The sequence below is a fragment of the Lycium barbarum genome, chromosome 8 (assembly GCF_019175385.1).
Source record: "Lycium barbarum isolate Lr01 chromosome 8, ASM1917538v2, whole genome shotgun sequence".
Taxonomy (NCBI): domain Eukaryota; kingdom Viridiplantae; phylum Streptophyta; class Magnoliopsida; order Solanales; family Solanaceae; genus Lycium; species Lycium barbarum.
This window is the reverse complement of record NC_083344.1, coordinates 104,531,376-104,603,464: the sequence shown is the minus strand read 5'-3', so window position 1 is coordinate 104,603,464 and position 72,089 is coordinate 104,531,376. Positions and strand designations below refer to the sequence as shown.

The following is a 72,089-nucleotide window of genomic DNA, read 5'->3' as shown; positions in this document are numbered from 1 at the left end:
GAGGTGTGGAAGGATCCTGCTAATCAGGAAACAGACAAGGGAAAAAATGAGCTTCATTTCCTTCCAGTTTTAGCAGATTACTTCTTGAGCAAGGTACTTTTTGGAGCATAGGAGTAATCTTGTTGAATCAATTGTCCCAATAAAAGTACTATCAAGAAAAACAAGAGTTGTCCAATAAAAGTCTTTTAGAGCAATTAGATACATAAAACACATTTTTGCACTAAATATCTCAAATGTATATGGCCAATGAGTTATTTCAATTATCTAGTTGATCTGAGTTGTCGACCATATGTCTGCATTTGGCACTGCTTTCCTAGTAACACATATCTTTAAAGATCTATAGTGTTCTCATGCTTCAACTACATACTGTTACAAAATCAATATTGACTTTCTCCCTCCCTTAAACATTATACTTGTTCACTTATTTCCTTGTAAAGATGTCATGTCAAGAACATATTTGACTGTCCGATAACTATCATAGAAAACTGCTGCCAAAGGGTTATTTCTTTTATCAAGTAACATAGAATCCAGATCCGTTCTTGAGACATGTTATTATGAGTGAATGCGAGCGATTTTTACTTTGTTTTCTTGAGTACCCCTGCTAATGAACAGATTCTGAATTATGCTAACTACTAAAGAAGGTAGACAACTGATGCTGAATTATCATTCTTTGGCCTTGTAGGCTGTTGAGGTATCAAGCAGTGAGTATGAACTTTCAGAGCGAGATATATTGTATGCTAAAGGAATTACCCAAGGCAATGGCTTGGCTATTGTGGAGTTCTCCTTGGATGATCTTAGCTCAATGTCTGAAACCTATGGAGATAATTTGGAAGCTCCTGCACCACCTCCGACTAGGTAGTTGTTCTCCTCCTACTAGGACAATTAAGTGATATTTAAGTATCTTTTTAGTTATAGGTATTGAGAATTGTCTGGATGTACTCTAGTTTGACGCATATTTCTGATGGGCAGCATAAATGTTTTATTTTGCATGCATAACACCTTATGGAGATTAAAATGTATCTGAAAAATGGTCTTTGGTTTAAACTGAAAGATGTTAGTGAAGCTGTTGCTGTGATTGATTTTACCTTCAGGCTTCAGGAGTAGCCTGAGTTGTTCATAGTTTTTGGATTCACCAGCAGTCTTGGTGCCCGGCCAGTTATAGGATTACTAATTAAATCTTTCATTACTTGTCGAAGAGAAGAAACCATTATGCTTTTTAGGTAAGTAAGAGGTCAGAAAGGGACCATCGATCCGGGGAAATATTTCCTTCTCAAGTCCCCACGGTAAAGATAAATATAATTGATGTTTGAAAGAAGTATGATACTAGATTGAATGATTTCTGTATTCCGAGATCTTCAGTTTTCCTTGACATTCCGGTGACTCATCTTTGTAGGTAGACATGAGCATTTTGTATGGATTGTCCAAACATGCTGAAAACTTGCTAAAAGTTAAACATATGTTATGAACTCATCCAAATAATCAACTTGAGTCTAGGTGACATAGACTATCTCATTTCCTGACAGGTACTGGCTATAATTAGAGTAAATACCACCAGAGTGAATGAAGGATGCAAGCGAGTGAAGATGTTTGAAGATTTTCGTATTGTAGTATTTTATGTTGCCCTGTGTGATTATGATCAGATGTGGCTTGCTTCGGAGGATTGTGGCAGTGGTACACTACTTCAGAGTAAGATGGTGCATATCAAAGAACTCTATGGAATAATGGTCAGATATCCATGTTTCAAAGAGATCCCATTTGTTTTAATCTTGAACAAGCATGATCTGTTCGGGGAGAAGGTCGCTGTGTACCATTGGACTCTTGTGAGTGGTTCACTGATTTCACTCCAAGCGGACTCAGCACAGTAACCACTCACTAGCAAACCAAGCTTATTATTATGTTGCGATGAAGTTTAAAAGTTCTCTGTGCTTCTCTCACAGGTAGAAAGCTATTTATGTGGCAAGCTAGCAAGAGACCGAGTGACAGTAGATGAGGCATTCTAGTGTATAAAGGAGGTCATGAAGTGGGATGAGGAAAAGGAAGAGACCTACTATGGTGGAGCAGAGGACTCGTTTTATAGTACAACTGATGTTAGCTCTTCTCCGTTTATCTGGCAGGAGTAAATTAGTCTAGACATATCTTTTGATGTTTGAAGATCTGACAAAGAAAAAGGGGAGTGCGATCAAATAATTTTAATCAATTTCTTTTCACCATTTCCTTGTCATGGACTTTTTGGTATATTAATAGTCAAAAACTTTTTGGATGTCATTGGAAGTTTTGGAGAATCCATACTTGTATCATCCTTTTGTATGATCTCTGTTGTAACTTGTAAGGGCTTTTAGTAACAGTAGCAGCTTAGTGGTTATCTGGTTTGGTTTTATTCCTTTGCTGTAATTTTCCTATATTTAAAGGCTCAGGAGTATGTTCTTAAGATGAGCATGCATATCAAAAAGAGAATTAAAGCTTTAGCCAATCAGGCCTGTCAGAGGAGCCGATGTACAAATAAAGAATCTGTTTTGATATTTATAGATATATCCATATATCTTTGACACAAGGTGTATGCATATATGTTCCTATCGTCAAGTCATACTTTAGGTAGCATAAATATCATTATGGAAGAAGTTGATCGTTGGAATGATAGTTGATCTAACAGAAATAGAGATTCTCAACTCTTTTTCCAAATTGAAAATCTCAAAAGAAGTCTATGGGATCACATAGATATTTGTCCTCGATTCTACGATAGTTTTTATGTAAATAGGACTTTCATCCGCTTCTCTTTGATGGAATTTGATTTTTCGAGGATGTATTTTAATTTTTGGCTTAATTCTGATGAAACTTGAAAGGGAGAGAACGAAATATTCAACTTTGTTATCCATTGAGACAACAACAAAAGATTTTTGGTCTAATATTATCCTTTCTATTAGGATAAAAAGTTTTACTTTTGCTCGTGACTTATGCTAGAGCTCCAATTTAAGACAGTTTAAACCATAGTTAAATGTTGAGTGGCAAAATTAAATCTTTCTACTCGAAGAATTTAAACACATGGAGTCCACTTATTTCATATCAGAGCTCCGTCAATGGCAAGACAAATATAGAAGTTTTGCTAATGACATGTTATGAATGGATCAAGACTGTTTTGAGGGGAAATATTAAGCAGTTTTGAATAGTACATGGACAAATTTAAATGTTTCTCCGATAAATAAATTGAGATGTATACGATGAAAATAGCAATATTAATATTTGATTAAATAGTAAAGACAATCAAACGGTGCTTTTGCAAGGAGCATTTAAAACATAAAACCGAAAGAAAAAAAAAGTAGGAACAAAACCTATTATTGAATAGTAAAAACTTTATTTCAACCATTAAATCCTTTTCTTCTTTGGTTTTTTCCCTAGAACAATTATATAAAAACTTTAAAAAGTTTGGAAAAAATTCTATTTTATAATTTTAATCAATGGCCACCTAAATACGATTATGGCAAACGTGGCAATTTTAGTTAAATTTGGGAGGTTAAAATGGATCGGGTTACAATCATTCTGAGCTTACAGTCATTCTTCATTTATTCTTTTATAATTATCAATCAAAGTAGCAAACTGATTTTTTAGTTATTTATCATGACTTTACTTATAACTAGGTCTGTTGAAAATAGCTTCTCTACCTTCACAAGGTACGAGTCGTACACACCATCCTCCCGAGACCCTACTTGAGAGTAGGGCTGGCATAATCCGTCCATGAAAGCATGACCTTACCCAACCCGCCCAAATTTGGGCTGATCATTGACCCACCCATTTATTAGGGCAGCCCATTTCAACCCATAAGAAGTTGGGCTAATATGTAGCCCCAAAAGATGGGAAAATTAGTATATATACATGTTAAGGAGAAATATTTACGAAACGTGACGATAGTTTTCTTTATTTACAAAACATAACGATATTTTACGAAACATGACGGATTTTCACATATTTTTCGTTTTTTTATTTTATTTTCAGAAAATAATTTTTTTAAAAAAATTATTTTAAACTTTAATTTATTTATTTTTTTGGCTCAAAGGCTTAAAAATTACCTCAAATATTTTTGTATGAAAGTTGTATGAAAAATGTATGAAATGTGTATATGTAAGCGAAATTTTTAATATAGTTTTTCATACACAAAATGTGAATGAAATTCTAAGTTTTGAGCGAGATATACACATTTCATACCATTCTCATACATAAAATTTTGAGCATTGTTGACACCCAATTTTGTCCCGCCTCTCCTCCGAAATACCTATTTTTTGCGTTTCTAATATTTTTGGAAAAAATAAAATATATATATTATGTTTACTATAATTATTAGCCTTTTATCAATACCGCTATTGCATTATTCTATTAATTATTCTTATTACTATTACCGCATTTTATTATTATTATTAGTATTATTATTATTATTATTATTATTATTATTATTATCATTATTATTTATTACTATTATTATAATTCATAATTTTTTATCATTTCGGCATTTTACCAGCTTACGCGCACGCATCGCATTTATCTTTGTATAATTAAATAAAAAAAAAGTATTTATTTTACTGCGGATTTTCGAAGAAAATAATATATATTATTACACGGCTATTATAACACAATATGATCTTATTACCCGAGTCTAATAATCACACATTTTTTGGTATTAAGCAATATTTTGTCACCCTCGGTATATCATTAATTGAAATGGGTCTCTTTATCCAAATTTAGAAGCCAAACTATTTCTTGCACTCAGTCCGTATTTTGATTTATCGGATCCCAAATCAAAGCCCAATCAACTCATAAATATTTCCTGACTAGCCCATATTTTGATCTCAATTTTTTGGAATAGTCCGTGTTTTAATTCGCTAGCTCATTCTTTTAATACCCGGTCCAAAAATTGACCTGGTCCATTTTATGGACCGGGTCCAGCCCATTTTCGTTCAGGATAAGGAAAACCCTTTAGGGTTTCCATATCATTTTTCGCCCCTCCGCCGTCTCTCTCTTCCTCTCTCTCACTCTCTCTTCCGCCTCCCCACCTTTCCGTCGATTCTCTCCACCTACCCATCGTCACATTCACATCTCCACCTCCCCATCGTCACCTTCACACCTCCATCTCCTCCATCACTCCGACGCCCCATACCCCACGTTATCTCACCTACACCCATACCTCCATCTTCACCACGTGATCCCCATCACCGACACCTCTGACACACCCCACGCCGCACCACACCTGTCTCCACCATCATCATATCCACTCGCTTCTGACACCCCACCTTCTCCTGCTCCCCACGCACCTCTGTTTCCCCACTTCTTCTGTCCCCCCGCTCCTCTCTTTCCTTCTTCAAGACAAAAAACCATAAGAACCCGAAAATAGTGGTGGAGTGGAATGGAAAAGGGAGGATTTTTGGATTCAGGAAACCCCCAAGAATTGAAACCTTAAAATCAAGAAAATCCCCTGAAAAACCATATCTTGACAGATCGAAAATCCCTTAAAAAATAAGTTTTCCTACTGGCCTAAAATCCTCTACAAAATATCAGTTGTTTTAGCAGTAACAATATCGCTGAATATCGATTCCAAAGATACTGAACATTTTATTCTCTTTCGTTTTTTTTTTTGGATCCGAGAGGATACCAACTTCGGATTTGGTGGTGTTTCGAGGTAGATCGGAAGCTCGAAGCCTCACTTCGCTGCCTCCGAAGAAGGTAATCCCCTGTCTTTTTTATTTCGCGTGTGTACCTTGTATTTTAGTTTAAATGGTCTGTCCCTATCTGTTGATATTAATTTTAGCATCAGTTAAGCATATTCCGCTGTCAAGTTTGGGTTTAATTTGTTTCAGAAGTATGTTTAGTAGTTCTATATAGTGAGACGTGTGTACATATCAGTCTTTGTTTAGTTTGATTCTGATTAAGTGTGCTTGATAGATTAGTTTAATCTTATGTTTAGCTAAGCGCGTTGTGTTAGTTTGGTTAAGCTGGATTTCCTTTTAGACTAATGTGGGATTTGAAGCATGCCTATATATCTGTTTGATTATTGGAGTTTAAAGTCACTCATGATCCCCTATCTGGATACAACATGATTATTTCCTCTACAATGTGTTGTTTGAATTCAATATTGCCTTTATAGTGTTCTATTGACGATAAGTATAACCTGTAAGCCTGTGAGATAAAAAATGAATTTGCTAAGACTGAAATGATATTTATTTGCTGTGAGAGTGATCAAGACGGCTGTATGTTCCCTGTGGTTCTGTTTCAGAAGTATGAGGCCCATGATATAAATTCAGTTTCAATTTGGTTCAGCTCTAAAGTCTCAGAGAGTGTTGGAAAGACTCAAGAGATTTTGAAATACAACCTGTAGAAAAATGTGAATTCGTCTGGTATTCTGGGAAACTTGTGATGTATGCTTGAAATCCTGTACTGGGCAAATATAATAGCTGTGTGAATAGTCATTTTCAATTTCTTATTCTGTGCACTAAAGGTTTAATTTATGGAGTAAAAATGCCTTAGTTTAACTTGAAATACTGTTAACCCAGCCGTTTGATCTTATCGTATTTGAACTCCAGTTAACAGTTATCTAGAGTTCATGTGTTGGTCAGTGCACATCTCAAGACCTTTATTTGTTAGGCTACATGAAGAATATGTAATTCCTGCTTCTTTTATGGACCTGAATATACGAAAAGAATTGTTGTGATATGTATTGTGAACACTTCTAATTGCTTTTGTTTAAGAACTGAAAGTTGAACCTGGTTGAGATAGTTCGTACATAATTATGCCTTTTGATAGGTTCATCCAGTATAGTGTTTATTTAAACCAGTATGAGTTTTGAAGCATGTTAAAGTTCTTTGAATATGTCCATAATGGAGTAAATTCAACTTGAAGTCTTTCCCCTGAAGCTAAATTTAAGCACTGGAAAATAATCTTTTGCTTGAATGAAAACACATGACCTAGGGACCTCAAAACTGGAAGCTTTATTTCTAGCTTTGAGTAATCCTTCACTTGTTTCTTATGGAGGAGTGCAAACAAATTTAGAAAGAAAATGCAATTATGCATGTAAGTTTAATGTTTTTTTTTTAGTATCTCTCATGTCAGTTACGAACTCCTAAACTACTTTAAGCACTGATATCCTAAAGGAAACGAGGCTTTCCATCGACTTGAAGTGTCGCGGGTTCATGAAGTTCTTTTTTTTAGATATGGGAATGATCTATAGGCTGCGTATTGAAAGGCCAAATGTTGGTATCTAAAAAGAAAGAAAACAGAAATAAACAGATACTTCATTTGATGAGCTAACTTGTTGTTACGTGGCTACTATTTTTTTTCTCTAACTGCCCACCATTGAATAAGCGTCACACTTAAACAAGTTTGTTAATGCATTTAAGAGTTGCTATCTTTGTGGTTGGCTGTTGTAGTTTGCCACTATATCTTGGGGTAATCGACTACTGCATTTGTTTGTCTCGATTTGATGAGTGACTGCTGCATTTCAAGGAATGATGTTGCTAAACCCTTCTACTCTCCTCCTTCCTCTTTGCTATTATGCTACTGTTACGTGATATACATGGCACATACACAATATACACAAGCTACTTATTCTTTAGTTTACATTTTATATGCTTAACGCTATTCATTGATCACATACTAATCCTCTTTTTGTTCTTTCATTTTTTTTCGCATGAACCTCACATACGAGTCCTTTGGACTCATCTCCTTCCGCATTCGCTCTTGGGCCAAAGCCCAACGGGATACCTTACCGAGTCAAACCCCATCAAACACATCAATGGATTCTGGGCCGAGGCCCAGATAGCAGCAACAGCCATAGCAGTTTAAAATACAATTGGGCCAAAGCCCAACAATGACGGGTTGCAACAGTTCAAAGAATGGGCTGAACCCATTCAATTTTATTTATTCCTCTATCTTATTCTGTTAAGCATCTAATTTGTATTGCATGGCTAACATTTTGTTTTGTTAAGTTAGATAAACCTTAGTGCAATTAGTAGGCTTAGTTTTAGTAATGGGTAGTTAGTTTAAGGAAGACTAACAATTAATTCCATAAGTTAATACTATTCTTTTTCATGTCTCATTTTTATTTAGGATAATTAATTTTCAATAGCATGAAATTCATATTTTTCTTAAGTCAAAGGAATCATGTTTTACTATCTTAGGAATCTCAAAACGTCACTAACACGCAGATAGGAACTAAAGAATATTTTGTAGACATCTTAAGGTTTCATCCAAATTATGCACACTTTAGTCAAATGTAGTTAACGAAACATAATCTCAGGTATTTCTAAAGCGCAAAGCTAATTAATACATAATTGTTAAAATTGTTTCACATAGTTATCAAAAAAAAAGTAAGTTACAAATTCGCATTTTTTCTTTCTATTTATATATTATATGTAAATTTTATTTCAAAGAGCATTATTATTTAAGGTCTTAGCAACATTTTATAAGTTTGGCTTAAATGGCATTTGAAGTTTCCTTTTGTGTAAACTATTATATTTTCTACAAAATCTTATTCTAAGTAGCATTTTTATTTAAAGCCATATCAACTTCTACAAGTTTTAAAATAGCATTTAAAATTCTCTTTCATGTAAATTATTATGTTTTACTTAAATCTTATCTTAAGCAACATTTTTATATTTTTATAAACCTCAGCAACATTTCTTAGTCTTTTTCTTAAAATTTCAGGCATCTTATTCAATATAATTAATTAACCTAAGTTTGGTCGGATAATCGTAAGTTAACGGATTCTAAAGGATGCCTAACCCCTTCCCTTTAGGATAATATAAAGCCCTTACCTAGAATCACACTGGTTAAGCAGACTATTAACGGAGGTTTAGTTTTAACTTTACCTTAGTTAACATTTAGATGTCCTAATTCATCGTTAAATTAATTAGGTGGCGACTCCTTAAAACAAATAAAATAGGAATCACCAATACGTCATACCCCTTAAATCGAACCCGGTTAAAATGGGGTGTGACAAGCATAATGTTGTTTAAGCCTTGATCGAGATATACATATTTCATACACAAAATTTGAGCGAATTTTTTAAGCCTTGAGCAAGATATACACATTTCATACACAAAAAATTTAGTGATTATTTTAAGTCTTGAATGTTGTATACAATGTTTTTGTAGTTGTATAATTTTAGAGAAATCTAACATGAACTTTATCCATGAAAATGTGAGCGAAACTCTAAGCCTTGAGCGAGGTACAAATTTCATACCGTTTTCATACATACAACTTTAAAGCTGTTCGCAAGGGCCAACTTGATCCTCTTCCCCAGAGATCTCAGATGAGGTCCTTGAACGAGATATACACATTTTCATACACTAAATTTTGAGCGAACTTTTTAAGCTTTGAGCGAGATATACATATTTCATACATAAATTTTTGAGCGAAAAAAATAAAATAAAATAAAAAATAAAAAAATATTTCTTAAAAAAAATAAAAAAATATTTTAAAAAATATAAAAAAAATTAAAAAATAAAATATATATATATATATATATTTTTTAAAAAAAGTATGTTTGTTATAGGGTTTGTAATGTTATGTTTTGTAAATAAAACTATCGTCACCTTTCGTAAATATTTCTCCTTAATATGTATATATACGTAATTTACCCATTGATTTATGTGAAATCTTGTTAAAGTATTCTTAAAAGACATTTTTTTAATTTGATATGTCATAATAAAGAAAGAAAATAGTTTTATTAGTTTAAAACTTATACAAGAACAAACAAAGAAATTAAAACTTAGTAAGAATTAAGCGGATTGGGCTATAACCCGCTTTTTTAGCCAAGTTCAGGCCCACCCATTTCAACAAATTAGTTTTTGGGCGAGTTAATAACCCTCCCATTTATTAAGTCAACTCATTTTTACCCGCTCAAATTCAGTCTAACCTGCCCCTTGTCTAACACATAACACTGGGTATTTTGTTGTGTTGGCGACGACTTAACTAATTTAATTTTTAAAATACTTTTCTTTAATTTTTTTTCATATATATATTTTTTTTTTTTCATATGTTTTGGGAAAGTTTCATAAGCCGCCAGCCCCCAAGCCTTTTTAGATGAACTCAAATTCAGAGCTCAATTATACTCCATGGAAATGCAGAAAAAAATCATGGCGGGAAGAGACCGACTCAGTGATTTACCCGACTCACTTCTAATTCACATTCTCTCAATTATTGGGTTACGGGACAGTAAAGCAGTTGTGAGAACCAGTGTATTATCTACACGTTGGCGGTTTATTTGGAAGTCCGTTCCACTATCACTCTACTATGATAGTTCTCCCAATGGTTACATTCCCATTTTATTGCTTCCACCAATAGAGACCTTTATTATTGGAGGTCTTGTCAGAAAATCATAAGGTTTAGGGGTGTTTTGTCTAGGTACGACACGTGTTACGTTAAAGATGTTGATTTATGGGTACATTTTGCGACTAAAGTTCATAACGTTGAATGTTTTACACTTGGGTTTTCCCGGGAAAGTAACCCGAGATATGAGCTTCCTCAGTTTGCATATAAGAATACGTCGTTGAAGAGTTTGATTTTATTTTTAAGTGTGAGTTGAACCCTTCTGGTAGTGTTGACTGGAGCAGGCTCGATTTTCTTTCAATCGCGTCCCTGAATTTGACGGATGGTGTCTTGGAAAAGGTATTATCTGGTTGTCCTAACTTGGAACTGGAGAATGTTTTGGGCATTAGTCGTGTGGAAATTAGCTCTGTGAAGCTGAAATATTTGAGCATTAAAGATTACCAAAATGAGAATGATGGGGTTCGTCTCGAGATATTAGCACCCCATCTTAAGTATTTTGAACTTTTGGGGTTTTGCGATGAGATATGCTTGCAGCGGAGAAATGTGGCTTCACTTGTTAGCGTAGGCCTATTTTTAGAATTTGATGGTGAAGGATCTTGAATTGGGTCCCTGGTGCATCCAGGTTTATTCATATTCTATCCGAAATTCAGATTATTATTTTTTGGTTGATATTTTCATTAGTTTAGTTACTTCAATAGTTCCACTACTTAGGATAATCTGATAACTTAGTAGTACTAATGAATTACATTTTCATGGCAAGTTTGGTCGGTCAGTTGAAGGTGGCTGAAAGAAACCTTTTTGAATTAAATTTTGGATGATGAACTGTGAGAACAAAGAGTTTTGCAGTGTACCGAACAAAATGTAAAATTTGAATTGATTTACATTGGTCATACCCTTTAAGTCATGTGAATGGGGTTTTTCAAAGTGCTTAAAAGTCCATCTTTGGATTTCCAAACCAACCTTGACCACTTTGATGTGGCAAAACGCAGTCCTATACTCCAAGTTGTTTTTACGAACTATTCAACGATTTTCATGTCATTTGATAACTATGTCATATTTCCTTGTTTTGACATATTTTGTTTTATCTATTTCGTTTGTAAGTGTCTGTCCGTGCTGGAGTTGGAAGGCTGGCAGTCTCCACCATCAAGCCGAAAATTCTTAAAACTTAATGCAGGCGTAGAATCGCTAGACTTCCCCGGAATTTACAGGTTTTTACAAAGTTCATTTCATCTTGAGACATTGGTGATTGACTGGTACAATTACAGATCAAAAGTAAGTTTGATTTAGACCTTTTTCTTTTTGTTATACTTCATGTTCTCTATATCAAGCAACTATCAGTGAACGAAGAGACAATATGTATCAACATATCTAATCTTAAGTAAATTAAGAAAAAGATCAAAAAAACTTTGTTCTGTTAAAATGGACTCATTTTGTTTGCCATAAAAGAACAGAAAAAAAAAAAAGAAAAAAAAGGAAATATGTAAACATACAGCTTGGTTTGGCAAGTGTTGGTCATGTGACCAGTTATAACTCTGCAAGACATGTAACTTGTTTTGGCCGGTGGCAAATTGCAAATTCACAGTTGTAACCAAGTCCAAGCAATTTGATTGGTCCAAATGGTGGCAGCCATTCCTATATAAAGAGCCTCCGGCTCTCATTTGAAAACACCAACATCTTCACAAATTAAGAAGAGTCCTCTTCTGCCTTTCTTTTCTTTTCTATACATTTGAGAACATTTTGTAAGAGTATTATATTAAGAGAGTTGGGTGTTGGGAAACACTTGTGTGAATCCTTCTTTGGAGTGATCTTGTGAGGTTATTCTCGTGGGATACTTTTGGGGTTATTAGAGTATTTACTCTAATTTTGTACTCTCTATTGTACTCTTATTGGTATAGTGAAATTTGTTCTTCTCCGCTTGTGGACGTAGGTCACATTGACTGAACCACGTTAAATCCTTGTCTCCTTATTATCTTTGTTATTGTCATTTTACTATGCTATTTTTGATAATTCCGCACTAACCCGGACTACCGATCCTAAGATGTCCTGTCAAACCATCTTGGTGATATATTTCAAAGATAATGATAAAAGGTTACAAAAAGGGGACTTGACTGCCTTACCTCTTCAAAAAGAAATTCTTGAACCGGTTCAATCATCAAGTAAAGAAAAGGTTGAGAAGGTATCAATCTTTGAGAAAAGTGTCGGAGTTAACCTTTAATTTTTTAATAAAGGTGGTGTTCGGGTCACCTTGCTAGCACCTCGACCGTTCTGTCGGATACCTGCTACTTCCTCAAGCACAGATACTATTACTAGGTAAATTTGCTCAAGGTTTAGGTATATGGGAAGAAATAAACTAGTATTTTTTTGACTTCACTGGGATTTGATCTTGAAACCTAATGGTGTCGGAGATAAGTGTTAATGTGTAAGAAAAAAGAGTGTTTCTGTATAGTTGGGTGACTCCTATTTGTAATGTGAAACATAACTAGCCTAAGTACTTTATGAGCTTTAGAACTATAGCTTATAACTAGTGGAGGCTTGCTCCCCTGTACATTATTGCCATAAGAACTAAGAAGTAGAAAAAGTGAGGAGTATTCTCAAGTAACATGTGAATTCACAAAAAGATCTAACCGAGAAGTTGATCTTACTACATTATAGGAGGTTGGCTTTGGGCTTTTTTTTTGAATTTTGAAGGAAGGGAGCTCCAACTGTCAACCCTTAAGTGCCCTCTAGCTTCTCTTGATAGTGAACAAAAGCTGGAAATTTTATTCTATGCGTCCAATAGGCCACACCATTGGCTTCTCTGTCACCTTGACTTCTTTACCTTGAATATCTTCAATAATAGGTTATAGTGCCAAGAAGGTTTGGGAACTCCCTTCACAGCATTCACAATAAGTAAAGAGTCGGCTTCCATCCAAATATTCCTAATGTCAAGACACCATTTAAGCACATAGGAAACTGCAAATGCGTTAGCTGCAATGTTTGTTCCATGGACTAGTGGGACTGCATATGCCATAATGATATCACCAGAAGAGTTCCTCGCAATGCCACCTGGTTCACATTGTCCTTGTCTGAAACTGCCATCCTTGTTTAGTTTTACCCATCCTAGATTAGGTTTGGACCATTTTACAATAGTGCTTGTCCATTGAGGTGAGTATTCCTCAAATGTGTTCACAAAAATTGATCCCAGGAATGCGTAGTTCGAATATTGGAAATTAGGTAGTCTCACTTATTCTCTCGCACTAGTGGTCGTAGTTTTGCTCTTTCGTTTATTGCCCTTTGTTGTTTGCTTATATTTATTGGCTCTTCGCTCTTGTTATTTCTAATTTTTCTCATTATCCTGATATGCTTGTCCTTATCTGACTCTTTTGCCTTGTTTTCTCTTGAGCCGAGGGTCTTCAGGAAACAGCCTCCCTACCTTTCTAGGTGGGGGTAAGGTCTGCGTACACTTTACCCTCCCCAGACCCCACATTGTGGGATTTCACTGGTTATGTTGTTGTTGTTGTTGTTGTTGTTGTTGTTGCTTTGTAAGGATTTCAGAATCTGCTTTTAATCTTGAAAGTTAAAGTTTTCTCTTTGTTGAATCAGCGTGCTTATTATTAAGTTTTCTCTTTGTTGAATCAGCGTGCTTATTATTCTGTTTTTGTGCAAGACGTTCAGAGGATTGTTCTCTCAATTTTATTTTTCTCAAGAAAATAGTTCGACTTGAGTTGATTTGACAGAATATTTATGTTGTCATTATCAAAAGTGATTATATGAGTAAGCCAGCAGTCAACTTTTTTTTTCCTAGTTTATGAAAAAGATATTTACACAAGGAGATAAAGGATCAGTTTCGATCAGTGGCGGAGTCGGGATTTTCACTAAAGGGGTTCAAAATATGTAGAAGTGAACGCACGAAGAAGTCGAAGGGGGTTCAACATCTACTAAATATACATAAAAAATAATTTTAACCATGTATAAATAGTGTAATTTTTCGCTGAAGGGGGTTTGGATGAACCCCCTTGGCTATGCCTAGCTCCGCCCCTGGTTTCGATGATGCTTTGAAGCATTTTGTTATTGTTTGCATGTACCATTTCGTAACATTTGCGAGCTCTTGACTTGTTCCTTGAATAAATAATTCATCACCTCTTTTTTTTTTTTTTTATCCACCATCAAATCCTTGGCTTTTTACTTCCATCTAAGGAGAATAACTGGCTAATATTAGCATATCGTTTCCTGCAGAACCTGTTGACAAGATACACGGATGAGGATGAACATAGCGGGAGGTTTGAGACACATAATTTTAACTGCTCATTGCGACATCTCAAGACCATCGAGTTCATTAACTTTCATGGAGCACTAAGTGATAATAAGTCTATACTTCCATTGGTAAAATATTTGCTCAAGAGTACAACAGTGCTAGAAAAGTTCGTCATTGCTGCCATATTAGAAGAGAGTGATGCATCCCAATTATGTTAAAATGGAACAGGGGTTCATGAGCCTTCCAAGATCCTCTCCACTCGCTTCATTTGTCGTTTCTTATTGATAATGTTTGGGCCCTTCTGTTTCAATTGATTGGAACATACCTAACAATTGTTGTTTTTTATGAAAGCGGTTACTCAATGTTTGATTTTTGTTGCTACTTTGTAGCTGATAAACAAAGTCAGGATTCTACCTGTCAGTGTTGAAGGAGTTGTTAGTAGTTCGTCATGTCTAACTAACAATGTGTTTATTCTCTAAACATCAAGTAAGAAAGCTTGCTCTAAAAGTTTTGTGCTTTCTATTCGTATTGCTGAATCCTAATCATGGTTTTATATTATAAAAATTTAAGGCTGAAAATCATTTTGCATAGAATAGTATTCAAGATTCACTACTTGCCCAAGGACTTGTTTTTGTGGCCTATGTTACTTTTAACTGGTGGAAAATTATTTCTAGACTTGGGCAGTGAATGACCTTGGAAAGGAAGCAAATCAGTGGAACCATGTCCCAGCATGTATGCTGGGGGTATTAAAGAAGTAAATAAATAGCAGGTGTTTTGAAGGAAAAGCAGAAGCCATTCATGACTGAAAGATAAGTGTTTTGAGTTTACTTGCTTTTTTGTTGTAAACTGAGAAGTCTATTGTTGTGATAGACTTTACCTTCCTGAGTAGCATGAGTTGTATATAGTTTTTGTACTCACCGGCATAGTCTTTGTGCTCGGCTAGTTATTATATTCATAAAATTAATTTTTTTTACTTACCGAAAAAAAGATAACATTCCAGTGTCTCATCTTTCTGGGGAGACATGAGTATTTTTTATGGATTGTTCAAACATGGTGAAAAATGAGTCTGTGATAGTTGCATAGCAGGAAGCAATATATTTGGATTTCAAGAGGCTAGCTATGTGCATTCTGCTTCAAATGAAATTCAGAGTATATCAGAAATTATTATCTGCTTATATCAGAAATTATCTGCAATAACTTCTCTTGCTAACCAAGACCACGTTTGGAGTGTGTATATTGGTAGATAAATTTAAGACTTTTATGATGAAAGTCACAAATGAGAGAGGGCTCTGGTCCCTGGCTTAATCTGGATAAATCTTGACAGCAAACTTTGTGGGCGTTAGTTAAGCAGTTTAATACTCTCTTTCGATTTATATGGCAAACTTTGGATAGACATGAAATTTAAAAAGGAAAGAAAGATTTTTGAAACTTATGATGATAAATATGTTATAATATGTGCGTGCTATAAATATTTTGAAACTTGTGGTCTTAAACATTCCATAACACTTGTGTAGTTGTGGTTTAAAAACTCCTCCTTCAGGATACAATTTGAAGTTTAATTAAATTGTTCCAAATTTAGAAAGAAAATGTTGCTCAAGGGGGTGCTAAACCTGATTACTTCATTGATAAACCTGATCATTGGCTGCTACATCATGTTTAGCCTACTTATTACTCACAAATAGGCAGGGGCGGATATAGAGTGTTGGCTACGGGCAAAGCGTATGCCCTTTTCGACTAACAGAAGTGAATTAACCCATTTTAGAATAATTAACACAGGGTATATTTGTGCTATATCAAATAGTCCATGGATATATTTGGCCCTTTCCCTTTAATTAAATAAAAGAAAAATAATTTAAAATTGATTAATTCCCTTCCGTTAGTCAAAAGGGACTTATACTACATTACTTGAGTTCAGTGTCTCAAATTAACCAATTTAGTCTTCATGTTTGTAACCTCCATTTGACGAGAAATCCAGTCACTTCGATAGACATAGATCAAAACAAAAAAATAAAAATAAAAATAGGACACTGGGAAACGTCAAAATGATAAACAAGGGAGAAATTTTAAACTACAAAACGTCTTTTCTGCACACCTAAGTATAATTCTTAGACCATGAACAAATCTGTACAAGCAAAAACAAGCTGGATTCTGTGTAGTTCCAAGTTATTCAATGAACGTAGGACATATATATTCTAGTTACGTGGGACAAGAACAACAGAAATCTGATGATCATTATACAAACAAGAACACATTATGTGGTCCTAAAACAGGTTCTTAAAAGGACTTGTGAGAGAATCACTGACACCTTGAAACAACCCGTAGAGGGAGTATTGCCGGAGGTTTTTAACCTCATACCACGAGTTTAGCACGTCTTCATTCTTATCTGTGCCCGAAAAAGCTAATTGTATGCTCACGTTGCAATCAACGGATCCACCATTGCCGTTGCACTTATTATTTGGGACTGCACAATCAGTTTTATTGAGGCAAACAAAAGAATCTCCTTTGCACGAATCACAGCCAAATTTCTTCCAAAACAAGTTCTGGAGGGTGCCCTTTTGGAATTCAAGCACCTAAATCAAAACAGAAACAAGTTCAATGATGCCAAAAAAGCTTATGCTTTAGGGTGTGTTTGGTACGGAGGAAAACAATTTCTTTCAATTTTTCCACGTTTGGATAGTCAAAAAATTATGAAAAATTTTGAAAAGCATTTTCTCTAGGAAAATAAGTTCCTCAAAATTGAGAAAAACGACCTAGTGGAAGTAAGGAAAACAAGTTCTGCAAGTATCATTCCATATTGATTGTCGCCCTCACCCCCATCCAACACAGTTCACCCCACCACTCTCATACTCCTACCTCATCCCAAATTTCTCTAGGAAAATGTTTGTTGAAAGAAACTTGAGAATTTCATGCTGCATAAGACTTACCAGAGTGAAGCTTGTAACGGTGTGAGTATTGTCTGCCACAAAAGCAGGCAATGATCTAGCAGCATATTTGCGTCCAGCAAAGGCAACCATATAACCACCAGATTTGCTCTGAGAAGTTTGAACAAATCATTGAATATGATGCACTCCAAACACTAAGTATTACTACTTAAAAACACATAAAGACCAGTATATTTAACGGTCATTGAAGAAAATGTTGATAATTGATTACTCAAATGCTCACAATTTTTTTTTTGAATAACTGGTTTGGACCACCTTGCGTGCACCTGGACTAATGCACTGGGGAGCCGGTTTAGTCCCAAAGCACATGTTGAAGCACACATGGGCTCACCCAAATTTGTAGCTCAAGATTTAGCTATATTGACTGTACTATATGACAAACATTTCACAACCTTAGGAGTTAGGACGTGGTCGATTCTCCAGTCTTCTTATTTTTCTGTTTTGTACTTTGATCAATTAAAGCAGGCTTGGACTTAAGAGTGGGCTTCTAAAGACTATCTATTCTTTCATGAAGCTTCATCATTCTTCAACTGTATCCACCTATTTGCATATACGACATCTGATGGAATTTCCCCTCTGCTATTTTTTCAGTGATTAATGAACTTTTCTCTGAAAATTACGGATGCTGATTATTTTCCTAGTCAAGATAGAACCCATAAGGAGATTGAGACCTTAAAAAAGTGAAGTTCAAAGATTCATAGCTCAATAATCTGTATAGTTGAGTGAAAGCACTGGCCACTATTTTTCAAGTAGAAAAGAAACTATTGTAGACTAACAATTTAGGAGAAGAATTCATAGCTGCCATGATTGGTGTCTAAGAAATTATTCAACTTTTTGATAGAAAAAAAGTTGGACAAAACAGGTTGGCAGTCAGCAGGAGAAAACAAAGCTTGAGATACTTTTGTCTGTTGCATCTTTGTTGGAACCTAGAAATTCATGTTTGTTAGAGAGTTAGGTGGAAGGTGATAAATTCCTAGCTAATTACCCTGTGGTTTCTTCTCATATGAAAGATGAATCTACTTCATAGAGGGAGAGAGAATCAGTCAAGTAAAAAAATGCAGTCCAAATGATAATTAGTCCTTAAGGCACAGGATTAAACATTTTAGTTTGCAGAACAGGCAATTATCAAAAGAGGAAAGAGAAATAAGGTCTAATCTATTTGTTTGCAATGTGAAAATATGAAGATGTCTAGAAAAAGACATGGTCTAATATCTTTTGTTTTCAATTTGAAACTATGAATACCTAGAGCTACATGTAATTACCAAGCAAAAGGTACATATTCAAATTTCCTAACAGATCAATAATCTACTTCCGAAAATTGTTTTCTATGCAGTTTAGACATTATCTTAATGTTATGCCATGAGATCAACATATATGGTTTTCCTGTCACAGTATTTAGTGGCCAGAATATGACATAGCTCATGATATACATGCTTAACAAAAGAAGACCTACTAATCTGTTTATCACAGTATATGCTAAGTCATAACAGTTTTTAGCAAATACACTACACAGTGACAAACATGGTAGCATCAACTATTTACATCTATATGCCAAGATTCTTTTCTAATTCCAATGCAAACAATCTGTTAGTGCCCTTCTCTAATCTAATTTACACTTAAAAGTATAAACACATCCACAAGCAGACTAACCACAGACAAAAACCTGAAATACTATACAAAAGAAAGCATGGGATGACAATAAAAGAATTTGGGATGTAAGAGGACAGGACATACAGGATTGAAATTGCTGCTATTGATTGTGAGGAGTGAAATCTCATCCACTTTGGGCCTAAAAACAGCAAGTTCAGCAGAATTTCCAGAAAGGGAAAGCCGACGGTCACATGGAGAGAGCTGAGATTCATTGAAGAAGAATGATTCCTTAGAAGAAAACGCAAGCCCAAATGTGAAACCATCCCATCTCTGAACTTTTGAGTCCGAACAAGGATCAAAAACCGGATTCGTATCTCCAGCGTGCACGTTACCCATCACAATCATCATCGCCACAAATATCAGCACCATCATGGTTCCCATCCTCGCCAAATGTGATCCCCTTAATCAAGAACAAGCAAAAAAAAAACGAAAACGGTCAGAAAGGAAATGTTAAAGGTAAGAGCTTTGGAATATTTCCAAGTTGTGGGGAGCAATTAGAACCATGATTAGGGGTCTTCACGAAAAACTGGAAAAAAAACATACAAAGAGATTTCTATCAAGTTTAGTCTGGTTTGGTTTACTATTTGAAAAACCGACTTAATTGGTTTGATTTTTTATTTTTTTTTAGGTAAACGCCGACCTGAACGGAATCATGACCACCCTTAACCATGAATAATCTCATAACAAAGAAAGACAACTACATAAAAATCATATGGCAACAGGGGTAGGAGATAACCTACCATCCTTTATAGTTTATAAGAGGGAATCAAATATTCAAATTTACCCTCCATCAAGTCATCAACAACTTATGTTTTAATCATTCGATTAATCAATCATGGTTCAATATCCATTCAGCTTTATTCAGACCCTGAATTCAATTTTTAGAATATTCATGATATTATTTACAGAGAAAAGAGAAATCAAGAAGCACAAAAAGTTCATGAATTTAATTCTAAAGAGTCAAAACAAGGAACCAATAAGAATCAAACTTACACAAAAATAAGATTACCCTTTGTCAAAGAATTAATCAGATGTTCTTCGACCCCTCAGAAACTTTTCTTGATATTGATCATCTTTTTTTTTTTTTTTTTTTGATGATGACCGTTTCCTTATGTGGAAAATTACTTAATTATTACCACTAGTACTAATACATATCAAGGATTGAAACAAGATGGAAAAAAAAGAGAGGTCAAAATAAGCTTTAAAAAAAAGAATTTGATTAGTAAGGAAAGGTTTTGGAAATTGGTTCTTGAAAATGTATATTTGCTTTGGTAATTCCGACGTGTGATGGGTTTTCGGGATTCTTAGTTGCAAAGAAAAGGACACGATAAAGCCGGCTACATTTGGAACTTGTCCAAGAAACGGTTAGGGAAGTTGGCGTTTGAAACACGACAATCAGTGATTTAACGTTGTTGACTAAAAAATTCAGTCAAAATTGCACGGTTTGTTCTTCAAATGGGTTGATCTTTAATTTTTATCTTTTAGCAATGGAATTTATATTCAGTGGGGCATAAGTTGGGCAAAGACATGATATGAGATATTACATGCGAAAATATAAAATTATGTTGTGAAAAAATTAATTGTTATGAGGGAAAAAATTAAAGACCAGCACAAAATAGAGACAAAAGTGCAAATGACCCAAAAATTCGATGCCATGCTTGTCTCCACTAATGGGATGTGGGTCCTTCATTTTGGGTGGTTTGCACAAATAAGCTATTTTGTACCACTATTTAAGTTTTGACCCCATTTAAATAAGTTTTGTAATTGTGATTAGAATTTGGAGCTTGCTGGTCAGAACCTGGCTGCAAATTCTCACGAATCACCATAATGGATCACCAAGACTTAATATAAATTTGTGATTTTGAAACAAATTGTTCTTAAGTTCTGAAGGATCGTTAACAGTTCTAATGGATGGACAAGGCATGAGTACACGCTGTGTCAGAAATTTGATAAATACCATTACGTTTCACATAAATTTCATTAATATATTATTTTTGTTGCTTCAAAATTGACCCAAATAGATCCAAATTTGATTTACAACACTTTAATACCAATCTCAACAATTTTCGATGGTTAAATTCAATCCAAATCTTGAAAAAAAATTAATAGAATCGCTTTATCTTCTTTAACAATCAAATGCAACAAAATCAACAACCGTGTTATTCAACTTTATTCAACTAAATATTTTTACTTGTTCGAGGACACAAACTTGAAATATTTATAACCATATAAATGCTATGTCATTTTAAGATCAAAAGTTTTAAAAGTATTCATTTTTTTTCTTAAATTTTGTAATCTCTCCTTTTCAATTTGTTTGTCTGATTTCGACTTGGCATGGAGTTTTAGAAAATAAAGAATTTTTTTGAATCTCGTGATATTAAATTAAAGATATGGGGAATATACCAAAATGTCATTTAATCTTGTGGTCTTAAACATGTCACGTAGAAAATTAAAATTAAAGTATTTTCAAAAAAGAAAAAAGACATTAATTTTTAAACGGACTAAAAAGAAAAATAATACAAACTAATTGAAACAAATAGAGTATCTACTCAAACAATTATCACATAAATTAGAAAGGAATGACTAGTAATTTCTTCTAAAAGCTCTTTTAGGAAAAGGACCAAAAAAGTCTTAAACTATGTTTCTACTTACAGACTGTGGAAGAAGCCCATTTTCTAAATTTAGGAGCTATCAACATTCAACAGTTTATTATAAGTTAGCCTCATCCATCTCCTTTCTCAGCCAACCATCTAATCAGTCTCCTTATCCATTTTCTCTAATAATTCACGTCAAACATATGTCCCATGTTCACTCTTCTATTTTCTCTCTACTTTGGCAAACTTAGAGCACTCCACAAGCCATCACAACCAGGTACACCAATCTTTCTCTTCTTTCCTTCTCCACCCTAATTCCATGTGTAAACTTTGCTTTTGTATTTCTTCTTACATCTTCCCCTTCTTGTAAAAAATAATAGAAAAACATAATTGAAAGAAAGTTTTGAAGCATGAAAATCACTGTTCTTAAAGAGATATTAATGCTCATTTATTGTTTTGAAGAACAGTACAAACAACTCTATTCAAGCAGTGGCGCAACCACACACAACGAATGGTGGTCTGTTGAATACCCTTTGTACGAAAATCATAATTTATATATAAAGAACTATATTTAGCATATTGGTCAAAAATTGAATTTTATCATAAATCTCACCCTTTGCGAAATTTCTGGCTTTGCCACTGTATTCAAGGTACATGAAAGCTCTATATACTGCAAATCGACTTAGTCACTTCTCAGATAAGGCTTGAATTTAAATAGAAAATTTACAAAATATTCTTTTACTACAAATTTACACTATTTATCACACCCCATCAATCGAAACGGGAGGTTTACGAACGCTGAGACTGTCCCGAAAATCTTCAAATAAGACCTGTGGCAGTCCTTTAGTGAAAATATCGGCGAGCTGATATCGGGACGGAACATGAAGGACACGGACGTGGCCGCGCGCCACCTTTTCACGAACAAAATGTATATCCATCTCAATGTTCTTGGTGCGCTGATGTTGGACTGGATTTCCTGACAGGTAAATGACACTGACATTATCACAATAAACTAAAGTAGCCTTAGGGATCGGACAATGTAGTTCCAAGAGGAGGTTACGTATCCAGCATGATTCAGAGACAACATTAGCAACCCCCCTATATTCTGCTTCCGCACTAGAGCGGGAAAGAGTAGGTTGACGCTTAGATGACCAGGATATCAAATTATCTCCCAAAAACACGCAATAACCCGACGTCGAGCGTCTGGTGTCTGGACATCCCCCAATCAGCATCAGTGTATGAAACCAAATCAGTAACTGAAGATGAGTAGAGATGCAAACCATGATCAAGAGTACCCTGAATATACCGAATAATCCGCTTAAGAGCAAGCATATGCGTATCTCGTGGAGCATGCATATGAAGACAAATCTGCTGTACGGCATAAGAAATATCCGTTCTGGTGAAGGTAAGATACTGAAGAGCACCTGCAAGGCTCCGGAAATGAGTGGGATTGTCACACAGATCGCCAGAAGAGGCACTGACCTTCGGTTTAGTGTCAACCGGAGTGGAAAAAGGCTTACACGAGGACATTCCTGCACGTTCAATAATGTTCGTAGCATAACTTCGTTGTGATTGAAACATACCACCCTTGTGACGGGTCACCGCAATGCCAAGAAAATAGTTCAAAGGACCTAAGTCCTTTATAGCAAATTCTGAGCCAAGAAGGCCCATAATAGAACAGCGGAGAGCATCTGAAGAAGCAGTAAGAATAATATCATCCACATATAGTAAAATGTAAGCCAAGTGGTGCCCTTTGCGATAGATGAACAAGGAGTGGTCAGACCTGCTATTAGCAAAACCAATGGAAGAAACAAAGTCAGCAAATCTTTTATACCAAGCTCTCGGTGCCTGTTTAAGCCCATATAAGGACTTGCGCAACAAACACACATAATCGGGACGAGATGGGTCTCTAAAACCCATAGGCTGATGCATATAAACCGTCTCCTTGAGCTCGCCATGAAGAAATGCATTTTTGACATCCAACTGATGAATGGGCCAATGTTTAGATAGAGCTAGACTTAAGACAGTGCGGATCGTTGCTGGCTTCACGACCGGACTGAAAGTCTCACCACAATCAATGCCAACCTGCTGTGTTTTGCCATCACCTACAAGACGGGCTTTATGCCTCTCAAAATCACCATTAGACTTTTCTTTATGAGTAAAAATCCGCATAGACCGAATAACATTCACATTAGGTGGACGGGGTACCAACTCCCACGTCTTATTTTTAATAAGAGCATCATATTCATCATCCATGGCCAATTTCCAATTCGGGTCACGTAGCGCATCCAACGGTTTACGAGGTATGGGGGACTTGGTAACCGCCGCATGTAGATTAAATGGGTGCTTGGGTTTGAAAATCCCGCGCTGACTACGAGTGACCATGCGTGTGGGTATTGGGCTGGACAGGTGGAGAAATGGTCGAGTTTTGCGGGGTGGTGGGAAGCTGGTGGGGGAGAGGGGCGGACTGGTCCTGCGTAGAGTACGATGGAGGTTGCTGCCCAGGTGGGGAGGGGTCGGCGTGGTCCTGAGTCACGGGCAGCGACGGAGGGGGACAGGGCAGCGGTGGAGGGCTGGCGGCTATATGATGGATAAAGTAAGGAGAGAGGCCATCATCAAGGAAGTCATAAGAGGTGGGAGCCGGAGTATGGATTTTGGAAAACGGAAATTGAGTCTCATCAAATAAAACGTGACGACAAATAATGATTTTATTTGAGGATAAATCAAAACATTTGTAGCCACGATGGTTTGGTGGATATCCCAAAAAGACACATGGAGTTGACCGAGGGTGCAACTTGTGAATAGTAGTAGACGGAAAAAGGGGATAACATAAACACCCAAAGACTCGGAGATGAGAATAAGATGGTTTCCGTTGGTAAAGGACCTCTAAAGGTGATTTGTGACCCAATAGCTTACTTGGTAAAATATTAATGAGATACGTCGCCATTTGCAATGCATGATGCCAAAAAGACGGAGGAATGGAGGCATGAGCAAGAAGAGTCCGGATGACATTATTTAGTGAACGAATTTTTCTTTCTGCTTTCCCATTTTGAGAGGATGTATGAGGACACGAAAGACGGAAAGACATCCCATTGGATGCACAAAATTTTCCGAATTGACTATTAGTATATTCCCTCCCATTATCACATTGGACATTCTTGATAGGACGTTCAAATTGAGTAAGAATATGGGTCTTAAAATCCATGAATTTTGAGTAAACATCAGATTTTCTAGCCAAAGGGAAAGTCCACAAATAGTTGGTAAAATCATCCAAAAACAGAACATAATAACGATGACCCATAGAACTCAAAATTGGAGAAGTCCACAAATCACTATGAATAATGTCAAAGGGAAACAAAGTTTCGGAAATAGAACTAGCAAATGGCAACTTAACATGTTTACCAAGAACGCAAGAATGACAAATACTAGATGAACTAGAACTATTACATTCAATGCTTTTATTACGCCTAAGAAAATCCAAAATAGAAGCTCCCAGGTGGCCCAAACGATCATGCCAACGGGTAGAAGACAAGGCAGCAAAAGTCGACGGTGAATTGGTGGAAAATTTGAAGGTGGACAATGGATAGAGAGCACCCCTACTATTACATCTCATGAGAGCCATCCCCGTCCGGAAATCCTTCACAGAAAACCCATAAGGATCAAATTCAACACTCACATAGTTATCAGTAGTAAATTTACGAACCGATATCAAATTCTTTATGAGTTTTGGCGCATGAAGGACATTGTTTAACAATAAAGGAGGGTTCGGGGGAGGCAATTTAGCATGACCACAACCTCGAATTGGAATTGAATTACCATTACCAACAACAATGCCAGTATTAAGATTGCTCAAATTAAAATAAGACGAGAGAGTACCTTTTGTGGATGTCATATGGGACGTGGCGCCGGTATCCATATACCAATTCGAATCGGGTTGGTTCAACGTCATCGTGTGCATGGCCGATTCAATATCCGTCGGAGTCCATTGCGTCGGGGGGCCCGCGGCTGCATATGCCTGCTGCTGTGGTCGCGAGCCCAAAATGCCAGGTTGGGCCAGCGACCTCGGGCCAGACGAAGAAGATGGCGGCTGCCACTGCTGCTGTGGCCGAGCCCACTGCGTGGTAGGATACGGGCAAGGGGGAGCCCACTGAGGCATCCAACCCCACTGCCACGGTGAGGAGGGCTGTTGCCACTGCTGCTGGTCACCTGAGGGGCGTCCTCCACGGCGTCGGCTGCCACTGCCGCCGCCCGAACCACGACCACTGCCGTTATTATTCCCGCCGCTAGAGCCGCGGTTTTTGTTGTTATTTTTGCCCCGATGATGGTGAGAACGACCAAAATTTTCCAGATGAGAAGAGTCATCAAAATCACGTTTGGAATTAGCCACCATAGCCGCGGGCGAGTCATCGTGCATTTCAGCCAACGCCTTTTCCTCAAGGCACAAACTTGACCGAGCTTCGGAGAATGGTGGAAGAGGCTTACTTTGGCGGATGTAGGTACCCAAATTCTTGTATGCCTCTGGGAGTCCAGCCACCAGTTGGAGAACGAGGCGGTTGTCGGTCACCGGAGCCCCCACACTCTTAAGTTGATCGGCCAAGGTCTTGAGACGTTGGCAATACGCCGAAGCGTTTGGAAAATCCCGCATCTTGACATGAGAGAAATCATGTTCCAAAGCAACGGCACGGGAGTTTTTGTTGTCTTGAAAAAAATTACGGAGGCGATCCCAGGCCTCCTTTGCCGATAGGTCTTCTTCGATGATTGTATGCAATAAGTCCGTGGAGATGGTTGCATATACCCATTGATGTACCGTGGCATCCAAAGTGGACCACAACTCCTTTTCGTCGTCGGTGGTAGGAGCCTTCTCCTTTCCGGTTGGCAGAATGTGGGAAAGGACACGGTGAGACCGGGCATGAAGTTTGAATAATTCGGCTGAAGCCGAATAATGATCCGCTTCCATCTCAAGAATGATTGGGATGTGATTCTTGATGTTGGAGACAGCCAAAGCAGGATGGAACTTGGTGTCTGCCATTGATGGAAGGGAAGAAAAATGGACGGAAATCGAAGAAGAAGAAGACGTCGGAAAAGTGGGTAGAGGACGTCGGAGAATTAGGGCAGCGGAAGAGAAGGAAAAGAAACCCTAGTATCTGATACCATGAAAGAGATTAATTCCGTGATTATTCTCATTGATTGAGTTGGTAAATATACGATAGTTACAATGTCCTATTAGGATACAAACTATACTAACCTAAAATAGAAAATTTACAAAATATTCTTTTACTACATATTTACACTATTTATCATTTATAGTGTTGAAAGAAGGCTATTCAGAATAAGTATTTGACTTCATGAACAGACATTTTCTTCTAATTCTAAAACTTAAATTTACATTTAAATTGAAATTCAAGTTTTTAAATAAAAACTGATAATATCATGTTTCTGGTGTAAAATATAAAGCCTTTGGCCTTCAAACTCTTTCTTACAATCCCACTGAGTCACTTCACATGTAGTACAAACTATCTATCACTTGTTATACAGTTAAACCTATATTTTGTTGCTGTTATAGCAAAATGATGTTATAGAGAATATATAAATATAACATAAAATGAAAATCGATTCTAAAGAAAACTAGGTCGTTATAGTGAAATGTTATTATAGAGAATGATAGTTATAGAGAGATTTGACTGTATAGGTTGGTGGTCAGAAAGCAATGGCAACAGCTTCAATGACACTTTCTCCCGCAACAGTTACTATGGCTGTAGCCAGTGTTGGCACAAAGAGATGTTCCCAGAAAAGAACCAAAGTGAAGTACATTAGTGGCTTGAATTCATTTGGAGGGCTTAAGGCACATAACAGTGTTGTCTCATTAGGCCTCCCTTTTTGTACTGAACAGTCCTTTGCCAACATTGTTAGTTCTTTGAGAACAACTTCATCACAAGGCAAAGGTGGAGCTTTGTCGTCTACCTGTAATGCTGCTCTTGAGATTTTCAAGATTGCTTCCATTATTACAGGCCTCGTTCTGGTCGGAGTTGCTATTGGTTTTGTCCTCCTTCGAATTGAAGCTTCAGTTGAGGAATCTGATTAAAAAATTGGTTTGCCAATGCTTTCACCAAGATTTACTTTCTCTGCATTAATGTAGAATTGATTTATTTTGGATATGTATATTAACCTTATAAACTTGGGTTTCCTCAAGAAATTTTGAATTTTAGATTTTTTAAAATCAGTATTCTGTCTCCTGTGTTGACGACAATATACTCTATGGGGCCTCTGGACCATGGGCCAGAAACTTAGTTTATCTAACTACTTATTTATTCCTATGACTGGAGTTCTTATCGTTGGGACGACATGATCCTTAGGAAAGGGAGGAAAATGAAATTGCAGAAACTTTCGTTCAGAGGAATGTAGCATAACATCATTTTGCTTGAATTATTGCCAAAATCTAACTTTTCGTGCACTTTGCATCCTTTAAGCTCTTTAAGTTGGACATGTACAGGTTTTTGTTCTTTAACAAGGAGTGATAAACCTTCAAATCATACCCTTGATGTCTTGTGATAAACCTTCAAATCATACCCTTGATGTCTTGAGATAAATCTGTACGTAATGGTTGTTAAACATGTTATTCTGGTGCATATTTTATAACCTTGATTGACATATATTTCACATGACATCCCTAATGTTCTTAATTCCCTCTTCAAGACTACCAAACTTACCCCTTTACCATAATTATACAACTGTTTGTTGAAAGTGAAGAATATCAGCAACTATCCCGATTGACATTCAAAAAGCTTCCATCTTTTAAACCAAAGATAGACATTATTGGGAAGGTACTGCAGCTACCGAGGACCAGCAGGGGAATTGGTTATGGCAATATTGCGGAGGCTGCAGCATACTTTGCATCACTAATGTAAATCCACAATAACATACTTACCTTTCTTCTCATTTTAGATCCCATTAAGCCTCTCCAGGACTTGCAAACATCACTGGCCTCATTATTTTCTTCCATAGCCAACACAAGCACCTATTAGTCCAGATTACATTCTTGATCTCTCCCAACATATTCATGTGGAAGGGGCTGGAGCTTTGCCCTTTTTTGGATCTGTGTATCTTGAAAATCTAGTTCACTACCCAAAGAGTAGAAAACTTTAGTGGTTTGGTTTCTTGTGGTTCTTTTCTTAGAAAAGAACCACAAGAAACCAAACCACTAAGCTACGAACCCCAAAAGGCTAAAGGCATGAGCATATGCTTTTGGACTATAATTGAATCATGAACTGAGTAAAACTTATGCTTAAGGGCTTTCCTTGCCCGTCTACAGCATTTCCTGTATTGAGTTCGAGTTAGTCCATTTGGTTGTTCTTTTTCCTTTTCATTTTGTTTCTTTTGGTTTACCATCAAACTGAGTGAAACTTGAACCTATCAGTTAAAAAAGGATATGACCAAAAGGGCTTCCCACTACATCTTTACCTCTCTTTTAATGCTTTATGACTTTCTTGGCATCATTTTCCCAATGCAATCTCGTTATCTAGTATTTTCCAGTTTACAATTAAAGAACTTGCTATGCAATTTTTTTATTTTTTTTTTATTTACTTGCTATGCAACTTTTTTTTTTTTTTTTTTTTAACTTCTGTCAGTGTGAAGATGAGCTATACCAAAGAAAAGTCCCACAAAAGAAGATGCACACTTAATGGAAAAGTAACACGATTCAGGGTGAGGAGGAGGGTGGTGGGGGAAAGAAAACATATAACTAAGTTAACTTTAGTTCAATTGATAAACTATGGTTTGGCAGTCTAGTGACTGCAATACACAGAACTAGTACCAATATCTCTAGGCAAGAAGACACCCCAGAACTTGTCCTCAGACACATATATTGAAGTTTATTTAAGTTGGCATTTTGATGCCTAATGTACATTCCTTTATTCCGTAGTTTACTTCAAGCAATTAATTGTTACAGGGATGTCTCTGCCCTTACTCTGAAGCTTCTCATACTTAGACAACAGTGTCCTATCTGCTCGATTTCTTGCAAAGATAACGGAAATACCAGCGACAAGGATCAAGATAGCTGCAAGTACCCAACTAAACTGCAAGTTCGCCATAGCCCGGGCCCTTAAATCAGCTTCATTCGTTTGACACATAACCGCTTCACTTGATTGCACAACGCATCCTTGTGGAACAAAGTGTGGAAACCATAGGTTGAATCCCATGTTCATGAACCAAACACCTTGGAACACTACTGAAATTGAGAGAAGAAGTGCTGCGGGAAAACAAGAAGGGCAGCAAGTGACAACAAGAGCTGACATAAGGGAAATACACACGACGAGTTGCAATAGCCAGTGGTAATGGCCTTCAAGTCCAACGTGATCAGTTGAATGATAATGAAGTAAGAAAAGCTCCTGACCAAAAATAGATGTAGCAAGTATGCCTAAGATCCCATGTAGGATCTCAGGTAAGTTACTTATCTCAGCAAGAAGAGTAAAACACGCGAATATGGTCAAGTTTAAGAACATGGTGGCATGTTCAATGTTATGAAGCTTGAATGATAAGTGAAGAGAATTAGGGAAGTCTATGAACTGGATAACTATGCAAAATATGGAGAAGGACAAGACAAGAATGAGATCAAGGTGTTGTAGAGTGGGAATTAGGGGACTCTTGAAAGGGTACCAAAATCTTGATCTGAATTTTGTAGATCCATTTTGAAAGTTGGCTCTAATAGTGCTAATTGTATGCCAAAAACCAAGGAGAGCTAAGGCCAAGCCAGGTACTAGATGTCCAAGAAATGTCCCCATGAAGTTTATTAGTCTGATATTCAGAACTACACTAGAGTATTGGTTAAATACTTTATACTCATAGGAGAAAATTACCTGTATTTGTCAATCTGGTGCATTATGCATGTGTTTCCACCATCAATACGCAGGATCAAAAGTGAATTCCATTACTGGACAGCCTTTTAGGATGATTGGAGTTAAAGGACACAAATAATCAAGGTGGGCGTGGCGACGTGAGAATGACATGACAACAACAATTTAACACAAAAATACAAAGAGGCCAGGTGCACTAACTCTGATTGGAGGGTGTTGGAAGCTTATAAGTTGGTCGTATTGGGTTTTTAGCACTTTTTTTGCTTATCTACGTTTTTGGTACACATTAAAGTGCTGATAAGCCAAAATCAATCAATTTGTAACTTTTTGCAAAAAATTTAAGGCTATTTTAGTCATTCTAATGAAAGAATTGCTTATCAACATTTTTTCACCAAACACATCAACTACTTATTAACAATTTTAGTACTTATATCCAACACGCACCTGTTTATTTATAAAATCAGTTTCAACACTTCAAAATACCTTTGAGCCCTTAAAACTTATCAACTACTCATAATCAGCTAATCCAAATAGGCTCTTAAGCTCCCACTATGTGCAAGGTACATGAAAAGTCCGGACCACGTTGTATCTATTGTACGATGTCTTATATTGCATTTCAGCAAGAGACTGTTTTCATGGTTTGAATTGGTGAACTCTTATCATACAAGGGTAACTCTTTTTGTTATGCGCTCCTCTCGACTATTAACAGTAAAGGACAAAAAATATTGGTAATGAGTAGCATTTTTCAGTGTTGTGAGCATGGAAGTAAGCCTTTAGTAACATGAAAGTAAGAACACTTCTCCATGAGATTAAATATGGAAATGATATATTCCACTAACCTATAGTGGACAGCGTACGGCAATCTCCATTATAAAATGTTGGCAAATAAGCTGTTTCCACTTGTTGCAAAAACATCAGAAGTTTGTCCAACATTTATAGGCAGTTACTTATATCATCACTCCCAACTACTTTTGACTGCTGTTTTCGACTACGATAGTGTGCATATATTACATGTACATAAAGTACTCACTTCAAACCTAGTAACTGTAAATTCTACATTTATTAAACATGAAGAAATTTAAGTTTAACTTAAGATAGTTCAAAGAATATTATCAAATGGTGCATGAAAGTTATGGCTGTATAAAATCTACACTTGTTGAGAAGAAATTGTGGACAGACCAAATAATCAATTTGAAGGACATTAAAAGCTTTAAATAAGTAAAGCTCCTAATCTAGAGTTCAATTAATCGTCGATATATTCACCTCAAAGTGTCATTCTCAACCAAAATAGTGCTACTTTGAATTGATTCATTCGTTAGTCTTCACTTGTAATATAATCTAAAGTTAATTTAAGGGTGTATCATAAACAACGACTCTAGTTTGATTAATGAGGCCTTAGGTTAGGGGTCATATTCGCGTGATACTTTACTTATTATTACAAGAATCTTAGTATATCAATAAGTAATAATACATGACAAATTGAGCAACACTAGATTTTAACTCTTTCTTTGAATGATAATAAGTTAATCGTTGGAAAGAGGATTCGAATGGACTCCACGTCTGTCATCTTTTTAATTAATAAGTAGACAATTTCACACAACCAAAAAGAAGATTAAAAAAAAAGACGAAAAAACGAATGAATCATCATCCACAATGTCTAGCAGATGCGTAGGGTAAACTGAAACTTAAAAGTAGATATACAGTGCTGACTGAACCAGGATTTATACAAGTACTTTAAATTGAGAAATATTTAGCAGTCAATTAGGAATTTTCCTATTTATACAGAACCCTAAATTTTAATTTATGTCACGAAAGATGAATAGATGGGAAAATGTTTTTCAGAAAAATAAAAGCTCGTTTGTCTTAGCTGATTTAAAGTAGCTGATAAGTTTGAAATGCTGAAAAGCATTTTTTAAGTGTTGAAACTGATTTAATATATAAGCAGTTACGTATTTGAATAAAAATGTTGAAACTGATAATAAGCCATTGAATGTTTGGTAAATAAAATGCCAATAAGCCCCTTTTTTTTTTTTTTTAAAAAAAGGACTTAAATGCCCTTAAAAATATCAGCACTAATGGTTTATATGATTTTAAAATCCAGATACATTCAAATACAAAGGAATTTGTCTCAATTTATTTTTAATACAAAATTGATTATTTAACATTTTTTTTATAAATATTTTGTGATAAAGCTATTTGTAATATAATTATTAATAATTGGTTTGTCATTAAAAAATATAGTCAAATAGTCCCTCCATTCACTTTTACTTGTCCAGTATTCTAAAACTACATTTTCACTTTTACTCGTCACTTTTAGCATATCAAGTAAAGGCAATTTCTTTTTTTCTGTTTTACTCATAGTATTAATTACTCATTTCAAATCAGTTTCAAGTCCATTAGAATCATACATCAATTAATTTGGGTATCATGGTAAACTATGCACTTCATTTATTATTTCTTAAAGGGTGTGCAAAGTCAATAAATAAAAGTGAACGAAGGGAGTAGTACGAAGAATAATTGTATAAAAACAACTAAAAATAGAGAAAAGCAAACACCCCTAGGGAAATTATGAATATTCTAACAAGAAATAGGGTTAGATAAAAGTATCAGAAATTAAGGAGTCGTCAAAGCATATGCAAACCACGGTTGTTTCGTACTTAACATGTGCAAACTAATTTTATAAAGTAAGGAAAAAGAAAGAAGACTGATTTACAATAGATAAAACTTTCTCATTCAAGTTCGATTGCTATTGATGTCGAAGAGATACAATTTCTTGATTGTTATCTTGATGGTAGCCAGCAGAGTTGTTAAGAGAAATGAAAAAGGAGAAGGAGTGAAATCTCATACAGAATTAGGGTTTTCATTTCGGTAAGGATATTTGGGTAATACAAAATAATATTAGGGATAAAATAGTAAAAAACTTGGTCAAACTTAAAGTGCTTATAAGCTGAAAAATAATAAGTTAGGAATGACCAACTTATGGCTTTTCACTTATTTTGGCTTATAAGCATTTTAAATTTTACCAAACGCGTTGATAAGCCAAAAAGTGCTTATAAGCCAGTTTGACCAGCTTATAAGCTTAATCAAACACCCTCTAAATGGGTTTTTTATTTATTTTCTTGTGTTTGGTACGTAAGTTAAAAAGTATTATCCTAAAAGCATTATATATATATATAATTTAGACAAATACTATGGGAGTTGGGTCGGGGTAGGGGTGTGGGGTGGTGGGGATAGGGCTATAAGGCTGGGGACTGGGGTGAAGATGAAGTATGTTGGAGGATGGAGAGAATACAATCAATATGGAATGGTACTTGTGAAACTTGTTTTTCCTACTTTCATTAGGAAAACCTAAATATTTTGACCAAAACACAGAAAATAATTTTTTTGAAAAATAAACAAAAAATTCCTCCTACCGAACACACCCTTATATTGTTGGTTTTCACTTTGTTAAGCCAGCTATGATTTTTACCATAGGCAGATTTAATTGACAAATTCTCAATTCAATTAAATTTATAATTCATTGCTTTACCATCGAATTACGTATGCAGATGAAAAAAGTATTTAATATAGGGTAAATACCGATTTTAATTCTTGAGTTAATGTGTAATTTCAATTTTGATCCTTATATTATTTCAGCTGGCATCTTAGACCTTCAATTAGATCAAACAAGTGATTTTGATCCTTGAGACTAATAAATGTTAAACGTGTGATCGCGGTCCATGGGCACAATAGCGCTCAACACGAACATTTTCTTCAGCGCTATCGCGCATCACCAACATCGATGGAGCTGCCTAGAGTCACTTATCCAACCAGCACTATTGCGCTCTAGGGGCGCTTCCTTTCAAAGCAATTGCCCTCTTCCAGCGTTATATTGCTGACCACTCAAATTTCCTAACGGGCAATTTGTGTTCTTGAGGCACTATAACGCTTATCAATTAAATTTCCTTCAGCGCAACTGCTCTTGCACCAGGAAAAAAATAGATTCCTGCACGGTTAAGATTATATTTTTGTAATACTCCCTTGATCTTTGGCTATTCAAACATCATCTGAACCCCTCGGATCTCAACAAAAACCATCCAAACAACTCATAAATTGTCAATATGACTTGTACGAACTTTTCAAACACGAAATTAAACAATTTAATCAAAAATCAGGGGTTAGGTTGTTAAGCTATATGAGAAGAAAGGAATAATAGGATTTTTAAGGGAGGTAAAGTTTATATTCTTCATATTAAATTTGAAAATATTAACAAGTTATACTATTGGGATAAAAAAAAGTTCAGATATGATTTAAAAATATCTTGATAATAATAGATTCATTATTAGCATCGAATGAGTTGAACTTGTAACTCGAACTTTTATATAATTTACTTGCACCTTGATACTGCTTTATTTAATAAATCGTTTACCTTTTGTCAAAATAAAATGTGTATTGGAAATACAACTAAACACTTAAATGATTTAACCATACAAGTGTAAAATATACTCAGAAGTATCTCAAAACATGAAAAGATCATATAATAGTCTTAGATATAACTTAACCGTGAAATTTAGCAAGTTTTTCATATCGGTAGACAATAGCTTTCATCGGAGATCAGATTATCCGAATCCAAAAATAGATGTCCATCAAGATCACATCCTGATGCCTCATCTGGTTGAGGTCTATACCCCTTCTGAGGAAAGACCAAACAGTAATACAAATGATTTAATCTTTGAACATTTACATCTTCAAGAATTCTTACATCCCCGAGATGATGTTATGGCTCCTTGCAATTACCACATAACACTCTATTTCTTCAAATTTAAAGAGGATTTTGATTATCAAAATAATTTTCTACATGAGCAAGGTAATGCTTCGCTCAAGTAAGCCTTCCTCGTCCAGACACCCAATCAGTATCCTTCCTTTTGAAACAGGTATCCTCTTCTTTTTCCTGAAGTTCCCAGGATAAGAAGTTCTTTTGCAAGTCAACACCCCTTTTCAACTAGTGGAACTCACTTTCAGTTTGAAAGCATTAAGCATTATTGGTACTATATTTCTAATTACAACACAAAAAGTTGTAATTGTAAGAAGAGTTATCCGCGGATCTGCATTTCATGCAAAGTTCATATAATTGAATCTTACATATTAAATATCTAGTTACTTAAAATATGTGCTACACATTATTATTTAGTATGATCGCATATCTAAAGTTAGTGTTGAAATTTAGGAGTGTTTTATTTGCTTGAGTTATAAAATAGAAATTCATGTAAGCAAAATATTAACACGTATTTCTTATTTTTGAGCTTGTAGTTTATAATTATCGTATTCTTACAAGAGAGAAAGTTTTTAGCTTTGCAACAAATATGTGTTAGTTATATTTATTTACATTTGTAAGGGTTCTTTTTTTAAATCAAGCTAACAAAATGTTAGCCATGTGTTCTAATACACTACCTTGATTCTTGTTTTCAAAAACCTTAATAAACAAATATAAGCTGGATTGTAGTTTAATTCAAAAACTTTTGCGAAAAAAATTTAACAGTTTGAAAATGGAATTTTGAAACTTTTATAGAAGATCATGTACATACAAGCATGTATACAGTAAAAACCCGGTATATGCAAGACCGGTGAGACCGGGGGCCGAGGGTAGGACCAAATGAACACGAGTATGTTCGGTCTTTTCTTCAGACCGGGGGGAATTGCACCGAAGGCGGCTGACCCGAGATGAGAGAAGTGTATCCGTTGATCCGGCGTCACTGAACCAAACTCAACGTGGCAGTTAGTCTGATTTCTCCTCTTAGTCAAGTTCACATGGTTGTTAGTTCGGTTTCTCCATGTCCGAACTTATCGTGGCCGTTGGTCCGGTTTACCAGTAGCGGTGCTGCCACGCGTCAAGACCGTTCTGTCATTTTGTACTGACAATCGTACGGGTGTCAGACCGTACGGTACTACCTTATCCTTTTAGGGTTTCTTTATTTTAAAAGACTTTGTATTGTATTCAAGGCTCATGAGGCAAACTTATAAATAGAGGACATTTCCCTACTTTTAGGGGTTGGCTTTTGAGATCTAGAACATTCTAATAGAAAAAATATATTGAAGCTCTCTCTCTCTCTCTCTCTCTCTCTCTCTCTCATTTTAGTCCGGATTTGAAGTATACTTTGGCTTGTTCATCCACTCAATACAATATATATATATATATATATATATATATATACACTTAGCTCAATCACCAATATCAATATATTTATTCTAGACGGAAAATTACATATCTATATATATTATTACAAATAAGTCCATATCAATTTCATATCAACCGAATTGTAGATTAAAATTCATCCACATATCCTATACCTTCACTTACAAATTCAATTGTTACCGAAATTCGGGGTGAACAGTTTGGCGCCCACCGTGGGGCTAGGATAATAGTGGTTTTTTAATCTTTGCTTCTACCTTCTTTTACCTGTTTGACTAAGGAATCGTCTGCTAATTTCTACCAAAAAACGGACAAATGGAAAGCAGCGGACAGTCTGGTCATGTTAACAACAACGAGATTGTGGCCGAAAACGAGAACAGTGGGTTACGAAACCCAGATCCAGTCGACCCAAACTTTGTTGATTCGAGGGAAGGCCTCAACCGGCAGAACACCGTGAACCAAGAGAATGCCACCTTACCAGCCACTGATCCCTTGACTACTTATAACTCAATTACTTTATACCGGGCCCAAGGCCCATAAAGCACCGGATACTCCGGATGAGATTAACTTACGTTTAATTTTTGAAATATTACAGGAACAGGGAACCTCCATAGCCGGACAGGGAGTTGCAATAGCTCAGCTCCCTGGAAAGGTCAAAAGGCGCCACCGAACCAAGAAGAGATGAAACACGGATAGTCAAGAGTAATGGATCAAGAGCCGGTTCATCCACCGAAGTTCTGAAGATGCTCGAGACCTTGGCAAAGCGGGTAGATTCAACAGAGAAGAGGGTGGAAACATATAACTCTCGGGTGGATCAGATACCGGGGGCTCCACCTATTCTAAAAAGGCCGGATACAAAGAGGTACATTCAAAGACCTTTCCCTCCAAGTGTGGCTCCGAAGTTGATCCCGAAGAGGTTCAAAATGCTGGATATCCAGAAATACGACGGTACAACAGACCCACAGGAGCACGTGACTTCGTACACCTGTGCCATAAAAGGCAATGACGTCGAAGAGGATGAAATTGAGTCCGTGTTGTTGAAAAAGTTTGGCGAAACCCTATCGAAAGGAGCATTGACTTGGTACGACCATCTGCCCCAGTATTTAATCACTTCTTTTGAAATGCTCGCGGATGCGTTCATAAAAGCCCATGTCAGAGCTAAAAAAGTGCAGACCCGGAAGGCGGACATCTTCCGTATAGCCCAAAGGGATGATGAGTTGCTACGAGAATTTGTGAACCACTTCCAAAGAGAATGGATAGAGCTCCCTCCGGTTCCGGAAGAATGGGTTGCACAAGCTTTTACCAAAGGGCTTAATCCTCGGAGCTCGACGGCCTCATTCAAAGTGAAAGAAAATTTGTTGGAATATGAGACTGTAACCTGGGCAGATGTTCATAACAGGTACGAATCAAAGATTCGGGTAGAGGATGACCAACTCGAGCTCCCCCCGGGACCCGTAAATATGAGCAAAAGCTCTGAAAGGTCGAGAAAAGCTTACGAGCCTGAGATACGATCATCGAGGGATACCGGCCATACTCTCATTCGAAAAAACCAAGCTTAAAGGCAGAGAAATCAAGGGTTGGCCCTAATCACTTCTCTGGTCGTGGTGATAAACGGGTTGAGCGCCCGTCAAACAGTCAAGGTCTATCGTTTAGAAGCGATGCCAGGAGTTTGGCTAGCAATAAACACTTACCAAGGATATCGGAGTACAACTTCAACATCAATACCTTGGATCTCGTCTCGGCTATTGACCGTATCGCAGAAGCAAGATGGCCGAGACCACTGAGGTTAGACCCAAGTCAACGGGACTCGAGCGTGGTGTGTGAGTATCATGGAACCCATGGGCACAGAACTGAGGACTGTCGCCAACTAAGGGAGGAGGTGGCTCGCTTATTAAAGAATGGCCACCTTCCAAAATTTCTGAGTGAACGAGCTAAAAGCCACTACAAGGAAAGGGAATCTCACAAATGGGCTGAACAGGTGGAACCTCAGTATATAATCAATATGATAATCGGGGGAACAAATGCTCCTCGAGGACCGGTGATGAAACGAACGAAGGTTTCCGTTATGCGAGAGAAACGCAGCCGGGATTACGTACCCGAGGGTTCTATCTCCTTCAGCAATGAGGACGCAGAAGGCATCATTCAACCACATAATGATGCATTGGTAATTTCTATTCTTATTTTTAAATCACAAGTTAAACGTATTTTGATTGACCCAGGTAGCTCGGCCAATATCATCCGGTGGAGAGTAGTTGAACAGCTAAGGTTACTCGACCAGATTGTGCCGGTATCCCGAGTACTCAGTGGGTTCAATATGGCAAGTGAAACCACGAAGGGGGAAATTTCTTTGCCGGTCAACATTGGCGGCACCATTAAACAGACGGTGTTCTATGTCATCGAAGGAGATATGAAGTATAATGCTTTGCTTGGTAGACCGTGGATTTATAGCATGAGAGCAGTGCCATCGACACTACATCAGTTGCTGAAATTCCTGACCTCGGAGAGGGTAAAAACCATCCAAGGTGAACAGCCCGCTGCAAGGGAGATGTTCGCGATCGAGAAAGCACCACTAAGAAGCCGGATCTAAGAGATGATGAATCAGTCGGAGGCAAGGACACCAAATAGCAACTAAAGGGTATGGGTTCGATACCGGAGCAGAAAGGGTCAGACCCGGTAGATGAAGATGATGATTTCGGCGTACCCAGATCGTTCGTATTACCAGATGACTCGGATGCGACCAAATCTATCGTGGAGGAGCTGGAACAAGTCATATTATTCGAACATTTACCAGAAAGAAAGGTATACCTGGGCACGGGATTAACCTCGGAGCTTAGGAACAAGCTAATTAAATTTCTTCAAGCTAATGCCGATTGTTTTGCATGGTCCCATTTAGATATGACAGGTGTGCCACCGGGGGTGATGACTCATAAGCTCAGCCTCGATGGGAGATTCCCCCCGGTGAAACAGAAAAGAAGGCCCATGGCAGAACCGAAGCACACCTTCGTAAAAGATGAGGTAACAAAGCTTTTAAAAATAGGCTCTATCCGAGAGGTAAAATACCCGGACTGGCTAGCGAATATAGTGGTTGTGCCGAAGAAAGGTAATAAATTTAGAATGTGTGTTGATTATAAGGATTTGAACAAAGCATGCCCGAACGATTCATTTTCGATGCCTCACATCGATCGAATGATCGATACAACGGCCGGGCATGAGATGTTAAGTTTTCTCGATGCTTACTCTGGGTACAACTAAATCAGGATGCACCCGGAGGATCAAGAGAAAACATCGTTCATTACCCGATACGGGACTTACTGTTACAATATCATGCCCTTCGAATTAAAAAATGACGGTGCAACTTACCAACACCTAGTTAATGGAATGTTCGAAGAACAAATAGGGAAAACAATGGAAGTTTATATTGATGACATGGTGGTCAAGTCCCTGGAAACAAATGACCATTTAAAACATTTGCAGGAAACCTTTGATGTACTCCGCAAATATAAAATGAAGCTTAACCGAGAGAAATGTGCCCTCGGTGTCCGATCTGGCAAATTTTTGGGTTTTATGGTGTCGAACCGAGGGATTGAAATTAACCCGGAAAAGATCAAAGCCATAGAGGATATTGAGGTGGTGAATAACGTCAAATGAGTGCAGAGGCTTACCGGAAGGATAGCGGCACTGAACCGTTTCATTTCGAGGTCTTCGGATAAAAGTCACCTTTTCTTCTCATTATTGAGAAAGAAGAATGACTTCGCCTAGACACCGGAATGCCAAAAAGCTTTGAGGGAGTTAAAAAGATACTTATAAAGTTCGCCTCTGCTGCACACACCGAAGGCAGACGAACAGTTGTTCCTATACCTTGCCGTATCCGAGGTAGCGGTAAGCGGTGTTTTGGTCCGAGAAGAAGCAGGTACGCAATTTCCAATATATTATGTGAGTAGAACTCTAGGGGATGCAGAGACTCGTTATCCCCACCTCGAAAAGTTGGCTCTGGCATTGGTAAGTTCTTCAAGAAAGCTGAAACCTTACTTCCGATATGCATAGTAACTACTTACCCGCTAGAGAATGTCATGCATAAACCAGAATTATCAGGTAGACTGACCAAATCGGCCGTAGAGATTAGCGGATATGACATCGAATATAAGCCTAAGACAATCATTAAGTCTCAAATCTTGGCCGATTTTGTGGCAGATTTTACCCCAGCCATGATTCCCGAGGTCGAAAAAGAATTATTGCTAACCTCGGGAAAGGCTTCGGGTATCTGGTCTCTACACACGGATGGGGCCTCGAACCTAAAGGGTTCCGGTCTGGGCATCGTCCTTAAAACCCGGGGATGCCATTAGACAGTCGATTAGAACTATTAAATTGACTAACAATGAAGCCGAGTATGAGGCTATGATTGCAGGTTTGGAATTAGATTGGAGTCTGGAGGCCGAAATAATCGAAGCAAAATGCGACTCTCTCTTGGTCATTAACCAAGTGAATGGCATCTTCGAGGTTAAGGATAAACGAATGCAAAGATATTTAGAGAAAACTCAGGTAACACTACACCGGTTTAAAAAGTGGACCATGCAGCATGTACCTAGGGAGCAGAATAACGAAGCCGACACACTGGCTAATTTGGGCTCTTCAGTCGAAGGGGAAGAAATCAACCCCAGTACCATAGTCCAGTTGATGAATTCGGCGGTTGAAAACGGGCATGCTAAGATAAACATGATGGTCTTAACTTGGGATTGGCGTAACAAATACATCGACTACTTGCAAGACGGAAAGCTCCCGAGTGACCCAAAAGAATCACGGTCACTGAGGACCAAAGCAGTACGATTCTGCTTAATAGACGGTCAATTATATCGACAGTCTTTCTTCGGACCCCAAGCCAAGTGTCTGGGTCCCGGAGAAACCGATTATGTGATAAGAGAAGTCCACGAGGGTAGGTAATCACTCCGGTGCAGAAGCCTTGGTTTGAAAAATTATCAGAGTCGTTATTACTGGAACCGGATGGAGGAGGACTTGAAGAATTTTGTCCGGAAATACGATGGGTGTCAAAGGCATGCCCCGATGATCCATCATCCCGGGGAGTTGCTACACCCGGTGATATCACCTTGGCCTTTCATGAAATGGGAAATGGACATCGTTGGTCCTCTGCCATGGGCACCAGGTAAGGTCGCTTCATTTTGTTTATGACTGACTATTTCTCAAAATGGGTTGAAGTGCAGGACTTCGAAAAGATCAGAGAAAATGAGGTTATTGACTTCATATGTGACCATATTATCTGTCATTTTGGCATCCCGGCCGAAATAACTTGTGATAACGGCCCTCAGTTTGTTGGCAGCAAGGTCAATAATTTCCTCGAAGGGTTAAAGATCAAGAAAATTGTATCAACTCCGTATCACCCGAGTGCAAACGGACAAGCAGAATCCACAAACAAAACAATAATTCAAAATCTAAGGAAAAGACTTGAAATATCAAAACATCGGTGGAGGGATATTCTACCGGAGGTGTTATGGGCTTACAGAACTACATCAAAATCAAGCACAGGAGAAATGCCTTTCTCGTTGGTTTACGAGGCCGAAGCTCTCATCCAAGTAGAAGTTGGCGAACCGAGCCTCCGGTGGGTCAAACAAGGAGGCCATGGCCATAAAACTCAACGTCACGGACGAACTATGCGAAAATGTGTTGGTCCGTATTGCAGTTCAGAAACAGAGAATGGAGAGGCACTACAACCGGAGGGCCAATTTTTGACATTTTCAAGTTGGGGACGGTGCTTCGGAAAGTTACTTTGAACACCAAGAATCCCAATAACGGGAAGTTGGATCCGAACTGAGAAGGGTCGTACAAGATAACAGGAATAACGGGCAAAAGGTCGTACCAGCTGGAATCCATAGACGGACAACGGTTGCGCAATAACTGGAATGTGGCTCATTTGAAAAGATACTACTGCTGAGGTATTGATGTCAACCCTTGTGTCATTTTTGTTGTTGTTAACCTGTCTTTTTTTTGCAGAAAGTCGGGTACCGGATGAAGTTAGGTCAGAAAACACGTGTTGCACTCTTTTCCTTAGTACGGTTTTGTCCCGAAGTGGGTTTTCCGACAAGGTTTTTAATGAGGAAACAAGTACAACGTGTTACTTTATGGAAACGAGGCAAAGTATCCGGGAACTCGGGGTATACCCCTCGAGCGCGAACTTGATAGTGCTTACTTGATCATGCAGCTCGGATAAACACTAGAGGACTATCATACCCACATCGAGGCCTACCCCGGAAATTTAAAGTGAGTTCCAACTCAACAAAGCAGATGAAGGAACACTGTTAAGTGCTACCCCGGAAAAGTCCTCGAAATTTTATATTTCCCATCTTTGTCTAATCCCGGACCTTCTGTGTCAGGTTTTGATGTAAGGACCAAACAATCAAAAATGAATTGTGTCCGCTTAGTATTTGCTACGGCAAAAACAGAAGGAAACGGATGAAGTCTTCATATTATGTACGTGCAAATACTTGCAATGTAACGAAAATTATGAAAATTCCATTTCGGACGTGTCTTCTTATTAAATACCCTACATCGGGGACTATCTTCGAAATTCGGCATCATTTTGTTAAAATACCCTACACCGGGGACTACCGTCAAAATTTGACAAAGGAAACAAGGTCGCGTTGAACCAAGCCAAAAAATTTTAACACCCTTGAATGGGGACTGCCGTATCAAAATTTGACAAGGTAGGGATTCAGGTGTCCGAAACTAATTTATGACAAGTAAGCAGTAGGAAAACCTTGGCCCTAAAATGCCTAACGTGATTCGGAGACGTCTGAATTCACAAAGCACAAATAAGTCCCGCGGGCAAATCATTCAATCAAATCCTCGGACAAAATGTACTGAACGAAGAGAAAAGCCAACACTTAGGCATAGTCCGAACATTTGACTATTCCTAAACGGGATAAGTGATTAAGCAAAATATCATAACAAGTGTTCGGATAAAATAATGAAGAGACAATCAAAAGGGAAATGCTTATTTCATATACGAAGGGTTTTTACACTTGAACTTTTCACAAGTCAAAAGGCAAAAACAAAATACAGGCTAGTGCAGGCCCTGATCTACCCGGTGCGACTGGAGCCGGAGTCCTCGGAGACTGTACGCTCGGAATCCTCAGACTCAGAATCGAGGGCTTTCTTAGCCTCCTCCTCGATTGCTATGGCTTCAAGTATCTGAGCTTAGAGATCCCATAATCCTTGTTGAGCCTGTTCGAAGGTAACCCTCCGGGATTTCCACTGCTCATACTCAACCACAATCGTAGTACGAGCCTCGGCAGCTGAAACATCCTTAAGAGACTCTTCTAAGTCGGCCTCGGCTTTTGCCAATTTAGCTGCCAGTTCTGATATCTTTTCTTCGAGAATTCTTTGAATTTGGGTAGCCGACTCGAGCTCGTCCTTAAGCACATCATTGGCCTCGGCTAACTCCTCGAATTTGCTCTTGAGCTCGTCACTAATCCGGGCTCGAGCCTCGGCCTTCTGCTTGACCACCTTCAACTTCTCTTTGTCTTTAGCATTTTCGAATTCAAGTAGTCGATGCCTCTCCGCCATCTTCACGGGATCGGCCTTGACCGAATCAAGTTCACTTCGAAGTTAGGAGATAGTGGCCTCGAGTTCCCTGAACCTCTAAGAAAAACGAGCATTGTCCTGGCTAAGGTCGGCCTTATCCGCTTCCAGGATCCAGTTCTTTTCAACCATTCTGGCCAACTCGACCCTCAAATGAAGGTTTTCAGCTTTCGCCGCTTCGAGCTCGGGTTGAAGGTTGGAAAGGACAGCGACCTGGCTCAATTGATCTTCTTTTTCTTGCAGAAGGTGCTGGAACTTCTCCGTTTCACGACCCTGGGCATCCAACTGGCCCTTTAAGTCGTCAAACTCGTGTTGTGCACGGATAAAGGCCTCGTTGACGAGTACTCTGTAGAAGAAATAAATAAAGTTAAACTTGGATAGAGCTAGAGCTGAGGATCACATTGAATTATGGAAAGATAAGATGATAAGCTTACCCGGTTGCCTGCGTGCATGCCCTCATTAATGAGGCACTGCCAGGGGACTCCGGCCATCTTTCTCTTATCCGAGTCCGAAATGAGAGACCTCAGATAGCTTACTACTCCCACAGGACGGGACAAAAAGCTGCAATCCTCGGGGACAGTGACCATGGCCGACCTTGTCTTTCTCGGTTCCACGCTAGGGGCCGGAAAGATACCTACTAGGCTATCCTTTGCACCAGTTTCGGTAGCCCGGCTAGCTGCCTTCGTGGCCCGAGGGATAGGGAGATGTCCGAAACCGGCAGCTTTTCCAGTTGCAGGTGGGGTATCCGAGAACATGTCATCGAGGTTATCAGACCTCGGCGCAGTAGGAGAAGTTGGAGCAGCCCCAGCGGTCTCGGTAGAAGCGGGTGCCTCGGATGTTGCAGTTGGGTCACCACCGGGCAGTGGGCTGGTATCCATTAGAGCCTTGGTATCAGGGGCTGACTCTGCTCTTTGTTCGACTTCAACAGTCAAAGCTAGCCTGGATCTTCTAGGCCTTTGCAGGGGAGTCTCTTCAGATTAAGCGTCACTTGAAATGTCAACAAATTCAATTGACCTTAGAGGAGTTGGAAAAAGAACTTCTTCCCCACCTGTGTGGAGAGCCGGAGCGGAAGGCCCTTCCTCAGCAGTAGGAAAGGGAGGAATTCTGGCTTCCTCCTCCGGAAGAGAGGCGATGGAGGGGCCCTCACCGACCCTTCGAATAAGAAAGTCGGGCTCTGATTCATCCCTCAGAGTCCGAACAACTCTCCTTACCCTTTTCTTTGGTTTCTGCCCTTTGTCTGAGGGCTTTCTCCGTCTCTTACCGGCAGCAGCAATGAGCCGAGATGACCCTGCCGTATTAAATTCAGGAACCGATACAGCAGGCTCGGCTGCTGGTTCCGGTCTTGGCTCCACCGAGCCCTTGGGTAAACCTGAATACCGAAGAGGTTATAAAAAGAAAAGAAAAAATGAGAGGATGCAATATATACCAAATCAAGGAGAAGATTACCATGATTTTGGGCAACCCCGTCGGCCACACGATAGGTCTCCCCATGTCCGTTGTTCATGAGTATGTTGACGGATGATTGCTCCAACCCATTCGGTCATGTTCCGGACGGCCGGAGGTATCCATGCCTCGGCTGATAAGCAGAAAAAAGGGGAAAAATCACATGTATGCAAGGGAGCAAGTGTTGACAAAGCATAGAGGAAGAATAATTATACAAGGGAGAATGGAGAAACTTACGCCTGTCGTTCCACCTCTCCGGAAAGGGCATGTACTCTACCGGACATAACGTTCCAACCACCCTCGATCTCTGTCCTCGTCGAGTTTGGAAAAGATCGGGTTCCGACCTCACTTTGCGAGCTTTATCACGCCCCCTCTAAAGAATCGAGGGGAATATAACCGGATGAAGTGCGCCATTGTGAACACCCTTTTTACGTTATTGGATAGTAACCGGAGGCAAGCCACGGTCCTGCAGATAATTGGCCCAATTTGGGCCAAAGTCACATTGTACGTCCGACACATCTCCAAAATAACCGGGTCGATTGGAGGGTCGAGTTTGAGCGTAATGGATAGGTGTAAACGTATAGAAAACCTTCTCTATGATCGGTAATAGACTCGTTGGGCCCAGGGGCGAACACTTGCACAGGACGGTTATCCCATCCATAGTCGGCCCGGACCTGGTCAAGTTTATCCTCTGTAATAGACGAAGGATATCGCCTTACGTCGAAACCCCTATCCGCGATCGGGGATGGCTTCTCCACGTCAAATTCTTTGTTGTAGTTGGGTTTGGTCGGCACTATATCCAAGGCAGTCGGTTCGACGAAAGTATTTCCCTTGGGTTATAAGGCTGGATCGGTTCCCTGAGAAGAAATCGAGGGAACGTCCTGGGAAGTAGTTTCGGTGTTGGCAGACATGTGGAAGATGTGAAAAAGAAGATTTGAGAATTTGAAGTAGGAAATAAAACAGTTGGAGGAAATATAAGAAAGATTGAAAAAGCAGTTGAAGAATGCAAAATGACAAGTGAAAGAGGTAACAAAGGAGCACTTTCAATCAAAATATAGCAAATGGAGAAGATGGCAAGTTGGTTTCTTACGATTTGGTGAGCAAGAAATGTAGTGAAGAAGTGAAAATGGGAAAATGAAATTGCCAAGGGCCTTATATAGGCGTTGGAACTGTAGCGGTTACAGAGAGCAACCAATCGGGCGGCGACACGTGTCCCACAATGAATGAGACGTGATATGAAACGACGTGCGTTACGGCGGTTCCCAAGGTTGGCCATTCGGGACGAGACACGTGGCCGATGTCAGAGGGACGTGACATAACTGTTCCTGCCAAAATTAAAAGATAAGAATGAGCTTATAAAATCACCAATTTTGTGACTTATCCACTTCCCGTTACTCCGGTAAAACTACGGTCCAGAAAGTGTGGGGACTATCTGTATACGGTAAAAACCGGGTATATGCAAGGCCGGTGAGATCAGGGGCCGAGGGTAGGACCAAATAAACACGAGTATGTTCGGTCTTTTCTTCAGACCGGGGGGATTGCACCGAAGGCGGCTGACTCGAGATGAGAGAAGTGTATCTGTTGATCTGGCGTCACCGAACCAAACTCAACGTGGTTGTTAGTCTGATTTCTCAAAGTCAAGTTCACGTGGCCGTTAGTCCGGTTTCTCCATGTCCTAACTTATCGTGGCCGTTAGTCCGGTTTACCAGTAGCGGTGCTGCCACGCGTCAAGACCATTCTGTCATTTTGTAATGACAACCGTACGGTACTACCTTATCCTTTTAGGGTTTCTTTATTTTAAAAGGCTTTGTATTGTATTCAAGGCCCATGAGGCAAACCTATAAATAGAGGACATTTCCCTACTTTTAGGGGTTGGCTTTTGAGATCTAGAACATTGTAATAGAAAAAATGTATTGAAGCTCTCTCTGTCTCGCTCTCTCTCTCATTTTAGTCCGGATTTGAAGTATACTTTGGCTTGTTCATCCACTCAATACAATATATATATATATATATACTTAGCTCAATCACCAATATCAATATATTTATTCTAGACGGAAACTTACATATCTATATATATTATTACAAATAAGTCCATATCAATTTCATATCAACCGAATAGTAGATTAAAATTCATCCACATATCCTATACATTCACTTACAAATTCAATTGTTACCGAAATTCGGGGTGAACAAAGCATATAATATAATTTTCTTAGTAATTGAAATTGTCATTAATAAATACGAGGAAATAATGAAATTTCTAAATATTAATTGTCAATAATAACACTTATGATAGTTTTCTAGTGGTTAGAAAAAGGCATTTGTAGGAAATTAAAACTAATTGTAGATATTGAAATAAGAATTTGAATTTTTTGAGAGAAGCTTTATTGCATTCCCATGTTACTATACAAGAAAACAATGAAATCTTGCCTTAACAAAAAACTCTTTGGAAAGGGTATAAGAAACACCTTTCCTAATGTGACAATAAAAAAGATAAGAGATGAACCCTATTAATTAGGAAGTCAATGATTTTCTTAATGTGTTAAAATTTGAGAAATAAATACTTGAAAACTTGGAGTGGAGATTTACTGCATTGCTAATGTCACGGTAAAATAAGCAATGAAATTCTTTTTTAAAAAAGGGAAAAAAATAAATACAAGAAAATAATGAAAATTTTAAAATTATTCGTAGCTTTTTAACAATGATGATAATTCTCTTGTGTAAGTAAAAGGCATATGCCTGAGAACTAAAATTAATTAAAACTTGAGAAATTGAATTGAAAAGGTAGAAAGGAGATTGTTACCTTAGAAGTAAATAATTGTGCATTAAATAAAAACTGTCAAATAATGAATAGAAGAAAATAATGAAATATTTAATGATTAGTTGTAATTATAATTTTATCCAGCATGTAATGCATTTGGTTATGACAAAAGAGTGTATCAACATTTCGTATTGGAGTTTCATGCTTTATGTATAATCTACATCTATCTATCTATATCTATATTATTATAAAAGCATGAATATAAATGTTGGTTGACCAAAATATCCTTTAAATATTGAACGACTCTTATACCCTATATCATAATATAGAGAAATTATTGAAGAAAAGGCCATACAAGTACCTCAGGAAGTTTTTAATGCACAATCAAAGCTCCTGAATAAGAGTAAGCTTTCAAGACTATATTGCAAAGAAACTATTCTGGTAGAGCGGATCGTTCTTTGTAGATAGCAAAGGAGCTCGGAAAATATTCATATATCGTGCATTACTTGCTAATCTCATATCAAAAGGCATGACAGTGTTAGCAGCATCAAAAAGTGGTATAGCAATATCAGCAAGTGGAGTAGCGACAACAATTTTACCAAAAGATCGTACGACTCACTCTATATTCAACATACCTCTTCAAACAATAGAAACAACAATCACAGCTATGTCAAAGCAGAGTGGTGGGTACAAAATTGATAAGAAATGCAAATTTGAGATTATATGAGATGAAGTGCCTATGGCAAAGCGACAGACTATCGAAATAGTTGACATGCGTTTTAGAGATAACCATTTGGTGGAAAAGTAGTAATTTCTAGAGACGATTTCCATCAAATACCACCAATAGTTCCAAAATCGACGAGAGTGGAGACTATAAACACTAGCCTGGTAAATTCATATTTATGGCCTCAAATAAAAAAGATTCAGCTAACAAGAAATATGAGAGCACGAACAGACCTAGCATTCAGGAATTTCTTACTTCGTGCCAAAAATTATCTTCCCTTGCATAGATGTTGGTTTTGGAAGAAATGTGTTCATCATGCTACTAAGAAATTAGATCCATCAACTGGCTTGTGCAATGGTGCAAGAAAGGTATATAGACGTTTTGTTAATAACATTATACATGCAAAATCATGACGGAAATGCGTTTTCAAGCATCTGTTTATCCCTAAATTTCAACTTTCACCTCCAAAAAATGAAGAATATCTTTTTAAAATTTTCTAATTTTTTATAGCACGCCTGAGCTTTGCAATGACAATGACTAAACCACGAGGCCAAACAATCCCAAATGTTGGACTATATTTGCCGTAACTTTCAAGAGGAATATTAGTGTAAATATAAGGTCATCACGAAGCAACCAAGGCGTCCAAACGGGAATACACACACACAAAAACATTTGTTTATAGAGAAGTCTTAGGTAATGTATGGTCATTGGTGACATTGCATATTACAAAACTATTAAGCTCCAAACAATATTATCTACCTTAACTAAATTGATCATTTTTACAAGTTCAAATGATGTTCAATCATTTTGAATACAAATATTATGCTAAAGTAATAAATTTGACTTCATGCACTTTAGATGATTTTGCATTTTTTTTAGTGTTTATATGTAGTTTTTAATAAATTTTACTTAATGTGCCTTCGTATTAATAATTGACTGAACCATTACGTAATGTTATTAACGTGCAACGCACGTTCATAGGAACTAGTTATTATAAAAGCATGAATATAAATGTTGGTTGACTAAAATAACCTTAAATTATTGAACGACTTTAATACCCTTACTATTACTACTAATGTTACTAATTACTAATTCTATTTCGATTGAACTACCTCCCTTACTATTACTACTAACATTAATAATTACTAATTCTATTTCTATTCAACTACCTAACTTTTGGTCAACCAACATTTATATTCATGCTTTTATAATAATATAGATTTACAAGAAGTCATAAGAAAAGGATTCAAGTGAAAATTTTACACGTTAAAGATAAAGAGTTGTAGTGGAATAGGAATTCAATTGCGGTAGAAGAAGAATTCAGAATGAAAAAGGAATTGGTTTTGGTTTTGGAGAAGGCTACGTATTTATCATGTAAGAAAAAGGGATGAGCAATAAGGAATCAAATTAGTAATATTTCTTGAATTTTGTTTTATGTTTTTCGTTAGTTTTTCCTTTTAAAATTTAGTGGTATGTTTCCCTGGAATACCCATGTGCTTTGTTAACAATAATTTTCTTTTTATATATATAATAATTGATTCTTTAGATAATTAATATATTGTTTGGGAAATCAAAGTCTTGTAAGGTTTATCAAATTGATAAAAAATGGAGGGGACTATACCATATTCTTAGACTAAACATTGTGTCGATGGGAGATTATGAGACCAAATATTTGTGCCTAATGGAATTACAGCAGTTATTTTATATAATTATTCAACATATTTAAGGTTTTTTCTTTCAATTTAAATATTATTTGTAGAGTACAAGTAATATAAGATTTGTTAGCCTAAAGGTTTATTCACTGATTTTGCGAGTTCTAATGACAATATAATATCAAAATTTAAGAGACCTGCAATATTTACAAATCTCTCTAATAGTATTATTTATACATTAATTGAAAGTCTAACTAAACTTAAATTCTGAGTTTCAAGAAAATTAGGATCTTCCAACTGGGTTTTTCTTATGGGAAGCAACAGTCTCCTAACATTTAATGGCACAACCAATTACATTCAGCCACCAAATATTTAAACGAATTGGAGACTATCTAATAAATATATAATTATTAGTACTTTCTCACTTTCTCATTTATTAATTAAAAATATTCTGTTATAAGTGAAGACACAATAATCTTCTTTAGGTAGGTTTTGGAAACGACACAATGCATGTCATGATTTATTCGTGTGTGTTGTTGAAACAATTTCATATCGAGCTGTAAATACAAAATTGTTTTATCGTCAATGTTGCGTGCTTCAACAATTTCATATAGAGTTATACTTTAATATCTAACTGTCAATGTTGTGTGCTTCAACTCAACATCAACTTTTAACTATTCTACTTTGCAGCATAACAATCCATTCGATAAATAACAACCGACAAAAAGATGAAATTCTACCCGGATCAAAATTTGTTGTGGGAGAAGTATGAGATTGATATTATTATTTTTAAAAGTGGTAAAATTTTATTTGAAGCACAAATAATAATAGGTGATTTCTTCTTATCTATCAAATTTTGGTGAACAGAATTAGTCGATATCTCTGCTGGTGGGAGGTAACAAATATCCTATAAAATTAATCAAAATTCACAAGCTGCCCGTACACGCAATTATTAACAAAAGAGCTGAAACTTGCACTTTCTATTTTCTTAGATTTTTACTTGTAACTTAAACAAATGTTTTAAAATTATGTATTGTGTTAAAAGTTTATTCTTTTTATATATAAATTTTATACTAATTGTAGGAGTTACACGTGCGAGAACATATATATAAGACATAAAATAAAAAGAGCGTGAATTCTATTAAGATAAGAGTACGAGCATCTATATTGTTGTTTCACTTGGTTAAGTGGGATATGAAAACTTTGAGTTCTCACCTATGATGAGTGAAACTTCTGATCCATATAATTCACGTGAAATATTTATGGATGAACATGCTACCACATATATTTTTTCCTCAGAGTATATTTAATTTCTTCGGCAAACAAATGATTGATATTTTTTAATTTTGCGTAATAGCAATTTTGAGCATAATGAAAATAAATAAAATATATGGTCACGAGCTCAATTCCTATTATATTGTTGAGTTATTTTAGTCATAACATGTTTTTCCACGTAGGTAAAAACATAAAGGATATATACCAAAAATAATATTTTAATAAGAAATATTAAGTGGTTACGACCAAATACTATTTTGGAATCTTATAAAATAAATAATATATAGTTTTAAATAACATTACCTAACTTTTGAGAAATCGACAGGGGATAAAGTTTGAGGCACGTTCATAGAGACTAGTTATTATAAAAGCATGAATAACAATGTTGGTTGACCAAAATATTCTTTAAATATTGAACGATTTTTATACCCTTTTAGTCTAATTCTACCGTATTTCTATTGGCTATTTTGGTGACTTAAAAATATCACAAATTAAAAATAGAGGTTTAAACAAATACTACTTCTGAAACTAAAAAAAAATTGCAATTACGTTCTATCCGTGGGAAAATACATAAATACCCCCCCCCCCCCCAACGTATATTCAAATTAATTATGACGCACCCAACCTTTACGGGGGACCTATTACTCCCCTGACCTTATTTTTTCTGTATTTTTGTACCCTTTTTCGGCTAACGTGGCACAAAAAAATTTTGATGCCCAGTTGCACAGTGGAGAGTGTTGCACACTCTCCGCCACATTGGCGCCATGTAACTGCCACTACTCGTCGTCGTCTTCTTCTTCTTCTTCATTTCAAGAAATCAATCAACCAATTTTCCTCCATTAACACACACACATTCAATTTCATCATCAATCATATAAAGCTTATTTTCAAGAAATCAACCAACCTATATTCTTCCTCTATTAACACACACATATTCAACCCATTTTCTTCCTTCATTAATACACACACAATCAACCCATTTTCTTCCTCCATTAATACACATTCAATTTCATCATCAATCATAAATATCTTTTCAAGAAATCAACCAACTCATTTTCTTCCAAAAAGAGACAAAGGTAAAGTGAAGAAAAATTTCCATAGAAGAACATTTTTTAATTTAAAATAGGTACTCCACTTTTCGATCAAGCTCAACAAAACATTCAAAATATCATGAAAATTCTTATCCTATCTGTTATATTCAAAATCCAAAATTAAAACAGATAGAGAAATAATTTAAAATAATATCATTGTGTTGGTCGGGTTTATTTGAACTCAAGCTTTTTAAAATTCCTTCACAGTAGCTGCCAGATAGACTGAACATATTTTTGAAATGCCAATTTAATTACATAAAGATAGTGCAAAGCATAAAACGAACTTTTGGGACACAACGTTTTTATCAATTGTGCCAACAAGAAATGCCCTTCATTGTTTATTTTTTTTTATTTCTTCAAAATAAACAATGAAGAAATTGCACGAACTACCCTTCAAATGGACTGGTTGCCCTTCAATGTAGGGTGGGCATTCGGTTCTTCGGTTCGGTTTTATCAAACTTCGGTTTGGCTATTTCGGTTTCGGTTTTTTGAAGGTGGACACCGAACACCGAACATCAAACCCAACTAATTCGGTTCGGTTCTTTCGGTTTCAGATTTTTGAAGTTTGGTTCGGTTCGGTTTTGGTTTCGGTTTTTTCAATTCGGTTTTTTTTATATGATATAGAAGCGATTTCATTTACACTAATTCATATTCTCAAAAGCAACAAAAAATAAAACTAACAAATTAAAATCAAAATCAAACAAACAGGATACACAAGAACAAAAAAGCATAACCATAATATAGGATTACTAGGTGTTATATACATATAGTAAGAATAATTAAGAAAACACATAAAGGACATACATTAATTCTAAAGACACATCCTAGTCACCTTTCTTTGTTAAGGATATTTGATTTTCTCAACTGAAGTGGAAAATTAGGGATACAAAAGCAAAAGAGAGCTTATTACAATTGAGTTTTTTTTTGCTTAAACTTAATGGGTCTGGACTATTTTAATTTTTTTGGGTAATGTATAAATTTCAGTTCTTCGGTTCGGTTTCATCAAAGTTCGGTTCGGCTATTTCGGGTTCGATTTTTTGAAGGTGAACGCCAAACGCCGAACCAAATTAGTTCAGTTCGGTTCTCTCGGTTTTGGTTTCTTGAAGTTCGGTTCGGTTCGGTCAGGTTTTTTGATTTTCGGTATTTATGCCCAGCCCTACTTCAATGTGTGTGTGTTAATGGAGGAAGAAAATAGGTTGAATGTGTGTGTGTTAATGGAGGAAGAAAATAGGTTGAATGTGTGTGTGTTAATGGAGGAAGAAAATGGGTTGGTTGATTTCTTGAAAAAATATTTATGATTGATGATGAAATTGAATGTGTGTGTGTGTTAATGAAGGAAGAAAATGGGTTGGTTGATTTCTTGAAAAAATATTTATGATTGATGATGAAATTGAATGTGTGTGTGTTAATGGAGGAAGAAAATGGGTTGAATGTGTGTGTGTTAATGGAGGAAGAAAATGGGTTGAATGTGTGTGTGTTATTGGAGAAAGAATATGAGTTGGTTGATTTCTTGAAAATTAGCTTTTTATGATTGATGATGAAATTGAATGTGTGTGTTAATGGAGGAAAATGGGTTGATTAATTTCTTGAAATGAAGAAGAAGAAGAAGAAGAAGAAGAAGACGTGGTAGTGACGTGGCGCCAATGTGGCAGAGAGTGTGCAACACTCTCCACTGTGCAACATCAAATTTTTTTGTGCCACGTCAGCCGAAAAAGGGTATAAAAATACAGAAAAAATATGGCCAGGGGGGTAATAGGTCGCCCGCAATGATTGAGCGCGCCATAATTTATCCGAGTATACGTTGGAGGTATTTATGTATTTTCCCTTCTATCCGTCTTGGCAATTGACTACAATTAGGAACTAGAAATCCTAAAACTAAAATACTTTAATTTTCCTCCCAATGTGGCCTTCCACAAACGTGGCATTAATGCCGTAGGATAACTTTAATAATATCGTTGAGTATACTTAATTTAATATTATTGAGTTATATTTGGAATAGGGATAACTTTTTTTTTTGTTTTTCTATTTTAAGCGCCGCAGGAATTTCAATCAACATTTTGTATCTGTGGTTCAGTGTTAGATTAGCTATGTTATTTATTCGGATAAGAAATGCTAAATAATACTATTAAAAAAAATGTATATTTATCACCGTCTTTTACTATAAAAGCATAAATATAAATATTAATTTACCAAAATATCCTTCAAAACGACTTTAATACTCTTAATAAGCCCTAATCCTATTTCTTTTTTAATAACATACTTCTTATACCTAAAAATCTATAAACCTACAAAGCTAAAAGAACGTTAGGAATTAGGTCATACTTAATCCTATTACTATTAGGAACTTAACCCTGTATATTTCTTCCCGTTATTGAACATACCACTTTAGGAATTGAGAATACTTAACATATTTAATTACTACTTGGAATTTATTTTTATTTTTTTAACGTTTTTGAACATACCAATAATTTCTTTCCATATTATACTTTTTAAATCTACAATATAGGAGTATCTATTATTAAAAAAACACGAATGTCAAATGCGAAATGTCAAACTGTCACGACCCAACCAGAGGGCCTTGACCAGCACCCGGAGCTAACACACCGAGCACCTCTGAACATACATCTCAGAATCATCTCTGGTGGACCACAAAGATAGTTCATAGACATCGTAATCTGTAAAGACATATATCACAACGTAACGACACATCTCTATATAATCTTCAACAATTATACCAAGCATCACCAACCGACAAGGCTACTAAAATATTATACACAATATGAATTGGTAGGGTTATGAAACGTCTAACTGTACACACATGTCTACGAGCCTCTACATAAAATACATGTGACCATAAAGACCAATATCAAATAGAATGTAACTTCGAAGTAAGTGGAGTGCTCCTGAGAATCCGCTAATAAAGCACCTACGGGTTAGATCCGTCTACTTGTCTACCTGCGGGCATGACGCAGTGTCCACAAGAAAAGACGTCAGTACGAATAATGTACTGAGTATGTAAGGCATGAATAACAACATAATAAGAAATATGGAACATAACATGAGATAAAGATAACTTGTACGGCTGATTGCCTTATAAGGCGGATACCATGCATGCTTAGCTTTCTTTAAAAAAAAAAAACATTTCTCATACATATATAACATAATAGTGTCGCGGAACGTGCAACCCGATCCATAAATATATTATATTGTTGCGGAACGTGCAACTCTCTCTCTCTCTCTCTCTCTCTCTCTCTCTCTCTCTATATATATATATATATATATATATATATATATATATATATATATATATATATATATATATATATAATATAAGTAGCATGCATGAGAGCCCAAATAAAAGCTAAAACTTTATCGGAATAATGTAAGGTCGGTAACTTCCGATTTATATTATGGAACAATCATCATCACTATATCTCACCTTGAAGGAACAATGATTATAAGGTGAGATTAACAACAACGAATAAAATCGAGAAAATCATGAAATAAGCTCAATAATCTCATAATAGCATTAAAATCATAAGCTTTGGAATTTCTAGAATTAGAATCATCATCATCATGTTCATCATAAAAAACATCTCATCTTTGGTATCATAAGAAGCTTTTAAGAATCATGAACTTCTAACTTTTGGAAGTAAGAAGGTTATGGAAACACTATGGAATCGTAACATAGGAATCATGCCTTTTGAAAGAAAGGGACTAGCCTTAACATACATTTTCGGTCACCTTAACTTTAACTATTTAACGCTTATCCTCCCAAGCTCGTAAATCTACATTCAAGAGAATTCATATTATTGTTAGGCTTATCGTCATATGCTTATCTTAAGCCTTCAAATTAAACCCCTTTAGAATCTGCGAAATTCGGGCAGCATCTCCCCCGTTTATATCCCTAGCCCGAAATCACAATACCAACAAAACTACAACAATAGCAATACTAATATCAACAACATCATCATCAATACCAAAATATTCCATAAAACATCCCACACGATGTTTTTCAACATACAACAACAATATACAATTCCTTTCTTCCCAATCAAGGAGCATAATTTTATCAACACACCAAAAACATTAGATAATATCCATATACATGGAAATCAGCCCAACCACATGGCCACAACATGCTCAAAACAGTCCATAAACTCTACAACTACAACACAACACTTTATGACCTTTCTTCCATAACTATTTTCACTTTTAAGACTTGCTAAACCTTCAAATCAACTCAACATAAGAGATAGGATGAAGAACATACCTTATACTTGAAGAATTTTAGCCACACCAACTTTCTTCAAGACCAAACTCACCACAACATCAAGTAGAAGCAAGAACAATCACTTTTCATGGACTAGTTTGGCGTAATCTTGTTAAATTCTTGATTTAATGGGCAATAATGTTTAGGGGATGTGCTGGGAGATTTCTAGAACACATAATAATTTAGAATGATGAAAAAACGGGGTTTATGTGGGGGGTTTTATACCCCTCATAAGTCGGTTCCACCGACTTTCCCAAGTGGGACCCGCGGAAGCCATTTGGCAGCTTGGATGGGTTATCTTAAAATGGCCATGACTCCCTACTTCAATGTCGTTTTGACGAGCGGTTTGTTGCGTTAGAAACTAGACTTCCTGAATTTCAATTTAGGCTTTTGTTCCACTTCAAAACTCCTAATATACTAGGAGATATACCCCTCCAAAGTTGACCCAAAATTTCTGTCCAAAATCCTACCAACTTTTTCCAAATTTTCGACAAACTTATTTTCTTCAATTTGCTTGGTCTCGGAATCTTCCGAAACTTTCCATACATGATATTTATCATTAATCATACTTGATAATGGTCATGTCCTTTGGTTCCAAGTTTGTCCTTCCCGGTTACGACTTACGAGATTGTAATTCATCCTTTACTTCACTGTTACGTACTTCCCATGGCTTGTACCTTCCAAAACTTCATGGGACGTCTCTGATAATCCATTAATACGTTGAAGTACGTGGAATGCTCATGCTTTAAAAGTGCGAGGTGTAACATCCTTCCCCCCTTAGGAACATTCGTGCTCGAATGTTGTAGCTTGCGAGCTTACGATGCTTTTATTAGTTTCTTGAAATGGTTGTCCTCCTTCAGTTCCTTGGTCGGACTCTTTAATTCCTTACAATATCATCATATTCATACTTGAACTTTTCCTACAATTTCCTCTCCTCAGTTTTAGCATAATTACAAAATAGACTCATGAGCATGGAACTAAGATAAAATCCTACTTAATCATAATTTCTTTTCACTACGAGTATGCTTTCTTCTTAAGTCCTTGGCTCTCTTATACTGATGACTAATTGAGACTTAAACTAACCTCAATTATTCTTCGGCTCCTTATCATCGTCCTTGTACCATTCTATTAGCCATTTCACTATGGCGGTTGTTTATATGGTTCTATGCCATACACTCTCACAATTGATATAACCAGCAGATTGGAATTTCATGACTTACGAGGTACTCCCTATTCTCAAGCAGTACTGTTGTCTATCCATAGGCACACTATCTTCCTTTCCTCTGAAGAGTATTGAACTTCCTATGAATATTCCTCTTTTAAAGGTTTCATCTCTTCTAGAGCTACAAGTTCTTTTTAGTAATCCCGATTGTCCCTTATACTTATCCCTGGTCACATGCGGCCTTCCTCTTACTCCTCTTATTTTCTTTGAGAGTACGTTACTGCATATTTAGTTGTAATCTCACCTTATAATCATTGTTCCTTCAAGGTGAGATCACAATACTTTAAAAGCATTAAAAAACGCAACAGTTGTCGTCCTCAAATCACAACTGCAGGGAGTGCAACAAGTGCAGCAGAGTAGCAACAATAGCTAGCAGCAGTTGCCCTCGAAGGTGACAACAAGGTGACCCCAAAATTTGGCTCAACAGTGCAGCAAATCTACTTCAAGTGTAGCAATAACGAATAGCAGTAGCAGTTTAAGCAGCCCGGCCACATTTCAAGCTTCAAAAATGCCAGCTGCTTTGGGTGCACAATCAACAAACCAACCTTGGTAAGAAGGCAAGCAAAACAGTACAGCAACCAAACACAACAGTCTTGTATAAATATGCAGCCACAAGTTGGCTCAAAATGATAGCGATATATCAAGTGTAGCAATAACGAATGCGGTGTCTTCATAAGGAGAAAGATGACATTATCAGAATATAGCAGCTAAAGTGTAGCAGACTTTAGTGCAACATAGCAGCTCCAGCTTCAGTTTAACAACTCAAATGCAACCTTTGTTCTTTAAAACCCGAAACTCAAAAGGTAACAGCAACAGAGGGGTAAGTGCAGCAGCTGAACATGGCAATTGTCCTCACAATATATGACAACAACTTAGTCAACAAATCATGGCAACAAACGCATCAAGTAAGAAGTAAAACATAGCAACTCAAGGAGGTTTGTGGACTCCCCAGGTCATGCAAAAAAGAAAGGGGTGAAGAATGAGTATCTCAAGCAAAGGCTTCGTCACAAGCTATAACAAACTAAATGAAACGCCTTCCACAATGCTAATTTTGAGATTTAACACTCACAAATTGCCAATAAATTCTATATGGACCTTAGCTCAAAACTATTTCTAACGTAACACTTATGAGACTTATCATAATTAGGAACTTGACATTAATAAAAAAAACAATCTAAACCCACTGCTACAGGGAAAGGACTGATAGGCAACTGGTGCTTAGTTTACACTTAAAAGGATTTGATGCATCACATTTTAGTGTCTTAATGTTAAGAGATCATTTAGTGACTAAAACTCAACATTATTTGAATTAGTGAAGTAAAGCAGTCCTAAATGGATCTTTTACGGGAACCAAATCCAATATCAAGTGACCAACTCAAACTTACTGTTACACTAGTAGAAATAGAAAAGTTAAGAGCTAACTTTCACTGACCGAATAGAGGACATAGACTGACTTCCAAAAATGAATTATCTTGTAGCCTTTTAACTAGAAAACTGCAGACACATTTCTTGCCCTGTCCAATAAACCACATTACCTAAAGATGCCAGTCCAATCCCGCACAAGATCAAAAGGTTTCTAGAACCCGAAGCCTGGCTGACTATTAGAGGAAGTTAAACTAAACCCAAAGCTTACCTTGGCTTTCAGTCGGTAAACCAAATGATAGAGATGGGATAACAAGGAAAGATCATATCATGACAGAACCTATTTGGTTTGAAAGACGTAGTGAAATCAGTTCAGATCATCTCGTTACTTAAATCTTGTTTTGTTACAAGGTGATGAGTGATAGCAACTAAACATAGTAATAGGGACAAGAACAAATGGTTTGAGGATTGTACTAATTTGATGTACTCAAGAAGTTTTAGTTCTCAGAAAAAGCACATAAGCAACATCAAATAAACACCAATGATTAGAGTAGGAATGTTCATACTTTATACCTAAGTACTTTCAGAATTTAACCAATCTACCCGAACATGCAATGGACTAAAAGAGGGCAGACTGAGTTGGTTAAAGTGATAGATTACTGCTTTACCGTTGTTAGACACACATGGTCCGTCAAGTGAGCTCAAAACCAACATTTGATTCCTAAAAGGATGGTTATAAGTACTGATAAACCGGCTTGGGATTCATTTGAACATTCATACTTAAAACATAAAGTGCAGAACCAAATAAAAAATAGACTAAGGACACCATTAGATGTTATAAGCTTTCCAGAAATTTAAACTTGGGGGGAACTTTATTGTTTAATGAACCCAGACTGTTTGCCCAACCGAGAGTGACCTAAGGTGATAGCGAGTTAACGCTACACTACCTCTACCAACCTAAACAAATCACTTATATGCCCAAAAAGGTGACACTAAATAGAAATAGAGAAGACTCAATTGTAGGATTTTGCCAACTAACAATTTACAACATGCAGTTAAGGGCAGTTTCACTTCCATTTCTAAACAAGCCAAGTCTCAACATAAGAAGAAGAACAATACTCTCATTCTCAGTTTAACAGCTTTTCACACAGTGGACCATTGCTAATTGCTAAAAACAGATTTCACGCTCGTTGAGAATTCTGGACTTCAACCATCTTAGAGAATTCTAACAGACAATACTGCAAACAACATCAGGCAATTACAGGACCTTCCTCATGTGTAAACTGAAAATCCCAAATAGGAAGAGAAGACAGAAGATGGAGGAAAGGAATAGAAGCACATACATGTCATTCAAGCTTATAAATAGTAATTGACTTTAGACCTCAATTATCATGAAGAACATACATGTCATTCAGATTTTTTACTAGTTAAGATTGATAAGCTATAGTTTTCACATGTTTTATTACTCACTACTCCAATCTTTAGCAAAGAACTAAATGACCACAAAAGAAAAGAAGAATATTAAACAAATTATATGCTTAAGCTCCTCAACATATTATGTGCTACTTAAAAAGTCAGAGAGGACCAACTCTGCCCTAAACTATTCAGCCCAGAATTTCAGAAGGAACCAACATCTCAAGTGAAGAATGAAAACCTTGAACAACCAAGCTAACATCTTTTGCTTCCTTAAACAAGGCAGGAAAGGGAGACTGCAAATAAATAATGTTGAACTCAAAGAAACTGATTTAATCAGTAGCAAAACTCTCACAACTTTCACAGAAAATCATATAGAACTCAACATGGGCTTTCTAACACAGCTTAGAAACAATACTTTAAATCAGATAAAAAGATAGGCTAATGCTATTCCACAGTTATCTCCTAACAAATCAAAAATGCACATAATATGATTCCCAAACTCGACATGTCATGGTTAGTCTTGGATCCTTCTATCATTATCACGGTACACACAATATGCTTGTTGGTCGTTGGGTTATGAAACCAGTCGACAATTTGGTAGGTTTCCTAATTGTGGAGTCGATACCAAGGACCGACCCACCTAAGGCTTATGCATGCATGACTTAATAAAATTGGTGGCAAAGCTCTATCTTAAGGTTTTCTAAGATTTGGCTTTCTAGACACAGGGTTCCCGAGTGGACTACTCGAGTGAGAAGGCTACGCGGTCACCGTTATTCGGACACCCCGCGCATACGCCAACTCTCCTAAAATTTGGATTCTACGAAGAAATTTGCGGGTGCGCAAAATACATCTCGCGTGTACGTGTGATAGTGTGAGTTTTCCAGAAATGGAGGAAATATGAACGGAATGTCAGTTTAAGGAAAGCGGTAACATAGAAAATTTGTCATAATAAAGCAGTCATTTAAAAGCACATAAGAAAACAACAAAGAAAAAATAAAGGCAGAACACCCAAACATCCAATTAATTAATTATTAACCTAAGTTGTTATGGTTAAGAACCTAGAGTCCCCAGCGGAGTCGCCAAGCTGTTATACCCCATTTTAAACGGGTTGAAATAGAGTACAACATATTGGAGATTCCTAAATTGCTTTTTAAGGAGTCGCCACCTAATTGATTTTAAGGTGAATAAGGGCACCTAATCACTAACTAAGGTAAAGCTAACTAAACCTCCGTTAATAGTCTGCTTAATCAGTGTGATTCTAGGTAAGGGTTCTATATTATCCTAAAGGGAAGAGGTTAGGCATCCTTTAGAATCCGTTAACTACGGTTATCCGACCAAACTTAGGTTAATCAATTAGGGCTAAAGATGCAAATATAATATTTAAAATTCAAGAAAATAACTTGTAAATATTGCTAAAAAAATGTAATATTGCTGTTTAAAATAATACTTATGAATGTTGCTAGGGTTTAAAAATAAAAGAATGCTAATAAGGCTTATAAAAAAAAGTATAATGATTTGCATAAAAACGGAGACTTCAAATGCCATTAAAATGAAAATTTATAATATTGCTAAAGCTTTAAATAAAACGCTATTTGCAGAAAATGTGATAATTTGCATAAAAGGGAAATTTCAAATGCCATATAAAAATAAAACTTATAAATGTTGCTAAGGTTTTAAATAATAATGCTATTTTAAAATAAAAACTTACAAAAGATGATTTGCATATGAATAGACGAAAATGCGGTTTTGTGCAACGCTTTAATAAATATTTGAAACAACTAAACGATGAGGTATTAATTGACTTTGCATTTTAGAAATATAAACAAGATTATGTTTTATTAACTACATTCGGCTAAAAATATGCATAATTTGGATAAACCTTAAAAGATGTTTACAAATATTCTTTAGTTCCTATTTGCGTGTTAGTGGCGTTTTAAAATTCCCTAGATAACAAAATATGATTCCTTTAACTCAAAAATATGAATTTGCGCTATTGAAAATCAATTATTCTAAAAAGTAAATATTATAGATACTATAAATAGTTTTAACATAAAAAGAAGAAAATGAATCTTATGGAATTGATTATTAGTTTCCTTAAACTAACTACCCATTTCTAAACTAATCCTACTAATTCATCAGGATTTATCTAAATTAAAAAAAAACAAACAAAAAGTTAGTTGCATAATACAAATTAATATGCACAAAATAAAATGAAAGGGCAAATAATATCAAATGGACCAGCCCAGTTTGGGACTGCTGATCTGCTGCTGGTAGGAGTGGGCTCAGCCCAGTTTTTTTTTTCTTTAAAACGCTGTGTTCAAGGGCTGCTGTTGGGCTTTGGCCCAATAACAATTCTTATATATGGATTGCTGCGGACTGGGCTGGACAGAGATGACTCAAGCGAGATTACGTTGGGCTTTCAGCCCAACACCAAAGTGCGGAAGAAGAACGAATCCCTCGGACTCGTATGTGATGGTCATGCATAAAAATGAAAGGAAAAGGATTAGCATATAATCAACGAAAACATGTAAAATATAACTCAAAACAAATCAATAGATTATGTATATACTGTGTATATTTAGGTATATCTCATGTATACACATTCATAAGGATGTATAGAAGGTTAATATTGGAAAACTTTCGCCCCCGCCTTCCCGATGTTGCACAAGTTCCAAGGGATTTCGCGAATCCCAGGCATGGCTAACATCGGGGAGGATTTAAGCTTGATCCATAATGACCCTACTAACCTCCCTATCAACATATTAATTAAGATATACGGGTCATATACAATATATACATAATCGTACAATACACTTGCAAGGGACAGCCACATAAGAAAAAAAATTAAAAAAAATGAAGCAGCAACCAATTTTCTAAAGATCAACCTCACATTCGTGAAATTTCCTACAGCATGTTACTAAAGTGAAATCCATGACAACATTTTGCAAAGTATACTGGCAGTACATAAACACTTAAACAAAGCAAGTATCCCAAATATCCCCAAAAGGGAAAATGTATAACCAAACGGCGGGTATCTATTGTGATTAAGTAGAGCAAAATCCGTGTATAATATACATTTTTTGGCATAGATGGCAAGGCATGAAATAGCCTCTAATTCACGTTTAACTAAACAGGTTAAACTAACAATTAAATCATACTTAATAGCCAACCAAACTAGCATGTATAATTCTATTTTCGGATAAAATTAAACTGAGCAAAAACTATAACTAATACACTTAAACAACTGGACCAATTCAACCTATCTAGACATGCTAATCTACTTGATTTAAACAGCAACATACCAAAGCCGTCAACTAAACTACACAGAACAACTTGAGAAAAGATGCAGAAAATTTAAAAGAGAAGGGGAATTACAGCAGTGGATTTTAGGACTCATAAGGCTATAGTTTGACTAACAAATCTGAATACCATGCAACCACATAAAAAAGCATACTTCAGGTTAAAAGGGTCACTTTAAGTTAATACATGAGACATACTAAGACAGACTAAGCTTGAACTAATACAACGACTAGACCAACTAAGCTAGAAGTATCATACAAGAAGCATGCCTTAAATGCATAAATCAATTCAACTAACATAGAAGCATATCTAACCAAACAAAATCCCAGCCAGCTACAGTTTTGAAACAACCAAACAGCAGCTGATACTTAATGTTGACACAAGGAAAGATTATCCAATTCAATCTGTTATTACAAAGAGTAAAACTGTTGACAAGTTCAAAAAGAGGTTTCAAACTGGACATTGTCTAACACATAAAGGATTCCATCAACACCCTCTTATGTTTTAAAAGTAGCTTTGGGAATAATTATCTCCACTGATCTTAGCAAAAAGATTCAGCAGCTATAAGGTTAAGCATTTCAGAATTAAAGTTTATATGTGGATCTAAATACCAAAAAAACACACAAGCATGCTTATTGATCAACAAAAAGAGTAGAGAAGGGACAAGCCCACACGAGCAGATTCAAAGTGTGCAAAAAAAGGGGAAAGAAAAACTCATGAGCATCTCATATATTCCAAACCAAAACCAAACATACCAAAGAAAACACAGAACTCAGTTACATGCCTAACCAGAAAAGTTAATTGAAACTGACCAGATAGCAACAAAACTGGGAACAGACAGGAATTGCAAAACACTACTTTCAAATAAGGCTGAACAGCAAGGGAGGAAGGAAAAAATTATACAGTTGTTAAGAATACATCATAGTTAACCATATATAAAGTAACATGATTAATAGACTGTTTAACATATGCTGTCATCTGAAACACTTTATACATAATCATTCATTTATGCTAAAGTTCAGTAACAAGACATCTATATGCTGGAAACATTTTGGCACAATATAGAGCAAGAATAGGCATGAGGGATACTGATTTCACAAAGGGCAAACTATAGGCTAGCACTGATAGTATATAGGCATATAAGACCACTGTTTAATTTAGACAAGGACAAGTATTCAATCACAGGAATTGGTAAACACATAAGGATACAAGTGATGTCATTAAATATGGTCTTAGTTAATATGTTTAGAATTGAATCAACACAGCACTGAAGATGAAACAGAAATTCAGAGCCAAAGTGTTTATGTAAAACATCTCAAACATATGACAGCATCTCATATATCAGTAAAATAAATTATTAGACATTCTTAGACATCACACACAGATTAACCATCAAGAAAACAGGTGGACATGACTGCATTTGGATGGCAATGACATATAAGGCCAGTTCTAACTCAGATTATCACTGAATGGGAACACCAGACATATAAGGACAGATCAAACAGTTACACAGACCCCTTGTAGGTGACCTAGACTAGCACTAATGCATTCATGAATCACATAGAGACATCAAACTGAAACAACATTCAATGTTATATTAAACTACTGAGATATCTAAATAAGCATACATGCTCGGATCAACAGGATTTCTGCTAAATTAATATGGGGAATAATCATAAACCTAACCAACATATGATATCACATAAAGATATAGTCAAGCAAAAACCACAGGTTAACTGATGCACAACCAATCAAAGTTGGACATGTATGGCACAACTAAGCAGTTGAATTATTCTGTGATCAATCATCATTGAGCAGGCAAACCATGCTTAAGCTGCTATAAGCTAAATAACCTATGGCTAGCCACTGCAGAACAACTAAAAGGCAAGCACATACACATAATTAGCAGACTACAAACTAAAATATAGAATTAATCAAATTAGCAGACTACAAACTAAATCTATACCATTTACTACATTGAATTCTCAGCATGTAAACAAATGACATTCAGACTAAGCCGAACATCTTAAACTAAGTAACAACAGCAACATCCGACAAGATTTCAATTAAGCCAAAACGTAATAATGACTCATTTAATCACAATAACTAAGCTAACATCAAACTCAACCGTATCAGCACACAAACATATCAAACTGAAATACAAGGGAATAAATGGGATTTAACTGACCTTTTGCAAGTGCAGCGAAATGGGATTTTGAATCTCCGATCTACGCTCGAATTCGAAAGATACTAGGATCTTTTTTAATGTGATTTTCGTCTGTAACAAAGTCGAACCTTCATTTCTAAAGCTTCGACTCACTCAAACAGAACGAAGCCAGAATAAAGAAATTAAGATACGCAAAAAAAAAAAAAAACAGACTAGACTCGACAGAAATTCTAGGGCTGAAAAACTTCTTATTCTGAGGGTTCGATGATTGAAACTTCTTTTATCGATTTTCCCCGGTTCTGAAAACGAAAGAAAGTCCCCCTCTACATGAAACTTGAATCGAGTCTTTATAGGAAATAACTAGGGTTTTCTAAAGAGAAAGGGTGTGAGGAGAGAGAGGAGCGGGGGACAACGTGAAGTGGGGGACAGCGGGGAACGGGAAGAGAACAAACGGCGGTGGGGAAAAGGGGGAAGGGAAAGAGAAGAGAGGTGAGCGGCGGTGAGGAGAAAAGAAAATGAAACGGGAAAGAACCCTAGGGTTCTTTTGTTCACTGACCCGGGTCGGGTCATTGGACTGGACCGAGTCAGTTCAAATAATGTGTTGGGTTGGGGTTATTTTCTTTTGGGCTAGGTATTAAAATGAATGGGCTGGTAATTATTTTAAGTGATACTGGGCTAGTCCGAAAAATATTGTTGATTGGGCTTTGATTTTGGGTCAGATGATTTAAAATATGGGCTGAATTGAAAGAAATAGTTTGGCTTCTAAATTTAAATAAAAGACCCATTTTAATTAATTATATACTAAATGGTGCTGAAAAATATCCCTAATATAAAAGTACGTATTTATTAGTACTCAGATGAAAAAAATAAAAATGCCATAATAGCCGTGCGATAATATATTTGAAATTCAACAGTAAGTAAATGCTATTATTAAATTACGCGAAAAAAATAAATGCGATGCGTGTGCATAAGCTGGTAAAAATGCTGAAATGATAAAAATGCGAATTATAATACTGGTAACAAAATAATAATAATAATAATAATAATAATAATAATAATAATAATAATAATAATAATAATAATAATAATAATAATAATAATAATAATAATAATAATCATAAAGCCAGTATTGATAAGAAGCTAATAATTATAGTAAAAGAATATTTTTTTTTTTTTGTTTTGAAGTCGCCAGAATACTAGAGGCGTGAATAGATATTTCGGAGAAAAAGTGGGACAAAATTAGGTGTCAACAGTGCTTCTGAGAATCCGCTAATAAAGCACCTATGGGTTAGATCCGTCTACTTGTCTACCTGCGGCCATGACGCAGTGTCCACAAGAAAAGACGTCAGTACGAATAATGTACTGAGTATGTAAGGCATGAATAACAACATACTAAGAAATATGGAACATAACATGAGATAAAGATAACTTGTACGGCTGATTGCCTTATAAGGCGGATACCATGCATGCTTAGCTTTCTTTAAAAAAAAAAAACATTTCTCATACATATATAACATAATAGTGTCGCGGAACGTGCAACCCGATCCATAAATATATTATATTGTTGCAGAACGTGCAGCTCTCTCTCTCTCTCTCTCTCTCTATATATATATATATATATATATATATATATATATATATATATTATATATATTGCTGCGGAACGTGCCGCCCGAGCCTTCAAATTAAACCCCTTTAGAATCTGCGAAATTCGGGCAGCATCTCCCCCGTTTATATCCCTAGCCTGAAATCACAATACCAACAAAACAACAACAATAGCAATACTAATATCAACAACATCATCATCAATACCAAAATATTCCATAAAACATCTCACACGATGTTTTTCAACATACAACAACAATATACACTTCCTTTCTTCCCAATCAAGGAGCATAATTTTATCAACACACCAAAAACGTTAGATATTATCCATATACATGGAAATCAGCCCAACCACATGGCCACAACATGCTCAAAACAGTCCATAAACTCTACAACTACAACACAACACTTTATGACCTTTCTTCCATAACTATTTTTACTTTTAAGACTTGCTAAACCTTCAAATCAACTCAACATAAGAGATAGGATGAAGAACATACCTTATACTTGAAGAATTTTAGCCACACCAACTTTCTTCAAGACCAAACTCACCACAACATCAAGTAGAAGCAAGAACAATCACTTTTCATGGACTAGTTTGGCGTAATCTTGTTAAATTCTTGATTTAATGGGCTATAATGTTTAGGGGATGTGCTGGGAGATTTCTAGAACTCATAATAATTTAGAATGATGAAAAAATGGGGTTGATGGGGGGTTTTTATACCCCTCATAAGTTGGTTCCACCGACTTTCCCAAGTGGGACCCGCGGAAGCCATTTGGCAGCTTGGATGGGTTATCTTAAAATGGCCATGACTCCCTACTTCAATGTCGTTTTGACGAGCGGTTTGTTGCGTTGGCAACTAGACTTCCTGAATTTCAATTTAGGATTTTGTTGCACTTCAAAACTCCTAATATACTAGGAGATATACCCCTCCAAAGTTAACCCAAAATTTCTGTCCAAAATCCTGCCAACTTTTTCCAAATTTTCGACAAACTTATTTTCTTTAATTTGCTTCGTCTCGGAATCTTCCGAAACTTTCCATACATGATATTTATCATTAATCATACTTGATAATGGTCATGTCCTTTGGTTCCAAGTTTGTCCTTCCCGGTTACGACTTACGAGATTGTAATTCATCCTTTACTTCACTGTTACGTACTTCCCATGGCTTGTACCTTCCAAAACTTCATGGGACGTCTCTGATACTCCATTAATACGTTGAAGTACGTGGAATGCTCATGCTTTAAAAGTGCGAGGTGTAACATCCTTCCCCCCTTAGGAACATTCGTGCTCGAATGTTGTAGCTTGCGAGCTTACGATGCTTTTATTAGTTTCTTGAAATGGTTGTCCTCCTTCAGTTCCTTGGTCGGACTCTTTAATTCCTTACAATATCATCATATTCATACTTTAACTTTTCCTACAATTTCCTCTCCTCAGTTTTAGCATAATTACAAAATAGACTCATGAGCATGGAACTAAGATAAAATCCTACTGAATCATAATTTCTTTTCACTACGAGTATGCTTTCTTCTTAAGTCCTTGGCTCTCTTATACTGATGACTAATTGAGACTTAAACTAACCTCCATTATTCTTCGGCTCCTTATCATCGTCCTTGCACCATTCTATTAGCCATTTCACTATGGCGGTTGTTTATATGGTTCTATGTCATACACTCTCACAATTGATATAACCAGCAGATTGGAATTTCATGACTTACGAGGTACTCCCTAATCACAAGCAGTACTGTTGTCTATCCATAGGCACACTATCTTCCTTTCCTCCGAAGAGTATTATACTTCCTATGAATATTCCTCTTTTAAAGGTTTCATCTCTTCTAGAGCTACAAGTTCTTTTTAGTAATCCCGATTGTCCCTTATACTTATCCCTGGTCACATGCGGCCTTCCTCTTACTCCTCTTATTTTCTTTGAGAGTACGTTACTTCATATTTAGTTGTAATCAAAATTTCTCCGGTGTAAGTGACTCGAATCATCGCCCGGAACACAACGTATCGCGTTGACGAAACTTATTCTCTTTGATTCACTAAACCTTAATCATCTTGTCATGCCTCCCTTTTCAAATTTGTCTCCTAATATACTTGCATTTAACCCATTCTCACTTTTCTTTAGCACATTCTTGGCATGTCAGTTCATCTCGAAATTTGATTCCTTCAATCCAGTATATTTCCTCTTTTGAGCTTGGGAATATTATAGCTCATCTTAGAACCGAATCTGCTCTTCCCCCATTTTAAAGGATGTTCTCATGTACTAGTAGCCTTCGAGTATTAACCTTCTTTGATAGTCATCTGGCCGACCTTAGCGATCCTTCAACTCCTCTATTCCATATAATGTCGGTGTTGTTTTCATCGCATGGTTTAACTTATTTCCTTTTTGTTAGTTGAGTTCTTGTATCAAATCAAAAGGATTATACATATCGGATACAATTCAGATGCTTTCTTTATTGATCACCTCTTCCTTTCATAACTAACAGTCCCCTAGGCTCATGAATCAATGATGGCACCGAAATTCGTTAGACTCCTTATGGAGTGTCCGACCTCCAGTCCTAATCTTCCTTCATAACTATCTTTTTAATATCCTTGAAATTCTCTTTGCTCTAGGTTCCCAATTCCGATTTATATCTATACTATACCATTAAAAGTTGATATTCCACACCATCCATCCCCACGACTCGTCCTTTCATTAACTTAGCTCGTTTTGTCTTGTAATTCTTCTTAACTACTTATTTGCATGACAGCTATGCATCATAGTCCTTTTAGTATTCTGTCGGTTCTTGTTCTTATCATGAAATCCTCATAAAGTACACCCTTTCCTTACTTCTTTCGTCGAGTCTTCATCTTCTTTTATGATACTACAACTTGTATATATATATATATATATATATATCTCGAATTTTCTCGGTTTTCTTTATGATCGTATCTTTGCATCTCTCACCATTGTCTTATAATTTAAATTTGTTTTCCTTTGGGCAAGTCTACTGACTCATTAACCTTCTCCTCTGTTTAGTACTCATAGTTTCTTTTGTTTTCTTTTACTCGTAAAATGCCTGTTTCCATTAATCATCCTTTACTCTTAGGTTAGGAAACTTTGGAGCGTTTTGTTACGAGACGAATCCCTTTTGATGCTGAAAATCTCTTCTTGGGGTACTTTCTTGCCTGAAATAGGCGTACCAATCATGGTTTCACATCCATTCTCCTAGTTAAATCTCAGGGGTTTAAAATTCCCTCGTCGATCTCATAAGATCTGTTTATTTCTTCTCAAGGATGCACCTTTATTTATTATTTACAACTTCCTTGGTTCTAATTATGAAGACGTATAGGTTGGTTCCAGGGTCCTCACATTCATCCCTTGTCATGTATAACATTACTCTATCTCCCGTTGACTTATTTAAATTTGACCCTATCGTCTACTTTCCTGCTTTCATCCTAACCTTTTCCACAATTAT

The 72,089-nt window shown here is 36.6% G+C and overlaps 6 protein-coding genes across 10 annotated transcripts in view; 3 read left to right on the top strand and 3 right to left on the bottom strand.

The window, feature by feature from the left end:
• The window catches only part of LOC132606517 (extra-large guanine nucleotide-binding protein 3-like), a 3,703-nt gene extending 1,502 nt beyond the window's left edge, over positions 1 to 2,201 (top strand). For all 3 annotated transcript variants that reach the window (XM_060320061.1, XM_060320060.1, XM_060320059.1), the window contains 3 exons: positions 1 to 93; positions 683 to 855; positions 1,524 to 2,201. The exon at positions 1 to 93 is cut by the window's left edge. In XM_060320061.1, coding sequence (XP_060176044.1) covers positions 1 to 93; positions 683 to 855; positions 1,524 to 1,536 — 279 coding nt within the window. In that variant the 3' untranslated portion in view covers positions 1,537 to 2,201. The remainder of the gene's footprint in view (positions 94 to 682; positions 856 to 1,523) is intronic.
• A 7,591-nt stretch (positions 2,202 to 9,792) lies between these two features.
• Positions 9,793 to 14,957, top strand: LOC132606516 (uncharacterized). Of its 2 annotated transcripts, XM_060320058.1 has the most exons (3): positions 9,805 to 10,930; positions 11,410 to 11,580; positions 14,524 to 14,957. In XM_060320058.1, exons 1-3 carry the CDS (start codon positions 10,892 to 10,894, stop codon positions 14,758 to 14,760), a joined length of 447 nt encoding a protein of 148 aa, XP_060176041.1. In that variant the 5' UTR covers positions 9,805 to 10,891; the 3' UTR covers positions 14,761 to 14,957. The 2 variants fall into 2 exon arrangements, with proteins under 2 accessions (XP_060176040.1, XP_060176041.1); XM_060320057.1 differs by having other exon boundaries at positions 9,793 to 11,580.
• Positions 14,958 to 16,567: 1,610 nt separating this feature from the next.
• On the bottom strand, positions 16,568 to 20,593 carry LOC132606514 (uncharacterized). Of its 2 annotated transcripts, none has more exons than XM_060320054.1 (4): positions 20,128 to 20,593; positions 19,219 to 19,534; positions 17,467 to 17,574; positions 16,568 to 17,112 (listed from the first exon to the last, which is right to left on the bottom strand). In XM_060320054.1, exons 2-4 carry the CDS (start codon positions 19,513 to 19,515, stop codon positions 16,804 to 16,806), a joined length of 714 nt encoding a protein of 237 aa, XP_060176037.1. In that variant the 5' UTR covers positions 19,516 to 19,534; positions 20,128 to 20,593; the 3' UTR covers positions 16,568 to 16,803. The 2 variants fall into 2 exon arrangements, with proteins under 2 accessions (XP_060176037.1, XP_060176038.1); XM_060320055.1 differs by having other exon boundaries at positions 20,144 to 20,593.
• A 1,255-nt stretch (positions 20,594 to 21,848) lies between these two features.
• On the top strand, positions 21,849 to 27,948 carry LOC132606515 (uncharacterized). Its single transcript, XM_060320056.1, has 2 exons — positions 21,849 to 22,005; positions 27,418 to 27,948. Exon 2 carries the CDS (start codon positions 27,436 to 27,438, stop codon positions 27,808 to 27,810), a length of 375 nt encoding a protein of 124 aa, XP_060176039.1. The 5' UTR covers positions 21,849 to 22,005; positions 27,418 to 27,435; the 3' UTR covers positions 27,811 to 27,948.
• Positions 27,949 to 29,463: 1,515 nt separating this feature from the next.
• LOC132606513 (uncharacterized) lies at positions 29,464 to 30,721 on the bottom strand. The gene has a single exon (XM_060320053.1). The coding sequence runs from the start codon at positions 30,503 to 30,505 to the stop codon at positions 29,648 to 29,650; it is 858 nt and encodes a 285-aa protein (XP_060176036.1). The 5' UTR covers positions 30,506 to 30,721; the 3' UTR covers positions 29,464 to 29,647.
• Positions 30,722 to 43,952: 13,231 nt separating this feature from the next.
• LOC132608071 (uncharacterized) lies at positions 43,953 to 44,321 on the bottom strand. Its single transcript, XM_060322144.1, has one exon. It carries the CDS (start codon positions 44,319 to 44,321, stop codon positions 43,953 to 43,955), a length of 369 nt encoding a protein of 122 aa, XP_060178127.1.
• Between the last annotated feature and the right edge of the window lie 27,768 nt (positions 44,322 to 72,089).

Coding starts and splice junctions, on each gene's coding strand:
- LOC132606516 (XM_060320057.1), top strand. CDS start 11,218: ATGGGGTTTTTCAAAGTGCTTAAAAGTCCATCTTTGGATTTCCAAACC. Junction 11,581..14,523: donor GGTACAATTACAGATCAAAA/GTAAGTTTGATT, acceptor CGTTTCCTGCAG/AACCTGTTGACAAGATACAC.
- LOC132606514 (XM_060320054.1), bottom strand. CDS start 19,515: ATGGGAACCATGATGGTGCTGATATTTGTGGCGATGATGATTGTGATG. Junction 17,575..19,218: donor ATAGCAGCAATTTCAATCCT/GTATGTCCTGTC, acceptor CAAACTTCTCAG/AGCAAATCTGGTGGTTATAT. Junction 17,113..17,466: donor CCGTTACAAGCTTCACTCTG/GTAAGTCTTATG, acceptor GTTTTGATTTAG/GTGCTTGAATTCCAAAAGGG.
- LOC132606515 (XM_060320056.1), top strand. CDS start 27,436: ATGGCAACAGCTTCAATGACACTTTCTCCCGCAACAGTTACTATGGCT.
- LOC132606513 (XM_060320053.1), bottom strand. CDS start 30,505: ATGGGGACATTTCTTGGACATCTAGTACCTGGCTTGGCCTTAGCTCTC.
- LOC132608071 (XM_060322144.1), bottom strand. CDS start 44,321: ATGGCGGAGAGGCATCGACTACTTGAATTCGAAAATGCTAAAGACAAA.